The following is a 70,425-nucleotide window of genomic DNA, read 5'->3' on the forward strand; positions in this document are numbered from 1 at the left end:
CTTTTGATTTTCTTTCTCTCTGATGGGAATAATAGACTTCCAGAATGATTATTATCCATAATAGTCAGGATTAACAGTTTGACTATGTTGGATAATGCAAAACATTTATGTGAAAATAGACTGAATGCGGGAAACAAGCAGGTTTGATGTCAGTGTCACAAGTGTTGAGAGAAAGAGAAATGGCGAATGGATGCACTAGATATTTTACCCAGTGTGGTCTCTTTGTTAATCTGTGCATGTAATCTGTTGTCATCTGTCATTGTTCTCTGCTGGAGCCTCATTTAAACTACAGATTTAATCCTTCACTCTGACCTGAGGATGACTAGGAGACGACACTTATCCACCCACACACACACACACACACACACACACACACACACACACACACACACACACACACACACACACACACACACACACACACACACACACACACACACACACACACACAACACACAACACACTCTCTCCCACCAAACCTGCTGTTGCGTTCCCTCTGCTGTGTATTTGTTCTCACAATGAAGAGAGACTAAATTGTCTGCAAAGCGGTAGCCACTATAAGCAATCAAAAAATAATGAACAGAACTGAAACAACCATCCTGAAATGCTGTGAATGCATGTAAACACACACTGGGAGATGGGGAAAGGTTCAGGCGAAAACCCTCCAAGCTTTTTAACTTTCTCTCTCACTGGCGCACTTAGAAAGAGAGTCTCACTTAGTTATTATCAGGCAGGCAAGGCATAAGATTTTAAGCTGTTGTGATTTTAAATCCTCTATGAGTGCAGTATTAAAAAAAAGTCAGCTGGGTCAGAGAGAGAGGGAGAGAAAGAGAGAGGGGAAAATATTAAAGGAAAAAAGAAGGAAATGGCAAAAAGAAAGAAAGACAAAGAAACCAAGTGAAAAGAATGAGTACAGTATATTTAGAGCATGAGCGACAGAAATAACACAAACAGGAAGTCAATAGAATTACGACAGGAAACCACATTGCTGCAAAATTGTGCATTAACAGCACATTCCCTCTTCCAACCTTTACATCACATCCATGTCACCTCAGATGAAGACATTTCTCATCAAAGCTCAAACTAAACCATCCTAGAATGTTTATCGTGTAGTGTTCAACTTGTTTACAGCATATCCAATTTCATTCTGATTCTGCACCCAAGTCAAAAGCCACGAAATATCTAAATTATTTTCTTTTTAGTTTATTTAAAATTATTCATACTCCAACTCAACAACAACAACAAAAAATCAATCACTTGTTTAAAAAAAAAAAAAAAAAGCCAATGTCTTTCAGGACATGAGGGCTATTTAGAAAGCATTATACAGCAAAATCTAGTAATTACAAAAAATAATAATAAAAAGAAGCCTGCTATGCAATACAAAGTAAGCACTTTGCTAGTTACGTTGAGACTAATTTATTTAGTTTTTAAATTCTATCCTAGATGGATTTCTCAGCTGAACTTCTCAAACATATTTACACCTTGCTCGACTAGGACAGCTCAAACCAACCAAATCCCCACAACACAAGACTGCTGATTCTAGATGAGACTGACGAGAGAGGTCTTCTCAGGGTCTTGGGACTTCTGCGAGCACAGGCCTTCAGTTGAAGCCGTACGAGTCATAGTCACTGTTTCGGTTGGACGAGGGCTCTCTGCTCGTGCTTACCGTCAGCCTCTCCAAACCTGACAGCACAGGAAAAAAAAAAAAGAAAAGAAAAATTGTCACCTGTGTGTGCATGGTCTGAAACTTTTAAGAATTTTTTTTTCATAGGATGGTCAGTAATCATCAACCTCAGGAGGTTGAACCACATATTCAACTAAACATTGTATGAGCTGCTCATTTTATATGGTTTCCAATTTTTTTTTGTTACCAAAATTTTGCAACATTAGCAAAAACTTGGTAATTTGGTAACTTTAAAAAAAAAAATTATTATTGAAAATTAAAAATGTAAAAAAATGGGTAATTTATTATAAATTAAGTCATACGGTCATTTGGGACAAAATGTTGTTTTTTACTAATTGATTTTTTTTCCCAAAAAAGATCTATAGATTATGATTTTAATTGTTGTCGAGAAGGTCAAATATGATGATAGACAATGATTTAGATACTTAAAATAAATGTTATGTTATATAATAGTTTAACCTAACATATCCAATCTCACAACCAAAAAAAGCACACACGTGATTTGAATGAAAGCAATCTGAGTGAAAATCCCAATACATCATAATACTCAATTCATCATTATGTAATTAAGTAAATGAACATCAATGCGAGTGAGAGATTAATAGAGTTCAGAATGGTAAAATGGAAGAGAGAGAGAGAGAGAGAGAGGGAGAGAGAGAGAGAGAGAGAGAGAGAGAGAGAGAGAGAGAGACACTCACCAGGAAAGGATTGTCTCTTGAGTGTGTTGTTGTTTGGGGGACCTTGACCTCTGTGATAGGACACTTAAAGAAGAAAGAGAAAATGCTGAATGTTTTCTCACTACCCAGTCATGAATGTGTTAATGTTTGAGATGACTCACCACTCTGACTCTGAGTCGGGCCAACCCAGCGAGTCTCCCGTTTTTGTGAAACTGCATCAAACCAGGTAAAAATAGTCAAATCAGACAAATCACTTTGGATTTTAAAAAGATTCAGTGGCAAAACAAAAGGAAATTGTCAGTCAAACAGTATTTTTTTTAAGTATAGAGCCACATCGATATTAGTCAGTTTTGCATTACATAAAGTGGGATTCAAATGCCTAAAAGCATAATGAAAATGCTATTACAAATTATATTCTAAGCAAATCAATTTGAGTGAAAGACTTCATTCACTCGAGCTGCATAAACTCCAATGCATTAATTCTACAAACAAAAGTTCTTGTGCTTTAATGGAAGAAGAACATCTGACTGTCTGGATAAAGTTCACATGATCAGTCTCTCAAATTTCCTTAGATTTGATTAGCGACCTATAAATACTGCAGAATCTGAAATATTATAATATCACGTTTCCTTGTTTTAAAAAAAAAAATGTGGTTTCTGATTTTTGTAACACTTTGCAAAAAGGTTGCATTAGTTAACATAAGTAAATGCATTAACTATCGAAGAATAGCCCACATTTGTTAAAGTATTTATAAATCTTTGTTAATGTTAGTTAATGTAAGCTAAGGACCATTAAATGATTTTATTTATGTGTTGGTAAATGTTAAAATTAACATTAACTAAGGTAAATAAATGCTTTATTTTCAGTGTTAGTTCATGTTAACTAATGTAGTTAACTAATGTTACCAAATGGAACGTTACTGTAAAGTGTTACCCAGATTTTCAATGAAACCTTAGTTTTTTGGACTGTAAGCAAACACAGAGACATTTTGAATGGTGCTATGCGCCTGCATATATAAACATTTACATTTCTTATAGATAACGTGAGATTAAAGACACGCTCGTTGGCTTCACACTCACATCTTTTGCGGATGGCTTTGTATGTGGGCTGACCGTACTGAAACAGAATGACTCCCAACATCAAGAAAAGTAATATGCCAGTTACTGCTTTATAGGCAGCCAACTCACTTCCTAGAGTATCTGAGAAAATGTGGGAAGAAAACGATGCGTTATTCAAAATGAACAGCATATAGCGTTAACAATTATTTTGTCGATGAAACCTGATAAGAAAAAAAAAACATTCCAACACACAGAGTTACAGAATGTATGAAGCAAAACTCTTCTCTGGAAAAGAAAAAGAACACACACACATACACTGCAAAAAAAAAGTTTCTTGCTTAATTTTTTTTTTTTAAGTACAACCAACTTGGCTGTTTTAGTCATTTCAACTTAAATTACATTAAACTGACTTAAAACATTTTTTTTTTTAAATGTACCTTTTAAAAAAGTTTCAAATGTCTTAACTTATTTTGATAAGTTAAGGCAATGTAAAAACACGTGTTGTCATAACTTATTGATCATATCATTTTTTACAGTGTACCTTCGCAAGTGATTTGCAGGCCTGTGCAGTCTTCATTGATTAACGACATGTTGCTTGTGAGCATACGACCATTAGCCTTCTTTGTGGGCTTAAAGCTCTTGAAGTCTCCACATCTCATGTCCTTACAGAGTTCACTCCACCAGCTGTCTGATATGTGGCTGCTAAAGCACAAAGGGGCTGTACTCTGATTAGGGAAATACAGATACAGCCGACCCTCGCACGGACTCTTCTTCCATGTTACCCTCAGCCGGGCCAGAACATTGTGAGTGATGTGGTTGGGTTTCGGACATGGGGTCGCAGTGGGTATTGTAGTACCGGGGGTTGAGACATTTGGGGTTGAGGAGGTTGTGTTTGGGGTTACAAACTGTGATGTTCCTTCTCCTGTAAAGGGAAAACACACAATTACTTTCATGACAATGTTGGAATATGTTGAAAATGTTGCAATACCAGAATTGTCCTTCTCCACATAAAATGTGTAGTTTGGAAAATAAATAAATTCCAATCATTTTAAACATTTTAAGTGTTAAATGCAAATTAAAGAACGTTAGGTAATTAAAATACTGCTGCAGAGAATTCACATTATATACAGTCAACCCAAAATTTATTCAGACACCTTCAACATTTCTCACATTATCACAGTTTATACATGGTAATAACATATGACAAGAACTCTGAGTTATCAAATCAGTTGATATTTCACTGGTTTTGGCCATCGTTCTGTTAGACTGTCTCAAATGAATTAGGTTGAATAGCTGTCAGCTGTTAAATTTAACTACACAATTAGATAATACCTATTTAGGTCAACCAATTACCAAGCAATGCTTCATTTTGTTCAGCCTGTGGTGTAAAAAGGTCGCATTCGCAATTAAAGCAATTCAGCAAAACATGGTCAGGTCAAAGTGTCTGAATTATTTTTGGTCCCACCTTTTTTTTTTTAAATACATTTTTCTGGTAGTCCACTGTATGAAGATAATTTGGATATAATAGGACACAGTTTACTTTACTTTGCTATCCTCACTTACATAAATGAACTATAGTGTCCTGCACCCGCTGGTAAAAATGATATCTGGTGTCTGAATAATTTTTTGGTTTGACAGTATATGTACATCATTTTGATTGCAGTTGATATGCTGCTCTGTGCTCTTATTTTATCACATTGCAAGACGTCGTTTTAGTTGTGATATTATATTTTTAATACAGTGTGCTACCAATATTCCCCAACTCGCCACTCGGAATATCATCTCACTTGAATTTGAGCTCTAGAACTTTATTTGACATTTTGTATGTAAAAATGTGACATGCTCTGCATTATTCAAGCATAAAAACGGCTTGTTACTGAGGTCAGAGAGCAGATAGCTGGATCATTTGCACTCATTGCGCTTTTGCACTTTTTGCACTGTGCTCGAAGGCATTCACACACTTTGCACATTTGACTGCATGATTGCTTGATCCTTATTGCACTCTGCAAACATAGATGGCTATTCACAATCAGGTGCTTAACGGATCTACAATTTGGATTACCCAAAATCACCAAAATTATATATATATATATATATATATATATATATATATATATATATATATATATATATATTGTTGATTTTTTGTATTTATATTTGTATAAAAACATAAAATGTAACCATAAAATGACTGGTAAAATGTAAAATGAATAAAATATATTACTGATTTTGATTTTAAAATGCATTGACATTAAAACATATGTTTTAACGTCAATACATTTTTAGAATTATATAGGAAATCTAATGTACTCACCCACATTTATGTATTCACAGAAACATATTTTGACTACATACAATTTAAAAAAAGATGATTTTCACTTTTCACTGATTCATAATTTAGTGTCCTTGTTGCTAAAAAAAAGTACATTTATTTTTTATTGAAAACAAAAATATATCAAAAGCTCATTTATTAGTGCTGGCGTTAAATATGATAAATGGTTCACAACATCTTTAAGCACAACATCTGTTCTTTTGAAATGTTTTTCCGACGGTTTTGTTTATGTCTTCTTATGTTCCTAAACTAAATGGTCAACTATTGTGTATTGCACTTTAACAAGATATGATTTATTTAGCATACAATGGGCTGAAAAATGTTATTTAGTGGGATTTACCTCTTTAACAGTAGGCAAAGTAATTGCTCCATATATTTAGGAATTTTGATGGCAAAGCCAATTTTTGTAAAAAAAAAAAAGTGGATAACTTCTAAAAAAGCATTACCACTGGACATGCACATGACAAATAGTAACACGGTCTACTATGCAATAAACAAGAATGAAGTATGCAGTGTCCAGAAAGAAAAAAAAAATCAGGAATAATAAAAAAAACATGTAAGAGTTTTTGCGAGGATGACCCATATACCAGTTACCCTATATTAGATAACTTGCAAAAATGTTAAAATATTCGTGTTGACAGCAATTTCCAGTAAATATGTAATTAAGAGTAAGAATTTGAAAGAATAATAGAAAAAAACACTACAAGAAATTATGTATTTTATCAGGAGGACACCATTGACACTTGCACTAATTTTGTAATGCATTCTTGCAGGCCCTAATGTTAACATACTGTTTTGCATTATAAACGTTTTTCTATATAATGCACAATGTTGTGACCGAAAGCATCTGACTATTCTAGTCATTGCAATACTAAGTGTCCCTTGGTCCGTTTTGTCTTGCTGATATATTAAATCCATATATTCAAATATTAAACAGACGGATAAAACATCAACATCTCCAAATGACTGCACATATTTTCTGCAGAGCAGATCATGTAACATGCATCATTTAAGAGCACAACAATGAAGTATATTTAGGAATAATCAATTTACTTACGAACACCGAGGAGCAGGAGCGCCGCAAGAGTCATCAGCAGAGAGTTTTCCATCTGGCAGAAGGTTGTGTCAAACATTTAGAGCTTAACTTAACTTCATTTGACTAAACAAAGTAAAGTAACTAGACAAAATACACTCATATGCACTCAAACTTATAACAGGCCCAGAGGTCAAATGAATGACCTTTGGTACACAAGAAACCAGTGCTTTTTGTTAGATTGAATTGAGCCTCGGCCCAATTATGTTTAATTTTTCTCATTCTTTTTAGGGGTCCGGTTCAGATAAAGCTAAATAATAAGCAACCATGACTATGTTTAAATGTTTAGCCTGAGTTTTAATCAGTAGCCTACGCAACAAAGATTTCAAATCGTACCGTGACTTCAGCCACAATAAACCTATCATTCACTACAATGACACTGTCATGGCAATTTGTTGACACAAACCGGACTCACTTTTAAATGAGATTGTTTATGATGTTATTTTAGATATGTTACAGTACGGCTATTGTTTTTAATTGACAACTGTCTTCACATCTCTGCTTCAACAGTGTTTTGAAGGTTTTCTTCATCAAAGAGCATCAAACATCTATGAAACACCACGACTTCTAACCAGCTTTTTAACAATATATTATCAGATCTTACCTTGCCTGTGACTGACAAGAACAAATGTGTGCAGCAAGTGACAAGAAATATTAAGTGAAAGGAAATAAGCAGAGGTGTGGAACTACTTCATTCCCCGCCCTCATCCTCTCTCTCTCTCTCTCTCCCTCCATATAGAGCGTGTCTTTTATTCTCAAGTATGTTTGATTGCACAGTGCACTGCTTCCTCACTTCAAAGAGAGCGGCAACCAAAAAAAAAATGAAGAAAAGAATGAAAAAAGGGCAAGTATGGGTAAGTGGGAGGAGAAAATGTAATAAGTAGTGTGATATTGTCTAACTTGATATTAAATGTTAAAAAAGTTAAAATTACAATTTCTAACACATTTTAAAAATACATATTTAACAAAAAACAAAAGTTTTACAAATGTTGAACATTTTTCATCTAAAAATGACATGGTTGGTGGAGTAAACAAAGCAGCCAAAAAAAATCTGCATATTCAAAACTGAAAATCTTTCGTTTTTGCATTCAGTCTCTTGCGGTGTACGGCACACTGAAAACGTTCAAGCCAGTTTCGCACAGATGATTAATCGTGCTTGTAGGAATCAACTGCGAGCGCCGTGGCAAGTCAGTCAGGCTATAAAACCACCGATATCCACATGTATCCTTTCATTTTACTGTTACTCATATCTTCTTTTCATTCACAATCTTTCCCAGACGCCTCTCTCCCTCCCTCAACTCTCTCGATCTTTCTCAGGTGTCGCCGGGGTTGGTTTACCATATCGTACAGTCGGAGAGAGGCCCGTAAAGACTGGTCTTTGTACCTGTGCAAAAAAATTCCCCCAACACCCTCTTGAAACTCTCGTCTTAGATTCAATATGAACGGAATTTAAACAGCCTGCAAAAGTGAGTCAATGAGCTCCCATTTCTCGTCTTTTAAATTTCTGAAAACAATGGCTTTGTGTGATCCTCAAAAGAAAAGAAAAAGTCTGTTCATAAGTTTGGGGTCGGTAAGGTTTAAGGTAGTGTCTTATGTTCATCAAGGCTGCATTTATTTGATCAAAAATACAATCAAAACTGTAATATTCTGACATTTTTCTGTTTTCTAATTTATTTTAAAATGTAGGCCTACTGAATTTTCCTGTCCTCAGTGTCACATGATGCTTCAGAAATCATTCTAATATAATGAATTGGTGCTCAAGAAACATTTCTTGTTATTATCAATGTTGAAAATGGTTGTGCTGCTTAATATTTCTGTAGAAAAAAAATTCAGGATTCTTTGAAGAATAGAAATTTCAAAAATTAGCATTTATCTTTCATATAAATCTTTTGTAACATTATAAATGGCTTTACCTTTTAATAATTTTAATTCATCCTCACTGAATGAAAGCGATCATTTCTTTTCCCCAAACTTTTGTACTTTTATAACTATAATAACAACGAAAAGTCAGAAATTCCAATCAACGCAGAAATCAGATCAACTTCAGAGTTTAATATTCACACCCGAAAAAAGGACAATAAAAATAAAAATACACTTTTAACAGGCTACAGTCATTACAACCAATGCAATAGAATCTCTTTCCTCTGATGCTGCAAATCAATGTGCTAATAAAATTTTCATCCCATTTTTTTCCCCTCTCATCCTCGTGTCGTATCACCCCTCTCCCTCGCTCTAGGTACTGGGGAGGGAACCTAAACGTGGGGGGTTTTGCTACAAACCTGAGTCTTAATTACTGAGTTCATGAATTAGATAAAGCCACCCGAGGCTTGATTGAGGATGCCTCTGGTTTTGAATTGCTTTAAAGTACAAAAATAAAGAGTGACCCCGCACACCTATTCTAAAGTGGACAGTTCGAAGGCCCCGCTCCCAGCATCTGTTGTCAAAGAGTTCGGGGCTGTAAGTGTGGAGTGTTAGTGTTGATTCACACGGTCCTCCAGGTGAGCAACAAGGACCTGTTAGGTGGGGCTTTTACAGAACTAAACAACACCTCATAATGCCGTTTTGTTGGGTAGGCCTACACTTTTGTATTTGGAGGCTAGTGGGGTGTTTATGAGGAAGAATCTGAAGATGGGCTCAAATCAAACCACAAAATTAGAGGAAACGCTCTCGATTCGAATCCAGTCCGAACCACGTTGTGATTCTGATGGCAATATGCCTCTCTGAAACAGACAGGGTGGCTGACTGTGTGTGCAAGGCCATCAAATGCCTCAAATGTGTGTAAATTTAAACTGTAATATATGCAGTCTCGCATCCGTCTGCATAGTTTCACCACAAAAGGTTTTCTTTACCTTAACGGTAGGTGCTGAATGCTATATTTACTAACGTAAGCATGTTATGTAGCGCCTATTTTCTTTGCATATGCTCTGTGCTATGATATGCTTCACCTGCCCCACCAAATCCTGTGCTATAGCAGATAGATATGTCTATATTAATATCACTTGTTCTCCGCTTTCCCTTTAATATTAGTGTAATTTGTTGAGTACACTGTCCTCACTAGAGACGATTCCTTCCGATCAGTGTCGAGCGGTATTTCAAATAAATGGAGTGTAAGGGTGTAAAAGAAAAAAGAGGGAGCAAAAGAGGTATCGAGAGGGTTGGGAGTGATTGATTGCTGCATTAGTACACTAAGCACTCGTAACAGGGCGCATTGCACCCATTGATGTGGATTTCAAACCAGTACACGTGGAAGTTGTCAATTTATTCATGATAAAGAATAAGCTCGGCTTTATTAAGGAGTTTTCACCTGTGATAGAATGTAAAATGGTGCTGTGCTTTCTGGATTGACGCTGTCAACAAGTATTGATATAGACAAGAGAATAAGACTACGGCTAAAGTAACGCTTCCATGTAGTGTGGCGTGTTTTTCTCAGTGGAATGTTGACAAAATGCTTGGAAAGAACAGCCAAATTAGGCTGAGCTGCAACACAATGCCGTCAGAAGACAAAAACAAGCATCTCGTCATTGAACATAATCAATATTTCAGAGATTTTTGCAAACCGATTTGAAAACATGCTTCAAAATGGACAGAAACTGAGCCGTTTAAGAGTCTCTGACTGAAGTTTCTTGGGGGAAACAAGCACACGCTCAATCTCAAGTGTCTTTATAAGCCTCAGACAGGAAGAGGATGTGACATGGGTACTCAAACCACAAATCTGAGGGTAGAGAAAAGGCAGAGCAGGAGGAGAAAGGAGGGAAAGAGACGAGAGGGAGAATGATGAGAAAAAGAGAAAGACAGACACACACAGAGTGGCTCAGGAGTATGGCTGTGGTACCCCAAAACCTGGCCTGTAAAGCGGTCTAGCTGTGGGTGATTGGGTTGATGGCCCAATGGGGCCTGTGGGGTAGCTGTACCCTCCATACGGGTACGGAGTGGGGTAAGCGGCGGGCGTGGGACCAAACTGCCCAAACGGTGGGGCAGGAAATGGGGTTTGGGTGGGGTATGGGCAAGCGGGAGGACCAAATGCAGGCCTGGGAGCAGAGTAGCCTGTCGATGGCGGGAAAGGAGCACCCTGGCTGGGGTAGGGCTGAAACGCTGTGCTAGGGTTAGTGGTGCCCGCTGTGGAGGCTGAGGGGGGAGCAACGGGGTAGGGGGAGTAGGGGAGGGCAGAACTGGAGGCATTGGAGGGTGCATTGATTTTGGAGCTCTGCTGCTGCTGAGGCTGCTGTGGTTGCCACGCCGATGATGATCCAGCATCCTGATTGGCACAGGGTTGTGATGTCATTGTAGCATCTCCTATCCCTTTGCTTTTTTGGCAGAGAATTTCTTGCAGCTTTTCAATGCGCACTCGTCTCGTGTGAGCGAGAGAGCGGAGGGAAAGGAAGCGTTCGAGGAAGGAGTCCAGTGATATCGAACCTTCCAGAAACTCATCTGCTAGAACCTGAAAGAGATTGAGTGATTTTCAAATCCTCAAACCGTGGGGTTGGTAACACAATATCTCAATTTTACGACATTATGTAATGCTCAGGAAGTCGGTAGTTCATACAACTTCAAATACAAATATACATTACATACAAAAGTTTGGAAACACTAAGACTTTATATTTTTGAAAGAAATTGCAACTTTAATTCACCTTAGATGAATTATGAAATGCTATTTACATTAAACATATTAAGGATATAATGTTAAGGATTGCATAAAAAGATTTTCTTAGACTGTAGACTAATGGTCTAATTTGAAACTTAAAAAGTAAGACTGATTGCATCTTGAATAACCACTAGCTGGTCATACTAGTACTTAAGACACAGTCTTAACATATTGGCAATGTTTATGCAACTGGGAGCATGAATGACATGACATTTTATTTAATTTTAAAATATTTTAATATCAACACTTTTTTTGTTATAATATATTATATTCTAATTCATTTTAGTTATAATAATTTACAATATTACTATTTTGGTTATACCTTGATTAAATTAAATGCTACACTGGTAAACAGAAAAAACGAAAGAAAAAAAAACTGGTGTTTCCAAACTTTTGAATGGTTAGTGTATATGAAAGTACACTATATGAGTGCATCAAGGTTTCCAGACTTAATCTATTTAAATATAATTTATCCACAATTTTTTAACCCTGACAGTTTCACCAGCAGTGAAAACGCAAACATCAAAATGACAAAAGAAAATACAAGTTGATAAAAAAAAAAGATGGTGACCAACCTCTGATTCTGCCTCTGTGTTGGCGCCCTCTGTCTGCAGACGAGACAACAGCCCCTCCGGGGACACCTGCCCCATGATACTGTCTGCAAAGTGGGACAGAGAGAGAGAGAAACAGAAGTGAGAGAGAACTGATACATAAATAGGCTGGCTTGTAACAGAGTAAGAAACTGAAAAATGAGAATGCTTATGCAAACAAATCAGTTGGCTAGAAATGTGCAATTTTAAACAAAGGAAAAAGCAGTATTGAATGAACTGAGAGAAAGAAAGAAGAATGAGACTAGAGAGAAGAAACAGGCCAGCCCCACACATAGCAACTGTGTGATGTAATGTCACAGATGCAAAAAAGGGGGAGGAGAATGAGTGCCTGAACAAAACAAGCTCTTAGAACACAGCACTAAATGACAGGCGTATGTATGCACAAGATATACAAGATTTTCTGGCTGAACAAAAGGCTCTTTTTAGAAACGCAGTAAGAATTCCTGTGTCTGTTCAAAAGATCAGGGTTCCAGGGTTCCCAAAACTACAGTGAAAACTGCCAGTGCACTTTAACTAAAGTATGAACAAAAGTCGAAAGAACACTTTAATTTGAATTTCACTTAATCACTGAGCTAATAAGCAGTGCTAATAATGGAATTAATAATGGAATCTTTCAAAAGTTCATTCAGATGAACTCGTCCTATTTTTCACAATGCCTAAGCTTTCCCTTTTAGAATAAGCAAATTAGTTTCCATCAGGGCTTAAAAACTAAAAAAAAAAAATCAATCGGTTCACTCAGAGCAGAATCAGTATTTTAACGTTTCTGTTCAAAAATTCCTTCTGTAACATTACATTTCCGAAAATGGTTTGATTAGGAAAAAATGCAGTTAATAACATCATCTTACTTACTTTATACCAGAACTTGAATAGAGCTTTATACTAAATAGCTTTATACTAAGAGCTTGTGACTAAACCACGCAGCTCCACCCGGCTCATTAGTGAATGAAGTGCTGCACACATTTTGGACCGTCTCTGCTTGTTTGAAGGGCAAGGGTAAATAAAAAACTGGTTCTTTGAATAAATACTGCGTTTTCCATATTCAAAAAACACGATGTTTGTAAAGGCTAATGTTTTATGTATTTTAGGAGCTGATAAGAGTGTCCGTCTGGTGTTTGTCCTCTAATCATAAACAATACAGCCTGTGCATAGCACAACATACTTTCACACACGATTTTGGCCAAATGTATGAAATAAGCGCTCACATTGTTACAACAAACTTTGTAACCTGTAAGTTGGTTAAAACTTACTTTGGAAAACTTACAAAACTTAAGTTGGCTGAACTTACTGCCTCGGATGCGGCCGTTAAAGGTTTAGTTCACCCAAAAATGAAAAATTCTGTCAGTAATTACTCAGTTCCAACCCCGTAAGACTTTCGTTCATCTTCAGAACACACATTAAGATATTTTTGATGAAATCTGAGAGCGGTCTCACTCCTCCATAGGCTTCTATGGGATCGAAACTTGCCGGCCCAGAAAGTGAGTAAAGACAAAGTTTAGCAGCGCTTCTGGGTTGTACCCTTACACGCATCACACACGACCGGCGTCGGCCAATAGTGAGCCTACGTGCTGACGTACAACACAGAAGCGCTGCGCTGTTTCACTACGTGAACTCACCCAAGCCTCTTTCACACAGCGCGATGATTCCGGCAAATTGACGGGAACTTGCCGGAACGCCTTCTGTGTGAACGCAAACATGACCCGGGAATGATGCCGGAATCAATGCCGGGTTGGGGACCTTAACATTGCTGTGTTCAGTCCCAGAACACGCGCTGTGTGAACAAAAGCCGTAATAATGCCGTGTCACTGATGACGCTGAAGCCGGGATCGTTCGCCAGCTGTGAAGCGGTAAATAATGCGCAAGTTTATGATCGAATCAGAGAAAAAAATGCACAAGCGAAGTTTCGCACAAGAGAGAAATCGCAGCTCATAAGCAAACTTAAGACGCTGCTGAGACATTACAAGTCACATCGATGTCACGTGTCTTTACGGGATTTTTACGGTTGTGTGTGAACACACTCTCTGATTCCGGAAAATCACTAGCAGTGTGAATGAACCAAAATCAAACGAACCCGGGTCAAATCCCGGGTCACTTTATCCGTGTATTTTCCGGAATCTCTGTGTGAAAGGGGCTTCAGAGGCACACACAGAAGAAAATAAATAGTTGAATAAAGTTTGTTTTTTACAGACAAAAAGTATTCTCGTCGCTTCATAAACTTATGGTTGAGCCACTGTAGTCACTTGGACTATTTTAAACTTTGTCTTTACTCACTTTCTGGGCTGGCAAGTTTCGATCCCATAGAAGCCTATGGAGCAGTGATCCAGCTCTCAGATTTAATCAAAAATATCTTAATTTGTGTTCCGAAGATGAACGAAAGTCTTAGGGGGTTGGAACAACATGAGGGTGAGTAATTACTGACAGAATTTTCATTTTTGGGTGAACTAACCCTTTAATCACTGACAAAACACATATCTCAGATATTCATTGTTGAAAAACCTCGTAACTCAAATTGAGCTTGATTTGGGGAAAATGTCAATAATATAATGACACACGCAAGTGCCATAATACTAACTTTGACAACATGGTGTTTAATTATTTAAAAAGATACAGGTCTAAATTTTTTTCTGAATAGTAGCAGTTCTACACTAACCTGCAATTTTCGCTGGTTTCAAAAAACACACAACGATATTACCTGCCATTAATTTTCTTAATACTTTAACGTTTGGCGACATATCCTCAGAAAAACTCCTGAGATCCAAAAGCTAATGCTTTCGACTTACCTATGATAACTTAACAGCTGAGCAAGGGCATTTCACTCCCGTTGGACAACAACTCATTCGCATAGGCCGTAGTATTTAAATTCATGATTAGTTGACTGCCAAACTAAAATATTAAATAGAATGATAAAATAACGTTGTTAAGGCCTGTACACACCGGGACGAATTTCGCGCGCGATATTCGCCAACGTTTAACGCCTCGTGACTAAACAAAGGGCGGAAATGTGAGTGTGCACACCTACGCGAAAAACGCCACGCGTAAAAGCGTCATTTTAAAAAAAATGCCTCGGGTTCGTTTTTTTGGTTTGACGCGCCGCGTCAAAAACTATCCGACCAATGAGATTGGCGCTTTTGCTCACGTGTCTGTAGCTTCTGAAGTTACAGTAAAACACAACTTGGGGGCGCTCAAACACAAAACGGTCTTGCCTAGCACACATACGTAACGGCGAAGAAGATATACGCCGAGTAGCGTCTAAACACTGCCGGGAAGAAATAAGACCAGGAAGATGCAAGGCAAGATGAATGTAGAGCTGCTGGTCTCGTTGGTGTCGGAACATAAAGAACTATGACAAACGCGACAGCGACTACAAAAATCTTGATAAAAGAGAACTGTTATGGAGTGGTATTAAGTATACATGTTCACTCGGCTCATCGTCAGCGAAAATCGCTTGGGTGTGAACACAAAAAACGCGTTGAAAAACGCTGGCGAATAACGCACGCCGATATTCGTCCCGGTGTGTACGGCCCTTTACAGGTAAATAGTTATTTCAAATAAGTGTTTTTGTTCAGAACGATTTAACTAAATTTCGTTTGATGTTTTAATTTTAATTTAAAAACTTGCCAATGACAGAACATTAAGACTTTAAGATATACACTTTTTAGTTACAGCTGAACAAAAACTTGTGCAACAAAAACAGAAGGAAAGAAAAACGATTGAAAATTAAGTAATTTATGAAAACATGATAAAAACTCAAGTCTTGCGAATAAAATTAATGTTACTATATAAAAAATAAATCTGAAAATGTTGGTTGATTTGGTAATTGTATCTTTATTTTAAAAAAAGGCTATGCAGTTTATAATATATTCAATTTATTTATTTCCCATGATAATCCCAAATGGTTCCTGTTTTAATTAGGAAAATGCAAATCCACATTACCAACATGAGTAATTTCGGCTCAGTGCAAAACTACTCGCTTCTCCTTCTTGGTTTCAGAAAACCTGCTCTAAAAACATTCAATTTCTCACCCCCTTCATTTTACATCAATTTACCCCGCATTCATTCCTAGTCTCTTTACTTTCGCAACCCAAATCAATCCCTCTTTTCTCTTACCTCTCAGGACACAGTGCTGTTTGTATTTCTCCCTCACTTCCTCCAGTTCAGTGTATTTCTCCACCAGTCGCCCTCTCTCTTTTTCGAGACGGGGCTTCATGTCCAGGTTTTGTTCGGCCAGACTGCGGTTGGCAGCCAGAGCCATTTCCCTCTCCAGCTGAATGTTCTGAATCTGAAAGAGAAGAAAGATAGTGACACATGACAAAAACTACAATGCTGCAGGCATTTTGAAGTCCACAAGGACAATATATCTTCAGCAGGACTGTCAAGACTGGGACGTTTACGAGACAAGTGGTCATTTCTTTATTGAGTAATGATGAGATAACCGAGATGATATGAAAAGTGAAAGAATATAAAAGCGGATATGGAACAATTCAATGTGATTTTTTTACGCTGCCTTCACGTGCTATTTGAAATTTCCTACTTCCCACTTTTGAAGCTGTGATTACAAGCTTGTCGTGTTCAAGTGCTTTGTTGCCGGAAAGAACAGGAATCATGAACAGGACACCAGGTTTATTCTTGCCTATTTATTGGGGAAACCTTATTAAAACCGAAATTATGTTTGGTGTCCCATTCGTTGGCAGCCATATAAACATTTGCCATGCTATCTAGATAGTCAGCTTGCTGACTATTTTAGAATTTCGGTCAAATACAGGCTATTTTTGGTGTGTATAAAACATACAGTATTCTTCAGATGATTATTCATAAATGTAAATATGCACTACTTTAACGACAAGGCGGTGTAGCGGTTAAAACGAATAAAGAATAGCAGTCACAGTAGCAAACGTTCTCCTCTCTGCCATGTTTAAAGATTATGGCATGCCCAACTTGGGTATAAAATTATCTATTTAACAAATGAAATAATATTTTCTTGTAAAAAATACTCCAAAAATCTTTATTTACAACTTTGAAAAATATTATTTTTATGATGTAAGCGCAACGTAGAGACCACTGGCTCCAGTGATTTCTACGATCTACTTAGGCTTTCAATGCTTTTGGGAAATGCAGCACTGATCATTTACTTTAATAGCTTCAAGTTTTATTTGAGACTGTTCAAAGTCTCAGACAGTACTTAATCTTAATTTTTTTTTTATCAAATCATTTTAGAAGGCAAATCGAAAATACTGATGAGAAAAGACAACATTTACCTCACATTCATAATGGAAGTAGAAACCAATCATTCACAAAAAAATATTCTGCTCTGACACATCTTTTATGTTCAAGTATAGTCAAATATTATGCATACTAATGTGTAACAGTAGGTTTGAGGTTAAAGATGCAAGGCCTTTTAATCGATCAACATTAGAAAAACAAACATTAATCTGCAAACTTTAGATTTGAGTGGTATGGCAGACCAGGAAGAATTTTAGTAGATAAGACTTTAGTCTGTTGGACTACTTGTTCCAACAACAAAAAAACTTGAAATATGGTGCACGAGTCTTAAGGACTAGGGCTTTTTTGGAGCATGAACACCCTTACTAACATCTCCTTTTGTGTTCCACAGAGGAAGGAAAATGATATGGGTTTGGAACAACACGAAGGTGAGTAAAAAATGACAGAACTTTCATTTTTGGGTGAACTATTCTTGTAACAAAAATCCATCATCAACTTACCTCATCAGACTCCAGTGCCATAGACTCCACCCGCTCCGAGTTGTCCAGCAAATTCTGCAACTCGGACTGGCTGAGGTCTTGAAGCTTCTCCATCGATTTGCTAGGACAGCTGAAAATCAACAATAAGTTTACTAAGCTGTACTAATAATTCACTTATTACATTCCAGCTCATCATATTCATAATATATGATCATACTATAGCACTGACATCTCATATTGTGTTCCACAGAGGAGTCATACAGGTTTGGAGCAACGAGTAGCATAAATGTTGGCAGAATTTAAATTTTTGGTTAAACGATCCTTTTATGCTGACCTATGCTAGCAGTGAATACTTGGTAAGTGTAACCACGACTGATAGGTAATCTGGAGGACCACCAATGGCAGTCATCTGTCATTCAGACAGTGCATTAACAGTGGACTACTTAAAGTATAGCGAAGAATTATGCTATTGAAACCAAGATTAACTCTAACTGCTTGTTATATCTTAAAGAATATCTCAATACTTACAAAGTACAAGCAAATCAAAGTCCTCTCCGCAGGGTGCTCATGGAAAAACATCAAACTTAATTGGAAGCGAGTGACGTCAAGATGTAGACGGAAGCGTTGAGACTGACAACTACCTCGCGAGCGTCTTCAGCGTTAAAACACGCTATCTGCGAGAAACACGCCCGAGGCAGTATCGGTACAAGGTGTCACGCGTTAATTAGCGCAGCAGAGTAGAATTATGTTCGCAAAATTATTCCAGGAGACTGGAATCTCCCCGCGGTTAGCTGGACGGCTAGCTCACTAAAAAGAGAGCTGTTGTTGGGCAAGGCGGGCTGTTATTGAATACAAAACGGCGTCGGACGAAATAACAACTCAGAAAGACACAAGAATATGTCTCCGGTAAAACAGCATCGATGTCATTTCGAGCAAAACAGTGCAAATAAATGTTAATTCACGGTGTATATTCCTATTCTTAAGGGAAAGTTTCACTTCTCATTGACAGATATCGCGGCCATCTTTGGATGAGACCATTGTCGATTTTGTCTAGGGAAGTGAGATACGTTTAAAATACCTTAAAACACAATTTACCTTTCTTGTCTGGAATATCGCACACAGTTTTAGAGTATGGCTTAAATAACCATATAAAGGTTTTATAATGTATACTACTGAAGGGCATTCGCATGTTCCCGTGAAAATACCATTATGCTCCCCTATCTTTGGCATTACATGGTGTGGTCCTTGCTGACTGAAAGGGAAACCCCGATGTGACGGGAATGTTCCATAATGTGATGTGACATGGCAGTAGGGTTGGTACCACTATTTCAACACACAGACAACTGTTTTTGTAATATATATATATACATAAAAGTTTAATATTGCAGCAAGAAAATAATTATTTTGCATATTTACATATAGAAACAATAAAGAGACACCCATAGTAGAAAATAATTGTATTGCTTGTAATACAGGCAATGTAAAACTGCACTTTTTTTTTCTTTTCTTTATTTTTGCATTTTGGTTACATCCATTGTTAATTTTTTTTTGTGATTTTATGAGTTTTCAGAGTTTCATTAGCAAAAGACCATCATTGCCGTTTGTCACCATCATTACCGATTATTTTTACTTAAAAAGTGTTATAGCCAATCAATTAAAGTTACGTTCTGAGCTGTAGTGGGTTAAATACAGTGTATAGCAAGCTACTGTCGCCAGTTTTAAAAAAAAAAAAAAAAAAAACGTTCAAATCTGTATTTTGTACATGACAATATTGTAAATTCACATTTTTAAGAAAAATGTAAAATGAACAAAGATAAGTATATAGTGTATAACATGATCTCAGTGTTTTTGTAGACCTTTAAATGCAGAAAATGTTAGGAAACAATGAAGAACCAAAGCTGCAATATCATAAAACAACAGCTGCCCAGAGATCGCTTTGTAAAAACTCTGTCAAAACAAAAAGAGAAAATTGTATGAGTTTATGGTAAAAATGAGAAGTTTATATTTAGCAAAAACATAACAGTATTCGACAATGTGTGATTTTTTGCCTAAATACATTCTCCATTAATGCTGAATAAAATAATGTGAGTCACAGCACAGAACATATGTATTATGCTATTTATTTAGGTATAGGAATTTTATTTAACTGACTATAGTACGGTGTACATTTTAGGACATCGTCAGACCTCAGTCATACAATGACAAGGCGTCATGCCTCAGACTGAAAGGCTTCAGTCACAGGACAAAACGGCATTGTGCCTCAGACTGAAAGGCTTCAGGTCTCAAGAAAAACTATGTCAGGTGTCAGGTCTGGTGCAATTAGACATCGGACAAAACGGACTCAGATTAAAAGTTATCAGACAAAAAGGCATCAGCCGAAACGGACTCAGATTAAAAGTTATCAGACAAAAAGGCATCAGCCAAAACGGACTCAGATTAAAAGTTATCAGACAAAAAGGCATCAGCCGAAACGGACTCAGAATAAAAGTTATCAGACAAAAAGGCATCAGCCGAAACGGACTCAGATTAAAAGTTATCAGACAAAAAGACATCAGCCGAAAAGTTATCAGACAAAAAGGCATCAGCCGAAACGGACTCAGAATAAAAGTTATCAGACAAAAAGGCATCAGCCGAAACGGACTCAGATTAAAAGTTATCAGACAAAAAGGCATCAGCCGAAACGGACTCAGAATAAAAGTTATCAGACAAAAAGGCATCAGCCGAAACGGACTCAGATTAAAAGTTATCAGACAAAAAGGCATCAGCCGAAACGGACTCAGAATAAAAGTTATCAGACAAAAAGGCATCAGCCGAAACGGACTCAGAATAAAAGTTATCAGACAAAAAGACATCAGCCGAAAAGTTATCAGACAAAAAGACATCAGACTAAACGGACTCAGGTGGAATGTGACGTGTCGCGCTGCCCCGCCCCATATGACGTCACGCGGTTCATAACAAGCAAACTGGTGTGGAACGGTAGATGATGGCAGATGGAGGTAAGTCGCTCCTGATATATTTAATTTTAACGTTTTTAATTAAATGCTAAACTAATTCAGTTGTACACACAGGAGAACATGCATTTCATGAGTATTGTGTGCACGTTTAAAAGTTTGTAATATTGCAATTAGCTAACGTTAGCTTGTACGTTGGCAAACTGTAGTAACAAGTTAAAGTTATCGTTAAAATTAAATCAGGAGCGACTTACCTCCATCTGCCATCATCTACCATTCCACACCAGTTTGCTTGTTATGAACTGCATGACGTCATATGGGGCGGGGCAGCGCGACACGTCACACTCCACCTGAGTCCGTTTCGTCTGATGTCTTTTTGTCTGATAACTTTTCGGCTGATGTCTTTTTGTCTGATAACTTTTAATCTGAGTCCGTTTCGTCTGATGTCTTTTTGTCTGATAACTTTTCGGCTGATGTCTTTTTGTCTGATAACTTTTATTCTGAGTCCGTTTCGGCTGATGCCTTTTTGTCTGATAACTTTTAATCTGAGTCCGTTTCGTCTGATGTCTTTTTGTCTGATAACTTTTCGGCTGATGTCTTTTTGTCTGATAACTTTTAATCTGAGTCTGTTTCGTCTGATGTCTTTTTGTCTGATAACTTTTCGGCTGATGTCTTTTTGTCTGATAACTTTTAATCTGAGTCCGTTTTGTCCGATGTCTAATTGCACCAGACCTGACACCTGACATAGTTTTTCTTGAGACCTGAAGCCTTTCAGTCTGAGGCACGATGCCGTTTTGTCCTGTGACTGAAGCCTTTTAGTCTGAGGCATGACGCCTTGTCATTGTATGACTGAGGTCTGACGATGTCCTAAAATGTACACCGTACTAATGGCATAATTAATCAATAATTTGAACTTACTTGAAAAACCTCTTCTGGACAACTATAATCATGTGAGCAAGGAGGGAGGACTAGAGAGGTATTTGCAGCATAACTATACAGAACAAGACCAATCAGTGTCCCCACCAGGCCAGCAATACCAGAGATCAGACAGATGTTTAGCTTATAGAGAGAAAACCACATAATTGCTTATTAATGTGTATGTCGGAATAATTCACATCCAAAAAAGCTTTAGTTACTTGAATTTACCAGTGCTTTCCTAGGAGTTCTTTCAGATGCCATTCCAAAGGATCCAGCAATCACAGACTAATTGGAGAAGAACAACAACAACATCAGAATTAAAAGAAAAGGTTGGATTGTCATTGCACATTAAAGCAACTGTCAGAAGAAAAGGGTCACTGGGACTTGATGATATATGTATGTGTGTGTGTGTGTGTGTGTGTGTGTGTGTGTGTGTGTGTGTGTGTGTGTGTGTGTGTGTGTGTGTGTGTGTGTGTGTGTGTGTGCGTGTGCGTGTGTGTGTAAATGTTTATTTTGTGTATGCTCATTTGATATATTTTGTGTTTGTTCGTTTTGGCAAATCATAAGACTATGGCAATCATTCAAAGCATAACTGTATCGTAGTTATAAAATAAACATACCACAAAACCTGTACAGAGGGGGCACACAAACATATATTTCATATCAATGCTGGCGCTGTAAGTCGGCATAGTCAGGAGGAGCTGAAACAAACCTAGTAATATCACCATAACCTAGAGAGGGGAAAACATATGGTGAGAGAAAAAATTCAAACAAATATTCAACAACAAAAACATCTCAAAGAAAACTGTTACGATGACTAAGATCCCAAGCCCGTTATCTGGCTTCCTTAATGACCAAAAATTGGCCCACATCCACTTACTGCCACCACTTCAGGGTCATGAAACTTGAACAGACGGTGAAATTTGGGAGGATCCGAGTCAGCAGACTGCGTTTGAGTGCTTGACATCTTCAACAGTCAGCTAAAAATCAACCGGGGTACTGAAAAATAGGAACATTTCAAACAGTTCAACGATTATAATGGCTCCCTACAGTCTGAAATAATAGTGAGAGAGTCAGTATCAAACATGATCTGATCCCCCTGGATTAAAGGAACGTTTTGCGGGAATACAGATGTTGTAGGAGAAAAACATCTTTGTGAGGAGAGGAAGTGGGCGGATATAATACAGAAAATATGGCTGGAGAGAAGAGCAGCACAGCTTGATGCAATTCTGATTACTCAACAGCACCGCAGAGGACGGTTTAGGGTAAAAAAAAAAAAAAAACTTCACTGCACTATATTCATTTCCTTCAGAGGGCTTAACTGCCCAGATGTCCAAAACAGCTCCTTCCTTTTTATTTATTTATTTATTTATTTGTACAGCATAAAATCACAAATAGGCATGATAACCACTGTAAACCATTGCACACTTCAAGTGCACTTTTTTAGTTTCGGACATCATCATAAAATACACTATATATGTAGCTTTAGTATGCTTGATGTTATTGATAACTGTCTTATCAAATGTAATTTCCATTGAAATAATGTACGACCGACTCACCTCGAATGTAGATTCTGTGAATCCTAGTAAGCTCGTGACGGAGAGGAACAGAGCCGTTTATGAAGTGCTCGAAAACACTTAATAAAAGCTCCTATGGGGAGATGGGGGCTGGACAGACCCCCTTTCGTTGCGATGCTTGCATTTAAAAAAACGCAAGGGAGGGTCGAACTCTTTTTGTATTCTACAAAAAAAAAGAAGAGCAGATCTTTTATAGGGAATTATTGCGCACTTATAGGCGAGATTGCTCAACAGGAGAAGAAAAGGGTCCTGCCAGCACACTACAAACAGCTCAAAGAATCGACTCGAGCTGAATCCTTGCAGACTTTTTAGGTCAGCCTATCTCACTCATTCATGTGGAATTCTGCTGTGCGGGAACACTCGCTCTGAGTTTGTGGCCTTGACATTACTCAACTGTAACTTTAAAGACGTGTCGTATATTTGTTATCCCTTGTTGCAAACTTAACTTACTTGAAAACGAAGGATGACTTTGACTGTGACGACGGACTTGTCAGTGAATACTGGCTTAAATCGGGTAGAGGAAAAGCTGGAAGACAAACAAAAAGCTTTGCGGGACAGCATCGAGAAGGGGGAGCCCAAAATATTTGGGGTGAGTGAACGTCGTGTCATGGCTTCATTAATTTTAAAGGGCTCCGCACAGATTCTCGCAGGACGTGTTCTGGCATAAAAAAAGAAGTCAAATTGTAGTCAATTGTGGGTTTAATTTCTTGAATGAACTTCACAAAGCAAAACACACACACACACACACACACACACACACACACACACACACACACACACACACATATCTATACATAAAACAGGGCACAAGCATAAGACTTTAAAGTAGAATTTTATTGAACTCTGAGTTAATATAAATTCTATATTTCCAGTATGGCTGTCAGGAGTTCTGGCCCTATGTCCATTTTTTACCATTTTAAATCACTAGCCATTTTGGCTACTAGGCCAATAAATAGACCATACAAGTATAATTATGTTAAAGAAAATACAAATTAAAAACTACAAATAGTCCATGTAGCATATTAATTATAAAACAGATAATTCCTTTCTTGACTTCTGATTGGTTAATACACTATTCCAGTTTTAATGAACAAAAACATTTTGTGTCCTTAATATTTTAAGATATATGATGTACATTTTTAAAAGCACTAAGGCACTGGAGACCATTCTGTATTACGAACTAAAAGGATTACATGACTATATTCACAATTTGGCATGACAACTCATAACTGTAACATTGTCAGTCCGATGATGAAGACGAAAGGCAGAGAAGATCAAATATAAGTCCTTTTATTTAAATTCAAAGTAGACTCAGATTATCCAAAGTGTAGAAACAGCAACAAAACAGCGTGTAGCACGCAAGACTAAAAGTTTATGACAACGAAACTAACTAAACATAATTGTGACATAACGCCTCCTCCTGGAAGGTGTGACCTCGCGCCGTAACAGAAGAAATGAGGGAGGGATGGTGAGGGCTTCGGAGGTTGGCGAAGAGAAGGCAAAGGGTTGGTGAAAGGGGCAGACAGACAGACGAAAAAGATCAGGGAGCAGCCATGGTGGAGATGATGGGAGGAACCATGGAGGAGTGGATGGTGGCCTGTATCCAGGGTGTGGTACAGGCAGTCGACGATATTTCAGAGCGACCCAGGAGATGGCCATGATGGAGGTGATCCACTATGGCAGTGATGGAGGGAGGAGCCAAGATGGTAATTTGAGCCCGACCGACAGAGGTGACGGTGAGACCCAGGTGACGCCCGATGGACTGAGAGACCCGGCGACGTTGCTGGACCTGGACACCAAGGCGGAGTCCCGGCAACGAACGGCCGAAGTGGAGCCAGGGGCCGGTGGACCAAGGCAACGCTGGTGTGAGCAAGTACCCCGGTGAAGACTGAGCGTTGGAGGAGTCTGACGGAGCCGTAGGGGTGGAGAGCTGTAGTGCAGAAGACAGCCCGGAAGTCCATGGCAAGGGTGTGGCGACAACTGACCCAGGTGGAGCCGGTGGGACGAGGGAGCCCGGTGGAGCTGAAGGGATGAAGGTCCTGGGCGAAGCTGAGGGGGAAAGGAGCCAGGGTGGAGCCAACTCGTTGATAGACAGGGATGGTGGTGACAACACTGTGCTGGACGGAACTTGGACGGAGCGATGACGAAGACAAATCTTTGCTGGATGGGACCAGTGGTGTTAAAGGGATGTTTGTGCAGGAGGGGACCAGTGACAGAGAAGGGTTGTGGGTGGGCAGGGTTGGAAGCACTATCTCTGTACTAGTCTCTAAGCCATTCTTCCTCTTCCAGCTCCACTAAAATTCCCACAGGCACGGATGTACTGGCTGGCTCACACACCTGGACAGACGGGACCTCGTGCTTCTCTCCCGGGACAGACGAGGCTGCTGGCTCTGGCTCTGTAGCGGGCTTAGGCTCAGGCATGAGGTAGAGGTCATCCTCCACGTCGGCTGGGGGTAGACCTTGCAAAATCCTCCACATACTCCTCCAGGTCTCTTCCCCTGAAACAAAAATCAGGCCCCGTTGGGTTTGTAGGGGCACCCCATTGTGGTGACATTAAAGGAACACTCCACCGTTTTTTCATATTAAACTATGTTTTTCCCTTAACTAAGACGAGTTGATACATACCTCTCTCGTCTCAGTGCGTGCACTCAATCGCTCTGCCGTGCGGCGACACTTTGATAGCACTTAGTTTAGCGTATGGCGGAATAGCACTTGGGAGCACTTTTCCGCCATACATTATAGTTATCCTTTTTACCCGCTTAGAAAAGCGCCACATTTTATTTTGTGTCACCATACTAGGTCGTGTAACTACTCGTGTAACTGTATTTAAATAAGGAAAACGTGGAGGTGTTTGGTTGCTTCTAACTTCATCTCTGTTTGGATTACAATACCAATACCACTAACAATACCAGACCACTGAAGTGAGCACACAGAGGAACTTAAAGGTCCCGTTGCATGCGATTCCATGTTTCAAACTTTAGTTAGTGTGTAATGTTGCTGTTAGAGCATAAATAATATCTGTAAAATTATAAAGCTCAAAGTTCAATGCCAAGCGAGATATTTTATTTAACAGAAGTTGACTACAAAAAACGGCTCGATTGGACTACACCCCTCTACATCCTGCATTAGTGATGTCACCAGAACCGTTTCTTGACTAACCTCGCCCACAGGAATGCTCCCTCAACTCTACTGGCAACTTGCGCACTTCTTATAACTTAGCCTACTGTGTTTACTCAGCTCTTACGGTGATTTTCTGAAGTAAAACTGACGCTTCATCTTTTGTGTGATGTACAATAAACTTTATTAAACTCATCAGTACATGTTTGATCATCATTCAGACAGCAGACTTGTAGGCTATTAATAAATAATGGATACATAGCCTACAAGCAGATGACAAATACGTTATAATAACCGTAATTAAACTACTAAACCATACCTGTTTCATCTCTATACAGCACTCTGACTCTGTAGGCATTATTGTCCGACTCGAAATGAACGCCGTTACTGAGAGTTTCTGATATTATCATCATTCCGTGAGATGAATTTTTCCTGACAGACTGAGCACGAGCTCATGAAGCTCTGCCCCCTGTGTCGTCCAGCAGCACCTCATTTGCATTTAAAGGGGACACACTGAAACGGCTCGTTTTTCTGAGCCCCAAAAAATGTCAATTTAAACATGCTGTAAAAAATTATCTGTTGGGTATTTTGAGCTCAAACTTCACATACACACTCTGGGGACATCAGAGACTTATTTTACATCTTGTGAAAAGGGGCATAGAACGGGACCTTTAAATACACAGTGATAATGAGACAATGACAGCTGTGATGATTAATGAGTGTCCATGGAAACTGATGAGTGGCAGGAAACCGAACAAAGGAAACAGGCAACAGATGAATACAAACTAAAAGTCCATGAAAACAAAACTAACTAAACATAATTGTGACAATACCCTATTGCTTAATCCTCTGGTGCTCTTGTGTGGTGGTCAAAAATTAAAAAAATTTTTTAATTATTATTATTATTATTTCTATGAAATTGTTTACTATATTTTAGTTCAATAATGTTTTTAATATTTTGTATTTTTATGGGATTATATGGTACTGAATTATATTTATGCATTAGTTGTAATCCATTTATGCACAGTTTAACACAAACCAGAATATTTCCAACTTGTCATAATTCTTGAACGCTTTAGAGTACAAGTCCGGTCACTTTTTAAAGAAGACAATTGGCAGATTATTGCTGAATTGAAAAAAGTTAACTTTCGAATTTATAGTTTATTGTGACAAAAAAAGCACAAAATTGTTTTTATGAAATATATCATTATATATAATTATTTTCCAAAACATGTTTTACTCTAAACTCTTAACTGTGAGAAAATCAAAGCCATAAATCTAAACAAGCTGTGTTCCAAACTTTTCCACTAGATACAATTTGTCTCCCATTCATTTCCAATGCACAAGTGTGACTTTTTTTTTTTTTTTTTTTTTTTTGAGGATGATTTAAAGGTAGGTCAGGCTTTTGTTTGATAAACGACATTTGTTATACTGGTTGAAACTCTCTTCACATCCTGATAGCAATCAATAATAGGAGTGATCTGAATATAAAAAATCATATCATATGGAAATCAAAGGACCAAAAATAAGTTCTTCCAATCATTGCATTTGGTCTGAATGACAGGATGTGCTGCTAGTCAACTTATGTATTTCCATGCTATGTGTTCATGTGTTTTGGATGTGACGTGGCTTTGGAGAGGGAGTGTGAAATCTAAAGCTTGGTTTGTACTCGCCACGTCCGCACGAGCGCGAAGGACTGGTGCGCGTCAAAAATTACATCATTGCTGTGTGGGGTCGAGACCCCATTTCGTGTGGCGGTGAGCACGGCATTTTTGTAACTTGTAACTTTGCGTGCGGGTGAAGCAGTCGATTCTGTTCCCTATCGGAATTCCTGTTCCCTTTACAAATCATGCGTAGTTGCCGTGTTACCATGCGTACCATCAGAACTGAATGTGAATACGAGCAGAGCCCGTCTACGGCCTTATTAGACGCTCTCTGATACGAGCAAGAAGCACAACAGGATGTACGGGAAGCCAAAAGGTTAAAAAAGATTGTATTTTTTCCCGAAATTTAAGCGGGTTTTTTATTGTTTTTATTTATTTTTTTATTAGAAGCGAGTTTTCCCCCATCTGTCAATTCAATCCAGATTATGTATTTTCTAATTTAAAACGTTATTACAGATTTCAATGTAATGTTTATTGAGGCTTTGATTTATTAAGGTTAAGGCTTTGACATGCAATGTCAGCAGACACAGGGGGAACAGGAATTCCGGTAGGGAACAGAATTGACTGTTACAGCGGCTCCGCTTCCGAAGATGCATGACTTCGAGCCGTTTCTGGTATTGCTGGTACGTCTGTCTTACAGGCACACAGTTTGCCCTTGTTGAGATTAATTGCTTACATTTACATAATGAGCCTTCAGTAGCAGAAATAAGCATGTTTAATAAAAATATACATGAAATTAAATAATAATGGTTGATGATGGTTAGAAAATATTTAAAAGATTGTTGTTTAATTTAGTTTTTATACATCTGTTCTCATATCCATATATTTAGTTTTAATGTCACATACTAATCTCAGGGTTTACTGGATTTTACATGATTCTTTGGTTCTTTTGTAGCGTGGGTTTGGTGAAGTGTAATAGAAAAAAAACATCCACATGTGTACCTTACTTCTCACTGCTGCTTCCTGGTGGTTTAGACAGAGAACAATTACTTAGAGCGGAAGCTCGTGGTGCGGAGCCAGGCAAAAGTATAAACAAGGCTTAGGCTAATGCTTTCAAAGCTAGCTTGCTGTTGCTAACCTCTCCGAAATTGCGTACCATACCTTTAACCTTTTTTTTCGGATCATGTCTATGATTTTTTTTTTTTTTTTTTTTTGCATATAGCAAGTGCCAAAAACCTTCCCGCGCTGCGTCAAATCCGACCAATGAGATTGGCGCTTTTGCTCACGTGTCTGGAGCTTCTGAAGTTACAGTAAAACACAACTTGGGGGCGCTCAAACACAAAACGGTCTTGTCGAGCACACATACGTAACGGCGAAGAAGATATACGCCGAGTAGCGTCTAAACACTGCTGGGAAGAAATAAATAAGACGAGGAAGATGCAAGGCAAGATGAATGTAGAGCTGCTGGTCTCGTTGGTGTCGGAACATAAAGAACTATATGACAAACGCGACGAAGACTACAAAAATCTTGATAAAAGAGAACTGTTATGGAGTGGTATTAAGCGCCATCTAATGTCAGGGAATGAATTTGCATGTTCACTCGGCTCATCGTCAGCGAAAATCGCTTGGGTGTGAACACAAAAAACGCGTTGAAAAACGCTGACGAATTTCACGCGCGATATTCGCCGACGTTTAACGCTTCGTGACTAAACAAAGGGCGCCAATGTGAGTGTGCACACCGACGTGAAAAACGGCACGCGTAAAAGCGTCATTTTAAAAAAAAACGCCTCGGGTTCGTTTTTTTGGTTTGACACGCCGCGTCAAAAACTATCCGACCAATGAGATTGGCGCTTTTGCTCACGTGTCTGGAGCTTCTGAAGTTACAGTAAAACACAACTTGGGGGCGCTCAAACACAAAACGGTCTTGCCGAGCACACATACGTAAAGGCGAAGAAGATATACAGGGAATGAATTTGCATGTTCACTCGGCTCATCGTCAGGGAAAATCGCTTGGGTGTGAACACAAAAAACGCGTTGAAAAACACTGGCGAATAACGCGCACCAATATTCGTTCCCGTGTGTACGGGCCTTTAGGGTAAACAGAACAGAACCAACATGAAAGTTTGCAAATATATTTAATTCAAGATTTTAAAGTACAACATAATTCGAGAATTTATTCTGATTCAAGGGGAATCAGAAGGCCAAATCCTGACTGAGCGAGAGGTGGAGCTGGGGATGGAGGAGGGTAATTAGCTCCTGAGAAACGCAATAGCTGCTGATAATACTGAAGGAGCTTATATGTGTATACAGTGATAGGCGTCGTATTCCTATAGGTAGATGTGGATCAGCTGATGAGAGCTTGACTAATGTGACCTGCCAGAACTAACGCTACGCTTGATAATTATAGAAGAATGAACATTTTGGTTTAAAATTACAAATTTAAAAACTTAATAGCAGCTCAAACTGATTGAAATTTCATGTCAACTGAATTATAAAGTTATATATTTTACTTTGAGATGCACAAATTTCTTACTGGGCCATTTTTCTTGCTTTTTTTGTGTCTTTCATAGGTCTCTCAGATAGTAATAGGATTGCTGATCATCTCCTATTCTACACCTCTGCTTTCTACAGAGATCACAATGATACTTAACTTTGGTGTGCCATGGTGGAGTGGCCTTATGGTAAATCACACTAATAAGCCTATGATGTAATAAACCTAGGATGTTACATAATGGATTAAGGTGATGACAAAGTATTCAGTGAAATGTACAGTATTCTGCATATCCACCAACCATGGACCTATGACTAAACTTTATTCTTTCCTTTTTTTCAAACAGTTTGTCATTTCAGGCACAGCTGCAATAGCAGTGGATAAAATTGCCACCATGAAGACAGTGAGTTTGAACTTACACCAGGACAGACTAACAAGCCTGTGTTAGGGCATAATCTAGATACAGCATATAGAGTTTGTGTATTCTAATGTAATTCAGTCATGACCAATAATCAAATACAAAGGCTTCACAAAAGCAAGGACATGTGTAAAAGTTTCTGTCTCCAAAGACCAATTCACTTACATGTTTGAAAAAGACAAAAATGATGAAAGTTTCTCTTGTCTTTATAGGTCTCTGTTTGCTTGGCAGTCTCTTTTGTGACCATAATCATCTCAGTTCTTGCACTTATCCTATACTATGTTGACATTGCTTCCAATCCGGCAACCAAATGCCATATAGGACCAGACCAGTTGTGTGACCAACAGTATTATGCCACTGTATGTATCTCATACCCCCTCATATGTGAGAGTTCTATTATATTATATTATGTAAAGAAAATGAAACAGTTGTATATTGTAGTAAGTACTCTTTCTTCAAAACAGAGATTCAGCACAGGAATGAAGATAACCATCTCAGTGGTCAATATTGTCCAGACAGCACTGTCCTCTGCTTTCACAGCTATACTGTATAATCAGAGGAGGAACTTTACAGACTATGCGGTAAGAGGAAAAAAATGGTTTATTATATTTATTTATTTATTTTTAAATATTTTATATTATTGATTTTTGTATTGTCTATAATTCATATGAACTTGTGATTTAATGATGATTTATTCCATAGAAAAACAAAGCTTAGTCTTGATCGGATTTGATGTCAAATGTTTTGTTTTCATAGTGTTTTGGCAAAATGACCATGAAAACGTGTGTTCTTTTCTGCACTTCTATTCAGAATTACATTAGGAAAAAAGTTTAATATGGAAACAATAAACTTTTTACAAACACTATGAAATGTTGTGTTATATTTTAAGAACATTTAGGATCAAATTCAAAGTGTTTTAAAGCTGGTTTGCTAATATGCACCGTATTGATTTTTCTCTTCTCTCTCCCTCTCAGACCCTAGGTGAAAGACATCCTGAGTAGGATGCTGATCATCCCACGAATGACATTTGTACCCCCATGTATGACAGTTGTACCCCTCATGTATCACATTTCTGGATTTTAATCAGAGGTCCTCAAACTAACCTATCCACTTCACATGTGTGGTTTTTCTTAACCAATGTAATGCTGTGCAAGAATGCAATGCACTGAAATGTTGTATTTTAAGTGAAAATTAATTGAAAGTGAATTGTATATTTTTTTTTTATCTAATATCATCAATATAAACGTCTAAATATGTTTTTTTTATTAAAGTTACATTTCAAGTTTAAAGGTAATATTTTGTTGTTTTATTTTATTTACAATAAATTCTGATCATTACATTAACACTAACGATGACCTTTCACTAACCATTGTTCGCCAACACTTGAACTATTAACACATTCTATTCTATTCTATTCTATTCTATTCTATTCTATTCTATTCTATTCTATTTATTTATAAAAATAAATAAATAAAAATAAAAACCTTGCTACGTGTTTAGGCCTAGCCTACTGTGCTAGACTAACTGGGACTTGTCTCAGCACTTTTTGCACTAAAAAGCGTCTGCTAAATGATTAAATGTAAATGTTAGCTAAGGTGCTAAAAAACAAGACCGTTTCTGTTCAGGGCCATTCGTCAGTCACATAACAAGACCATAGAATAATTAGCTTACGATGATAAGGGTTTGCTCGTGAATATTAATAGGCTAATGTGATGTGATAGTTCCGAGTTGTTAGACTGATTTTAAAGCTGTCGAATTGCCAACTTCCAGAAGAAAAGCTTGGCACACGAAATACTAGTCAAAGGGAAAAGTAAATAAATAAATTGATTTATAAAATAAATTATGTTTAGAAGCTACATCGAGCAATAAGACGTGAATCATCAGCTGGAAGACTGGATACATTGTGGGATCCTGACAATCCTAGGCAAAATACACTACGTGTGCATTGCAGTAAACATTTTGTAACTGGTAAGTCAAATATCCAAATATCAGTTTTATATATTATATTTCTGTAAGCTAACTCTCCAGTGGGCGTAGTTCTCAGAATAATATGACACGTTGCGCTCTGTCTCGCCTGGATCCACTTTTGTGTCCTTCTTCATCGCTCGGTTTTGGGGGTCGAGACGAGAGCTTATAAAAACTTATGATATTTCTGTTTTGTTTTAGCTTGTTTGCTGTACACCCTGTCACATAGCAGCTTTTAGACATTTTTTTAAGTAAGAAATGACAAAGAGGCAGCTTCACGTCGTTTTTTTTTTTTTTTTTTGTGAGCGTGGCCTAGATGCGCTCTGTCTATTAAATATTCATGAGCTGTTCCCAAGTAGCAGCCAGAATTCGTTCGTTGCTAACAACAGACGGCGTGACGGACCTCCCTGAAATAAGCTATTTTTTGGCTGAATATATATTACACATCAGTTTCTACTAGATTTAAGGTTTGTTTCGTCACATGGCAAGTGAATTTTTATAAAACGAAGGGCAAGATAAAACATTATGCCTACTCAGTGAAGTGGTCTCAAACTCAGCTCCTGCGGCCACTGTCCTGCAGAGTTCAGCTCCAACCAGCTCATAAGCAGTTTCTAGCAATCCTGGAGAGCTTGTTTAGCTGGGCCAGGAGTGTTTTAGGGTTGCAGATAAACTCTGCGGGGCAGTGGTCCTCCGGGAACTGAATTTGAGACCACTGCCTTAGCATGTTGTTGTGCTGTGTTAGGTGGTAACGTTAAGGCTCTTTTATCGGAACATCAGCTTACAAGTAGCAGCTAACGTTACTGTAACATGATTTGTAACTTAGTCCATCAAATCTAGCCTAATAATGGTGAGTGTAATGATTCGAGTAACGTTAAGTGACGCTAGAATGCTCTTTGGAGCCAATTGACATTTGCTTGTTTTGTCCCGTATATCAAAGACAATTTAGGGATGTGATTAAAAAAAAAATAATTAAATTGTTGATTTTGTTTCTGTGAGCATGACTGTTTCTAGAACTTTTTTTAAGTAACAATTCACCTTCCTTTCCGTCCCTCTCATAGTTTATGTGATGCGGAGAGCTAAGGGAGATGACTATATCTTTAGGCCCATCATCATTGATGGAGTGGTGGTCCGAGACAAAAAGTTCCTGCAAAGACTGGGCAAAGTGCTGAAACTTCATTGGCTACATGGCAAAAGTGAAGAGGCATGAACAGACTCACTTGCATACAGTATCCAATTACTTCATAGTTTGGAAAATTAGCAATGACTATACAGATATGGGGCCGTATTAACAAAGAATTTTATTGTACCATTAAGAGTCCTCCTACGAGTTCCTGGCTAGGAGTTTTAGCTTAAAACCTGTTCACAAAACTCTTAAAAGCCAAGGAACTCCTAATATAAGATTGAGGCGGATTTGACCTCATTGCTATGGATGATGTGATTTTTTTAAATTGCACACATCAGTGTAGCAGACAGACAGCGGGAAGGAGAAATAAAGATAGAAATATATAACTATATCAAATGCAATCACCATTTTATGTATATATATATATATATATATATATATATATATATATATATATATATATATATATATATATACACCCACACACACACATATATGCTTTTTGTACCTGTATACAACATCATCATGATGGAAATACAGAAGCACAAAAGATAAGACAAAGTCAAACTGGACTGACTGTTTAAAACTATGAAAACACCTTTGCGATACATGTGATTCCTTTTTTAAAAGGTCGATGTCAGTGTAATATTCATATATATTTACTCAGCTGCAACGCTCATTGAAAACAGCAGGCATGCTTTGGATCTTTTCTGAGTTTTTCTTCAGGGGGACTTTTAAGCTGTTCTAGGTTAAGGAGCTACTTTTAACGTTAAATAAATTAATTCAATTAAATGAAGTGAATTACTCTTAGATGACAATTTTTTCAGTCCTAAAATTAGGAGCAACACAGCCCTATTTTTAAAGAGTTGCTCCTAAATTTCCTCAGTAGGGGCAAATTTTAGCTTTAAGATTTTTTTTGTTAATACGGCCCCTGTTATTGAAAGGAATATCTGTGCAGACACCTATAATATAACATTATAGCTTTGATTCCAGCCTGACTTGATGTTTAAACAAATTTAGAACAATTTCACCTTTTCAGTAATAGCATGTATAGTTAGGCTTTACTTATCCTATGTTCATAGGCTTGAGTTTATACCTTGCTCTCTCTCAGATAAGGAAATCGTTCGTTGACAGAATCATTCCTTCTTTTGCTTGCCGAGCTGTGGAAAACAACGATTTCATCTCACTAAGTGTCCTCCTAGAGAAGGTTACTAAACTTCACATTTCCTAAACTAAAAATGTGGACAGCAAATATTTTGAATTCCAACCTATTTCATTCCCAGTGTGATTTATTTATTTTTTAAACCTCTTCAGATGGATGCCAGTTGTGAAACCTATGACAAATTCACACCCCTTCATACAGCATGTGAGTTGGGGAATTTAGAGATGATTAATTTCTTGCTGTCAAAGGGGGTGTCTCCTTATCACAAGGACCGCTTTGGAAACTGCCCAATGTACTTGGCCATTAAAAACAGGTACACACAGAGTACACGTGTGATCTGAAATGGGTTGTAGACTCTAGAACTGCAGTGATTAGTTAATTCAGCTGACATTTTTGACTAGTAAAACGTCAACTTTTATTTCATCTATCACCATTTAGAGTTGGCTCTGTCTGGCTTTATAGACTGCTGTAGGGGTGATGTATTTTCGTCTGCCAAAACACATAAATTATTTAGCTATATAATATAATTTTAGGAAAATATTAAATAAAAACTGCTAAAGTTTAGTCAGAAGTTTAATGATGGTGACGTTGAAGTCATGCGTTCGTGTTGTAGTTCGTTTTTGGCCTTTAGCTTTTTACTTTTGGCGATTGTATTTAGACATCAAGTTTCATAAAAATTGCTTTCATGTGTGAAGATTATCATGATGTGCAAAACGTGTAAGAACCTTGACTTTTGTTAGTCTCATAGCTTTTTTCTGCAATACCATAAAAATCCTATTGGGTTTATGTTGAGGGAACTAGGCCTACAAAAACATGTCATCCCTGCAGCACTCCACTGACAGCAGCTCATTTATCCTATACTATCTCACGCTGAATTCTTACTCAATGTAATTCAAACTAACATTGGGGGCATAAATTAATCATCACAGCTGAATCTGTGTTTCTTTTAGGCAGTGTCGTGCTGTTAAACTCCTGAGATTAAAAGGAGTCACTGTTAAACTACAGACTGTGAGAATTGCCATGGAAATGATCCAGTAAGCATTTACCATGGAGTATCTCACATATAAATTTTACAGCACAACGCATGTTTCTTATTAATATAATTTTCCATATCAATAAGCTTCAATAAGCTAAGGTAATAAGAGTCAGTAAGCTTATTTTTGTTTAACCTCTCACTCAACAGAGCGGTACAGAACAGAGATTACCCTCTGCTGCGTGCTTGGTTTCTATCAGGAGTTGACATGGACGCTAAAGACTATAATGAACGCACTGTAATGCATGAGGCGGTTTATCTGGGAGATAAATCTATGATCGGCAGACTACTGGAACATGGAGCCACACCACTGGTATGAACTGCTTTCTTATTGGACAGTTAATGGTAAATGTCTGACACTAGATAAACGTTTGGATTTACTCTTTCTCTCCATTTCTCCAGGAGAGAGATGTGTGGGGTCAGACAGCCATGGATAATGCTCAAAATGACACAACGATCATGGCTCTTTTTGAGCTTTTTTGCACAATGCGTCTATCTGCTGTTTAAGGCAGAACATTCACACAAATATAAAATGTTATGATAATAACAATAATAGAAAAAAAGTATTTTATCAGAAACCTTTTTAATTGATCTTTTTTGTGAATTTGTATTTTTCTCTCAATCTGCTGTATTGTATTTGTAGGAGGAAAAATAAATAGCCTAAACTACTAATAAATAATAATTATAAATAAATCTATGACAGTACCAATGTGTGTCATGATGTTGGCTTATAGTGTGCACACTATTCTTTATGTGTTTCACAATTTTTTTACTGGAAAGAGGTTTTTGGCAAACGGTTCGAAAATGTCATGCATAAGGACAATATGGGTTCAGACCCAATAGATCTACTTCAATGGCCATAATTGATGCCACAGAAGAAATATCGAAGGCTTTAACAAATAAAAAACATGCAATAGGAATTTTTATTGATCTCAAAAAAGCTTTTGATACCATCAACCATCATATACTACTTAAGAAATTAGAACGATATGGAATACGGGGGGTGGCTGGGAAATGGGTGAAAAGTTATTTGAGCGACAGAGTACAGTATGTCCAAATGGGTGAACTCTCTTCTGGATGTCTTGACATTGCTTGTGGTGTCCCCCAGGGGTTAGTATTGGGCCCCAAATTATTTCATTTGTATATTAATGATATTTTTAATGTTTCTCAATTGGTTAAATGTGTATTGTATGCTGATGATACAAACATTTTCTATAGTAATGACAATTTGGAGCGACTTATTAGCATTGTAAACAAAGAACTAAGTAAATTTAAAAAATGGATGGAAAGTAATAAATTATCCTTAAACCTAGAAAAATCTAAAGTGATGTGTTTTAGTATCAAGCTGACTCACAGAAACTGGTTGAGATAGACGGAGTACACATTGAAAATGTTCAGGAAATAACATTTTTAGGTGTAACGATAGACCATAAGTTAAGTTGGAATGCCCACATCAGACATATAACTATTAAAGTCTCCAAAAGCCTTGCTATAATTAGTAGATTTAAACATATCCTTGATTATAATGCACTCCATACCTTGTATTGTTCCTTAATACAGCCATATCTAACCTACTGTGTAGAGGTATGGGGCAATAATTACAAAAATGTAATACAGTCACTTGTTTTGCTACAGAAAAGGGCTGTACGAATTATACACAAGGCCGCCTATTTTGAACACACAAATCCTCTCTTTCTCAAATCAAAGTTATTAAAAATTCAGGATCTTGTAAAATTATATAATGCACAGTTCATGTCCAAAGCGTATGACTATTTATTACCTGTGAACATTCAAAATATGTTTTCTCATAAAGAGCAGTCGTACAGTTTGTGGTCCCAATGGCGGGTTCCACCAGGAGGAGTTTTTCTATGTCTGTCTGTATGTGGGGTTACTTTGTGGAATTGTCTAGGGCTTGAATTAAAGCAATGTCAAGGCATTCACCATTTCAAACGTCTTTACAAAGAAAAGGTCTGGTCCCATTACAATGATAATGAGGTTTGATTGTATTCAATTTGTGTGGAGTGTTGGATTAGTTGTTATGTACCCTTGTGGTATTCCGTCTACCATTGTTTGGTATTTGATAATCATTGTTACCTGAGGTAATATCTGTGTATTATGAAAATGTATACCGGTAGTATGTATGTGTTTTTGCACATGTGCAACTATAATACTGTTTCTTAATGAGGTATTATTATTATTACTAATATTTTTTTTTCTCTTTGAGATAATTGAAGAAGGAAGCAGCTATTTTGTTGTAAAATAAAAATTCTTTGACAGACTGGGGTGGGGTTCAATGAGTTTTACTTCTCCTCACTCCATTTCAAGCATAAGTGTATAAGTTATTATTATTATTATTATTGTGTATCTTTTCTGTTGTCACACTATTTGCTTGAAATAAATAAATAAATTAATTTTAAGGTAGGCTATACGTACACTGCTCAGTTAGTACATTTATATATAATTTTTCTGGCATTTTCAAAATTCCCCCAAAGACAAAACATGGTTGTGAGGGTTATAATCGTAGTTAAGAATAGTCTTTCACAATTCTCATATGGGATCAATTTATGTGTCGTTTTTTTCTGAATGATGTAAACCGTACAGTCTCTTTAGTCATCGGTAGGCGGCAGGGTTGCTCCTCCTTCCAGAAAGGAAAGAGGAAGCAGGCATTTGCTCGAGGAAAATTAACGCCTCATGGATTAGTTTAGTAAACCTCAAGTTTATTATTGTTGGATAGCGCTGGCATCTTTTGTAAGACTAGGTATCTGACTCTAATACGGAAAAAGCCCATCCAAAACTTAATTTACTAATCCCCAAGCGGAGACGCCTGAATTCAGCGTCTTGAGTCTTTCTGTGTAGGACACTGTGTTGCCAGTTCAGTTGTTTACCAGTTGTTTCTTTCACACGTCTTTTGAGAAGAACATTTTCCTCACGCATAATAATTCTGCGCCAGCGTTGTCTAGAGTAAACTAGTTAACGTGACCTTTTTAAAATGGGTCGGTGTTTATATTTTACAACACTTATACTTTCAGTTTCATATCAGTTTATACCATTGTGTGACTCTTTCGAATGGGACAAGCAATCTGGTCCCCTGCAAAATGTGCGGTCCATCATCACAAGTTTGTCGGAGGAAGCACACAGTTGCCTAGTCTCTACAGTCGGCGAAAACAGAGTCAATCTGTGTCTCAAGGTGAGCTGATATGTGGAAAATCCGTCTTTTGTAACAGAATTTTCCATTTTGTAAATGCTTTTTGGTATCTATATCTATCTAGTTCATAAACAGCATGTACAATGAATAATGCTGGCTATATGAGAAACAAAGTAGCCTATGCATTTATTTATTTATTCTTATTTTATTTTGGGGGGGAAGCGGAGGATTTGACAAAAATAGGTGTATTAGTTTTTAAAAGCAAATAAATCAATGTAATATTTGGAAACCTTCTGGTGGTCAAACCAGACCTGATGTTTCATAGGTTAGGTAATGTGAAAACATGGGGTTACTTTGATAAACCAGCTGTATGAACTTGAAGTGATCTCAAATATCAGTGAAATGACACCAGTTCAAAGTGGTTAAGAAAAGTGAGGTTAGTTCTGAGAAAAGCAGAACTTGTGTCATTTGCTTTGCAGATATGGTTTGATAATTTGCTAATGCAGTGAAATTCATAGAGTTCTAAATACTTTTCCAGGGCTACCTGTATATGATATTACTACATAATGATGCTTTTTGGATGACTTTGTGCTGTTCTGTGGAGTTGTTCTTTTTTGGAAAAACATTCACACTATTGTATTTTATTTATGGGTACCAGTTTCTACAAAGCGGTGTGAAGTGGCTATCAGATGCAGTGGCATCAGCTCTTAACACGGTCATCCAGTATGTTACGGAAATCTTGGAATCATCAGGAATTGACGGTCATTTTACAAAAAAAAATCTTTACTTAAAATGTATTTAAATCAAAGCACATACTAACATGTACATTTTTCCATGTGTCTATCTAGCCAAGCTACCTTTCCAAAAAGTTACTCCGGAGGGAGTGATTTTTGTCACTCAGTGGGCTCTTCTGGCTGTTGTGGCCTACATGATAATATCCTTCATCCTGCGCTTGGTTGTGGGTGCTGTGAGGCAGGCTCTGTGGCTGCTGAAGGTCACCTTTGCCATTGGCATGTTTGGATTGATTCTCAGTGATACTGGAGCCTCTGCAGAAACCACAGCGATGAGATTAGCAGGCCTGGCGTGTGTTTGTGTCCTGTTAGGAATAGGTGCAACATCTGCAAAGCCAGATACGCACCTCGAAAACAAAATCAAGATGCTGGAGAGACGACTAAGAGAGATGGAGAAAAGCAAAATGGAGTGATATGGAAACCCTCACCAGACCAGATGTAACTTTAATTTCCATTTCTCTTGTAAATCCAAGGATAGAATTCAGCATGTTATTGTGACTTGATACCCCCTGCAATACAACCACAAGTGCATTTTGTTTGTCTAAAATTGGAGGGTGCATTAATATTTCAAGAGTTAGTTAAAAGATTATTGATTATCAAGTAAACTGGTCCCATAGCACAACTGGATCTGGCATTTAAACGCCAATTAACATCCCACAAACATTGGCCATTGGATTTCGACATGTCAAAACACTGATTGAACATGTGCGGTCGGGTGAAAACAAACCCTGACCTGACGCAGACGTGTTTGTTGGCGTTTATCTGTGTGGCGTGAATTGGCCTTTAGGGGACTAATTGTTCACAAATACTGAATGTTCAAACACAGAGAAAAGTTCATTTTACAGTGTCTGGGGCTTTTAAGATTCAGAGAACTGCAAAATGTCTTCACGCTACATTTAAATAATCTTGTTTTTGTTGCCTTGTAATTTATTCATGTATATGATGAACAGGGCAACATTACAAAATGTATTTAATCAGTTCATTATAATACATTTGTTAACAAAACCTGTCCAATAAATTAATTCTTCATGAGAACAATCCACTACATTTTTCTATGGCTCGTTAGGAGAAGAAAAGGCCTGAAATGAATCCCTAAAGTCAGAAATCACAAACTGAAAAATTGGTCTCTGCATTTAATCTAAACCAGATGCAAATCTTCTGCTCAAATTCCAGAATCTCCATTTTATAAAAGAAAATATTTCTTTTTTGTACCCTATTCTACATACCCCCTTCAACTGCTGAATCCAGAGGAATCTTTCTTGTTATGCTGATTTTACTGAAACCTCAGGAATAAAAAAAGATTCGCAGCTACAATGTCTATTTTGATACAATCCTGGACATGCTCGATTCTAGCTATGTGCTAGAAATTTTGCTTCGCATGAATATTTATTATGATAGTCATGTTTATTGTCATTCTTCTTATTATAGTTTAAAGCGTAACAATAAAATAAAATAAAATTACCGATGATGCAACACATAACAATGAATAAGGCATTGCCAGTTGGCTCTAGATGTCTGAGAAAATAAAACATACAGAGAACATGTAATATGAATAATAAACAGTAAGAAAAACAGTCATGTTGGCAGAAACTGATAACAGTATTTTACTTCAGAACAATGGTAGGCCTTTTTATATGTCTATATCCATTGTGTTATGAAGGCCATTTAAATTGAGCAAGTACAATGTTTACCCTATAATATAAAACTACATCACTATAACATTTTATGCATATATTCAAGACTCAAGTATAAATGTTTTTTGGTTTGAGGCAGTTGTTGTTTAATTCCAGCTAACAGTACTTTGAAAATATCCTAAGCAAATGCAGAAAAGAGGCTATATAAAAATCACTAAAACAGTACATTAATACATTTGAATTCACTAACATGCATATTAAATAGTAATGTGTAGATGTGTTAAATTAATTATGTGTGTGTGTGTGTGTGCGTATATATATTTTTCAAATATATATATATATATATATATACACACACACACACACACACACATACACCTCCTGTAAAGATGTTGCATATGAAGCTAATTCCTGGTGTCTAAGTGCTCTTTAAGCAGGTAAAAATAACATTGTATATCTTAGTTACATAAGACCGTTTTTTAGTTGTAAAACTAGATGCCTCTCAAGAGACGGGGGTAAGCATGTACAAAGCAAAAGATGGAAAAAATAATAAGAATATATATATATATATATATATATATATATATATATATATATATATATATATATATATATATATATATATATATATATATGTTGTAGAGTAGAGGGACACCTGTACAAAAACATACTAAATGAATGGCTTATTCTATATAGTGGCTTTTTTAAGGCTGACTGTTGTTGGATGGATAAAGTGAAAATGTGAGTCACCTTCAAGGGATAGTTTACCCAAAACATGAAAATTCTGTCATCATTTACTCTCCCTCATGTCATTTCAAACCTGTGTAAGAAATTGTAGTCTGCCTCGACCCAGATTCCACTCCAAAATATATTTTAGAATGAGCTCATCCCCAAAGTGGCTTAATTATCATAGAGATAAAAGAAAGTAAAGTTATATTGTTTCTTCACCATTTGGGTTGATCACATCCTGAGTAAATGGTCATTCTCAATTGTAGAATGGGAATGGGTGTAGGAAACAGAGAACCTTCTCAGACAATGGGGTGTCACAACTTCATTAACATACAGATCACAGCTGCAACAAGAGCAACTTCGTTTACATTAAGACTAAAAAACTGGTAAAACTGCATCAGGATAAAAGGTTTGAGATTTGGATGTTCTGGGTTCATTCTGTCGCCAGTGAACCCAAGGTGCTTTGTGTACCTTGCCACTGCTAAGCTGTAATAAATGTAATTTTTGAGATCCTCAACGTCCATGTCATTTTTTTTTACACCTGTATGCAGTTCTTTCTTCTGTGGAACCCCAAGATATTTTGAAGAATGATGGAAACCAAACAGTATTGATGCCCATTAACTTTCATTGTATAGACAAAAAAAAAAAATATCTAAAGATATTCAAAATATCTTCTTTTATTTTCTAGTCATGCAGATTTGGAATGACATGAGGGGTGAGTAGATGATAACAGAATTTAAATTTTTTGGGTAAACCATCCTGTTGAAAGTGAGCTTCAGAAAAGGCCATTACATGCCTGCCAGTTTGTCTGGATATTGCATTGCTGCTTCAATATGCACACCTTTCAGCAATGGGTGTCGTTGGAAGCTCATTTAGAAGGCAAATCCTCATATTTTTGTCCCTGTAGCATGAGTATAATATGTAAACATTTGGCTGACAATCTAGTGGTAGCTTTCTAACTGTAAAATATATATCATTGGTATCATTCAACAGCTTCTTTCCTACTACTAAACACCAAGACAGTGACATTAAGAGGTAGGAAAAAATAGCAGTAGCAGTTTTTAAGTCCTATTAATTCTCCAGGCAGAAATTATTATTATTGTTGTTTACAGTGAGAATGACCATCACTGACTGATCTGTTTGAGGTATTCATCAATATAAAAGTTAAAAGTTCAAATTTAACCACAGTGAGAACAATGTCCTGTCCTTTCAAAATATCCAAGGTTTTTTTTTTTTTTAAAAAAAGGTTTTGTAGGAATCTAATCAACAGCTAAGTGTTTGTTTCTCTTACAGTGATAATTCAGGATGTTGGAGTATCTAAAGGAAGTTGCTGCCAGAAGACTTTCCTTTGTTTATGTCAAACTGGACACTAGATTCACCGGAGTTAAGGATATCCATGGAAACGTTGGTCATAGCAGACTGGTGAGACTAGAAAAAGAGTGGTAAGAGAGTGAGACACAGAGAGTCAGTGGGCTCATTTTAAGCAATTTTGGGCACATTTTCTGCATTTTCAGGGTACCCCCAGGATCCTCCAACTTAAATTCAAGGCTTTTTAAGACCTTTTTAATACCATTTCAAATGAAATTCAATGCCAACTTCGTACCAATTCCGACAGAAGTATGAGGGGAAAATGTCAAATCTGTATACATTTTAAACCCTAAAAAATAATTATGTACAAGTAGACTATTTGAATTAAATAAAACATTTTATTTGAATTATCAGTCATATTTAATACATACGTGGCAGCGTTGTAGCGTGCACGTGTGTAGGCCAATGTTAATTTTGGCAGCCATTTTTGATTTAGTCTTACTCTTCATCTTCAGACGAAAATGCTTATTGGTCAGTCACATTTGAGTCATTCTGCCTTTCATAGTTTTAGTTGACGAAATGTGTTTGCATTTTTTGTCAACTTTTAGTCATTACTTTTAGTCAAACTGCAGTTACTTTAATTTTGGTAACTATTTTATATGTAGTCTTTAGACAGAAAATGTCATAATTATTCTCTCTAGGCCAATTCAATTTAGCTTATGAGAAATTAAAATTAAGCTAACATTGCACTTGTATTAACATTGCACTCTTTAGCAGTAGCACTTGTGCAATTCTACATAGGCCTATCCCTTTTCCTTAGTTCTTCAATTTTTTAGCGTGCTGTACTCTTCCACGACTGCAGTCACATCTTTCCATTAAGGGACAATATTTGCCATATTATTTGCCAATCAAATAATATTTGATTTTTCCATTTCATTTTTCACCTTTATAATACTTTTAAAAATAAATAATGCTTTGAATAAAACAATGTTCAATAAATATTCAATGTTAAAAAACGTTTAATATTAATACAAATATGATATTAAAATCGCCAGTAGGTGGCGGTAACTCATTGTCTTTGTCAAAGCCACAGATTTTGTTGCAAAATAGAGCAATAAGCCTGTTTAAAATTTAGTACATCACTTAATGTTACCCTTTTTTTTTTTTTTTTACTGTTGTATAAAATCAATGTCACATTTGAAATCGTGTGGATAGTTGGGAAACATTGCATTCTTGCTCGCATAATGATCAACATTAAAAACACTGCTGTATATCAGCCTGCATTTTGATCGCAGATTTAGTCGCACAAACAGCACAAGCGGCTCGTGACAGATATTCTCAAATGAAGATCGCTGAACTCCAGCTTGTCTGTGTTTTCAGATCATCCGCGCTTCTTCAACAATGTAGAGAGAGCGCGCGTGGATGGTTGTGGCCAGATACTACTGAAAAGACCGGGTAGAAAACATGCTCTTTTAACAGAAAAGCTCTGATTAGTAACCATCGTAACGGGTGCGCGCGCTTTCGCGCGTTCTTCTATGACGTGAAGCGCGAGGTGCACTCAACGTTACGCGACTAATTTTTAATAAGTCTACATTAGTAACAACAGCTAATTTTGTTACGGTATGAATTTAATCATAGAAAAGGCAAAAAAAAAAATTAAGACCTTTGTAACGAAATTCAAGACTTGTATACCAAATTCAAGGCTTTTAAGGCCTTAATTTGAGATGATCAAATTTAAGACTTTTTCAATGCTTTTAAGACCCCGCGGGTACCCTGATTTTGTTTAAAAATTTCTCACAATGAATGCAGACATTACAAAAAGGCTGTCACTGAAGGAATGGACAGTTTCGGGAACATTTGAGTATTGTACACTTAGAAACAACACTGCAAGATGAACCTTTACCTCAGGTTGAGGTGTGAGCAGTGGTGCGGTGGGAGGCGGTTCATTCATCTTAAACCCTGCGGCTTCAGGCCCAGGAGGAGCGCTGTACATCACTGGCGTATAGTTCTGAGGACACAGAGTGTAAACATGTTCAAAAATATACACAAACAAGCACATGCACACTAAGAGTGACTTAATGTGCATACTTTTTTTTTCAAAGGGACGTTTATAAAAGCTACTTATATGTCCTTATTAAACTATGGCCTAATCCTGGCTTAACTAATTAGTGTTGCTTTTTGTCTTTTACATATTCACTTGCAAACTTTTTAGTAAAAATAAGCAAACAGAAATGTTAACATGCAGGATGAAAAAAATAAAATAAAATTGCAACATATGTTGGATGTACCACAGGTGCAGATGGGTTGTACTGGGTTGGAGGGGCATTCCACTGTGGAGGCTGAGCGGGGGGAACTCCAGGTCCAAAGTCTGGAGGATAGACAGGGTTTTGAGGCACATACGCTGGAGGAAAGCCCTTAAAAAGAGAACATGCACAAAACGTTTTTTTTTTTTTTAGTTTAGAGTGCACATATAACCCTCACTTAAAAATAAATAAATAAATAAATAAATAAATAATATATATATATATATATATATATATATATATATATATATATATATATATATATATATATATATATATATATATATATCTTTTCAGCAAGGAAAAGAAGTACATCAATTTTGGCTTTAAGTTTTGTGTGGTATACTGGTGCCTCATGCAAACTAGCCTAATAAGCATGGAATTCATGTTGGTTTAAGGTGTACCAGCATATCTTGAATTTTGGCATTAAAGGGATAGTTCACCCAAAAATGAAAATTAGCCCATGATTTACTCACCTTCAAGCCATCCTAGGTGTTTATGACATCCTTCTTTTAGACGAATACAATCAGAGTTATATTAAAAAATGTCCTGGCTCTTCCAAGCTTTATAAGGGGAGTCAATGGGTATATTTTCTTGGAAGTCCATCAGAGCGTATCCATCCATGATAAAAGTGCTCGAAACGGCTCTGGGGGATTAATAAAGGCCTTCTGAAGTGAAGCGATGTGATCTTTATCGACTAAAATTACTAGCTTCCGGCAGATGGCCGTACGCAAGTCGACTTACGCCAAGAGAAATCATTGAACTTGAAAGCCAGTTATTTTAGTCTATAAAGTTTTAAATATGGATATTTTTCTTACACGAACGCATCGCTTCACTTCAGAAGGCCTTTATTAACCCCCTCAGGAGCCGTTTCAAGTACTTTTATCATGGATGGATACGCTTTGATGGACTTCCAAGAAAATAAACCCATTGCGCCCATTATAAAGATTGGAAGAGCCGGGGTATTTTTTAATATAACTCTGATTGTATTCGTCTGAAAGAAGGATGTCATATACACCTAGGATGGCTTCAGGGTGAGTAAATCATGGGCTAATTTTCTTTTTTGGGTGAACTAACCCTTTAAGTTTGCATGCCTATTCTGGTCCACCAGCTAAACAAGCCGATAAAGGTCTGTTCACACAGAACACATTTTTCCATTATTTTTTTAGGTAATCAAGCAAATAAAGTTTTGCTATAAAAAAGTTACTGCTTCCTTAGGATGATCTGCTTGTGTTGTAACATTCTTTATTTGTCCCTTTGGATAAAAGGGTCTGTTAAATTAATAAAAGTAAATGTAAATCTCTGTCTACAGTATGTGAACTCACAGGGTTTGGAGAAATAGCAGGTTGTCCATTCCACTCTGTTGGTGGAGGATAATGAATCTGTCCTTGATCTGGATGAGGCGGATAACCAGCGATGTTGCCCTTTGGTCAGAAACCACAAACCAATCATATTCATTACAATGTACAGTAGCTACAGGGACTAAAATCTATAAATGTTGCTTGGCATGATCCTATTAAAAAATAATTTGTTGTTATTTATTATTATTTTTATACATTTTTGTACAGTGGCCGAGACAGCTCAACGCACTGCAACTGAAGAAAGCACATGCAAATAGAAAAAAACACCCACAAATTAAGAAATCATCTTCATCAGTTTCACAACACACGTGTGCTCCAAAAACTCACAGCACAACCAAGTACAGAAACGTGCTGCAAATTACACAGACCACAACGGAAATGTTTCCAGGGGAACTAAATAAGTGACGAACCCGGCTGGGACGTGCTTATTTATATATACAGGAAAGTACAGGGAGAGAGACAGAATCTTCACATTTATGTTACCTGGCTAGGGCCTCCAGGACCTATAGGACCCACAGGATTGATCACTGTGTTGCTGCAAGGTATGGACACTGGTACAGTATTGTTGGACTCCACTGTTTGTGATTTGGTGGTCCGGCAACAATTGCAGATTCTTTTTCGGCAGCAGAAGCAGCAGATTCCAGTAGGAATGCCAAGCAGCAGTAGAGCTAAAAAACCCTCACCAGCGTTACGTTCATGATGATCTACATGAAACATTTGAAGAGATGAGACAAGAAATGTTGCAGCAGAGAATTCTATTCTAATATGTCACATGGTACAATACCTTTACCCAAAAATATCTATAGAGTGTGTTACCATCTTTGGAAAAGGATTTATGGTATATATCTCTGAGCTGAGCAAAAATCTGGAGCTATCTTCTGCAGAAGATGCTCGGCTTCGTCGTAAAATAAAGTCTAATATTTCTGGCATCAAAGATCTCTGAGAAGTGATTTCACAAAAGAGAGAAACCACAACAGTAGTTGTCCAGGAGGTTGTTCTGTGCAAGAAAGGTTGATACTTAGTTGAACACGACTTTTTCAAGTGTTTTAGTAACGAATAGGAGATAACGGTAGTTTTCTAGAAGTGCTAGATCTAGAGTGGGTTTCTTAAGCATATGGGTTATCCGAATCTGCTTAAATGCTGTGGGAAAGGTACCAGTGTGAAGAGAAGTGTTGATGATGTGAGTGAGTGTGGGCACAACTGAAGAAGAAATGGCTCGGAGGAGACGAGTGGGTATAGGTTTAAGCGGACAGGTAGTAGGGTGATTGAAATGGATGAGTTTGGAGACTTCTGCCTCCGAGAGTAGAGAGAAGGAGGGGAGAATGTGTGTGTTAGCTGGTGAGATGTGCCGTGGATGTGCTGGAAAATTGGCCACTGATGGTTGTTATTTTATATATAAAGAATGTGGCAAAGTCATTAGCTGTTAGGGCTGATGAAGGAGGGGGAAGAGGAGGATTATGAAGAGAAGGTTTTTAAAAGTGTACGAGGGTCAAAAGAATTGTTAATTTTGTTGTGGTAGTAAGTCAATTTAGCAGTACAGACATTAGCAAATAAGGAAGAGGATTTTCAAGGTTACAAAGCTCAAAGTCCACTCCAAAGGGAGATATTTTATTTAAACAGGTGGTAAAATGCCCTTTTCACGAGATGTAAAATATATCTCTGATGTCCCCAGAATGTGTGTGTGTGTAAAATTTTAGCACAAAATAACCCACAGATATTTTTATATAGCATGTTAAAGTTGTCACTTTTTGAGGGTTTGCAAAAACGCACCATTTTGTGCCTGGCCCTTTAAATGCAAATGAGCTGCTAAAGAGGGCGGGGTTTCAAGAGCTTGTGTGTGTTAGCAGCAACGATTACCTCATGCAGACACACTGAAACTGTTCTGCCTTTAATGTTAAAACGGAGTCAGACAAAGATGGAGAGACTCAAGAAGTGACAACATGTAGAATGCAACAGACCATCTCTGAATGGTTAGTTGATGAATTTATGTTGCTGATGTGGAGTTAACTATATTCAATTGGCATATTCTGTCATGATAATCTATAAATCGCTCATATAGGAACTGTTGTGAGATGCACACAGAGTGACTTTATATTGCATGTGAAAAGATGGATGCTAAAGTTTGAGCTGACTCACAAATGTACTCTTATACAACAACTTTTCCTCTTATCAACATGGACTGTGTGTTCCCGGTGGCGGGGTTTATGTAAATTTTAGGGTAAGTGATGTCACTAACCCTGGAGGAATGTCGTGTAGTCCCTACCAGCCATTTGTTGTGGTCCTTTTCTTTAAAAGCAAATATCTTCCTTTGATTTGAACTTTGAGCGTTGTAACTTTGCAGATGTTGTTTATGCTCAAACAGCAACATTACACACTAACTAAAGTAAAATCATACTCAACCACCCCTTTAACAGAATCCACTTGAACTACAACGAAAGAATTGTTTGGACTACAACACGTTTTTTACTCATTTAATAATCCCTGCCCACAGAATACGCAAAAAAAGGGGATGAGGCCTGGTTGAGCTGCATTAGAGAAGACTATGTGATCACTATGTCAAAGAGACACTGCTTTTTCTACCCTGTTTCCAAAACTCATTTGTTTGACCTTCCAAAAGCTGAGGAACTTAAGAGTAGTTTAAATTTATTTTAATCACTGTTCCTAAACATTTTAATCCCAACGTTTATCTGTGTGTGGCACATTTTACGGATAACAGCTTCCAGAACCACAATGCAGACAATGCACACAAGCTTCTACTGAAATGGAGCAGTTCCCAATTTGTCTGGACAAATTTGTTGTTTATGGATCACAACTTGTAAGTATGTCTTATTATTTGTAGTTACGTTTACGTTCTAATGATAAATTTGATGTTGTTACTACGCTTGCCTGCTAGCCAACATTAGTGTTGATATAGTGTTTACTGTAGCTTTTGTAAGCTCTCACTTTTGAATTAACCAGCGTTTTGTGATCAATTGCTGTTTGTATTGCCATAGTTTTCAGACAAATATCATGATTAATTGTGTATAACATCGTATCAAAAATGTATATATATATATAAAAAAAACATACAACACTGAAATGTCCTGTGAAATCCCTGCTTGCAAAGAAAATCCATTCTGGATGATCCTCTTGTTTGTTAACATTCTTAAGTCTGAATCAGGCTTGGATTGGTTTGATATTGATTCCATCCTTAATATTTACATCTGAGTAGAGCTTGTGTGACATTTCACAAACACTAGTTAAGGGGTGCCAATCTTTCAGGGATATTTGGTTATAGTTGGTCTTAGTTTCACTTTCACTGACTTTTAGTTAGTATTCATAAGGTCTTTTTCCCGCCACTTGTTTGTCATCTTGGTTACTAATATGAGTTGTCATTCTGTTCAGAGGTGTTCCCTTATTATCATCAGTATATAAGTTCCTGTCTCTTCAGTGTTCTTGGTGCAGTCTCGTTTTTGCCAGTGTTGTGTTTGTTTGCCTGCATGTATCTGAATTTAGTCGTGTGGATTATTAAAGACCTTTCTGAACCTATTCCTCATCATTGTGTGTTCTACAACCGTGCGTGACACAATCACAACACACTGGGCGAGCAAACCAATCACAGCACATTTCGTATTTCGAAAGGAGGGGCTTCATCGAAACCAGAACTAAAAGGCAGACGTTCGGGCCAGACTGGGGAGAGAGGTGCTGTAACAATGTGTGTGTGTGTGTGTGTGTGTGTGTGTGTGTGTGTGTGTGTGTGTGTGTGTGTGTGTGTGTGTGTGTGTGTGTGTGTGTGTGTGTGTGTGTGTGTGTGTGTGTGTGTGTGTGTGTGTGTGTGTGTGTGTGTGTGTACAAATTTAAAATATACTGAAGAAAGTATTTTCTTACCCACTAGTAACATTGTGTTGTTTGAGACAAGTCTGCCTTTATAATCGGTGAGCTCGTATCTGCCCAAATCTGACACATTGACATTGAGAACCTGGATCATTTCGCTGGTCACTTTAAGTCGGTTGATATAGTCTGGATATTTCTTGCCCACTGGAACTCCATTCTCCACCAGGATGACAGATGAATAATTGCTGTAAAACCAAAGCGTGGCATCACTCTGCTTGAGTCCTAGCAGTGGTATAGTCAGTCTTTCACCTGCTATACGGTCAATGATTTCCCTGTTGGCTGAAAAAAAAAACCAGTGAGGATATGTGGACCGTCACAGAGATATTATTCTGAGATAGAGGTTTAAATTACTACTCACTGTTGACCTTCACTGTATAACTGGAGATGGTTGAACCAAAGTGATTGCGCAGGGTGTAGGTTCCCTCGTCATCAAATGTAACTTGTCTGATTATGAAAGACCAGCCATGACTAGCGCTGTTCACTTGGCCTTTACTGGGTTTATTGGGCCAGAGGCTTCTGTGTTCCCAGATAGTAAATTGATCTCTCTCATCAGCAGAGGTAAAATCCAACTTCGCTGTCCTTTCAGGAAGATCCAGAAACAACTGACGTCCATGGATTAGATCCTTTCGAGATATTGCTGAGACTGACACTGAGGGAGACAATTTTTGTTTTGTTGTTTCATATTCTAGAGATGTTGTTTAGAATTACAAGATGAGTAGGAGTTCTTTAGAACTGCTGGGCAATTAGAATCATGTATATACTGCTTTTTTGTCTAATACTGTATGTCAACGCATGACATGATTCAACTGTGATTCTAAAGAACTAAATTTACATGTCCTTGTAGAATCATCTTCAGAAAGATTATTTTAGTGTGTAAGAAGCAAATGTTGTCATACCTGCACAAATAGCAGCTGCTAGGAAGGTCCAAACACCCAGCATCTGTTTGAGAAATAATCTATTAATATAGCAGATAGATTCTGAACACATATTACATTAAAACAATAACCTTATTGTTTTAACCAGAGTTCTAGAAACAAGCATATTGTCCTAAACTGGTTAAAACAGCTTTTGGGCCTATGGTATCATATTTGATGCAGGCCTCTAAATTATCAACATGATCGAAACTTTGCTGAAGAACCTGTTGTATACAATCTTCTGCATGCCTTCTGCCCTCTGATTGATGGTTCATAAACATTCTTCAAAATATCTTCTTTAGTGTTCAGCAGAAGAAAGAAATTCATACAGGTTTGGAACAACTTGGGGGTGATTCAATTATGACAGAATTCTCATTTTTGGGTGAAATATCCCTTTAAGTATGGTACAATACGGTGTATATATTAATTAATTAAATAGCCTGGACAGAGTACAAAAGGTTTTAGTGCACTGTTCAGCGATTGGGACACGCCCTTATAAATGGCAGCTAACTATGTATGATCTGCATCTCTGAAGCACGGTAGATTAATTGGTCCAGACCATAGGGCCAGACCCTCAATTTCATCTTTACGCTACAAGCGAATGCACGTAATTAAAACTAATTAGATTTAGTTATGTCGAGTAATCCAATGAATTAAACATTCAGGTGACGACGTATGTCACTTCATACGAAAGTAAGAGACGCAAATGTGTCTGTCTGTAATTGTACGATTTTGGTTTAATCGGAAACCATGCATGCTTCGAATCAAACATCCACCAAAAGCAGCGGGGAATGCATAAACTGCTAATCTGCAAGACAATGTTTGTCAAACTATCCTCATTTTAGGCGCCTGGTTTAAATAAAAAAATAAAATAAAAAACACAACAACAATAACGACTTTGTATAAGAGAAGCATTCGCGTTTCCTGCGTTAGATTATTTCCGGAATTTTAACAACGATGAGCGATATAGAGAAAGATCAAAGTGTACTTACAATGTTATCAATGATGGACGTTTCCGTTGTAAATGTAGGATTTTACCGTGTGCCAGGACTGTAAATTATCTTGTCGGTAATAGGTGTGTCCTGTGGAAATGGAGTTTAACTCAGCCCCTCTGTGGTCGTGCATACAAACCGCTCCGGGCACATTCCTGTTCTTTTGTCAAGATGCAATGGGTGATGCTTTTGTGAGGATTGATGTGTGCGTGCAAGTTTTTAATAAGTAGCCTATCTGAAAAAAAGGAATATTATGGCAAGTGTAGCATGCTCATGCCTGCCCTTGAGAAATATAATCCCTAGATTTAACGTAGGAGTACCGAACCTAACCTTTTCTTTCCCTAATGTGTGGAATGTGATCTTTAATAACTGACCTTTCCCTTTCCTTTATTGTGTTTAGATGGTTAAACTATTCGTTTTCTTATCGAAACTGAGCTTTTGATTTTTTTTTTTTTTTACTTGATCACATATGCCTAAATAATGTACCCTAATACATTGATTTAACAATTTTGATTAGTCATTTTTAAATAAATCCAAGGGCACGTACCAATTTATTAATTTGATTCTTCAAACCAAATATATGCAACTAAATATGGAGAGGAAATGCGGACCATCTATATTTGTGCTCCAGCCTTCAGCTGTTCCTTCTATATTTTCCTCAAGCTATATTTTCGTCAACAGACGACGAACCTAATTCAGGCTGGCAAGCCTATATAAACAAACGCAACAGGATTTACGTCAGAGGCTAGAGGACCCCTCCCATCCCAGCATGCATCAGTCTTAGCTCAGTGCAATGCTCATGCTTATGAATGCTTTGTAGAAGGGATAGCCTATAGCCTACACACTGGCCTTGTTGGAATACAAATTATATTTTATATTTTGATGGTCAAGAAAGCAGGTTTCATTTAAAAATGTAAACTGCTTCTGTGATTTCACTGAATATTGAAACTTTGAATTTTGCACTCTGAAAGGATTATTATATTATTATAATATAAATCATTGCCGAATTATAAAGTCTCGTCTATGTGGATTTCTCAACAACCCTTTTTATTTTACATAACTTTATACAGATAAAAGCAAGAAAATAACAAAAAAAAAAAAACAGAAGGGATTTCACATAAATTTGTTGAATCTCAAAACTTACCAGAATGCTTTTTTTGTGGACTTGCTGTATACTGATCCCACACACCAGCTGTTCTTATTAATATTTGTACATTGTTTATCACGTTTAGTGCCGGTATCCCTGGTATTCTCCTCCATGCAGGTCAAAATTGATGTTAGGCTACATAAGTGCTAATGACTTTAATGTGTATAGCTAAGGAGGTACAGATAAGAATGATGTTGTTTTTGAGCAGATTGTGGCAAGTCTTTAAGGAAACACAAAAATCCAACTGTTGCTCTGCACAAATATGAATGTTACAGATGTGTAAACCCATAACTTGACAGCATAATGAAACATCCTAATAAAACTTGTGTTTAGAAAGAGTCCTAAAATTTCATTGCAATTCCCCAACAGCCCTGAGGTTAAAGGTGTTTCCCCAATGAATGGAACTGGGTTGCTAAATTGTATTTCTGACATCACACATCCGTTAAATTCTGCATATTTTCTAAAACCTCTTACCCATATTAAAACATGAACACATTTACGAAACACCAAATCAGAATTTGAGATCTCTGCACCATCTGAAATTAGTTCAGATGTAATCAACGAGAATTGATAGTTTTCCCTAATGATATTTCAGCACTGTGATTTTAAATGCAGCAACTATTACTGCTTTGCTTATTGATTTAAAAAAAAAACCCATATTATGCTATTTTAAAGGTTCCTAATTAGGTTTAAATGCATCCAAGATCAAAAAACACCTTAATTTTCTCATATATGCACATCACCTAATTTCTCAAAGAGTCTGAAAACGGTTTGTTCAAAGATTCTCGAAACCCCACCTTACCGCCAGCCTACTCTGCTCTGATTGGTCAGACGGCCCAGTCTGTTGTGATTGGTCTACCGCTTACAGCACACTTTATTTTACAGTGTCATTAACTCTTAAGACGGAATGTGTATAAAAATTACACAAAATATGTGTAACACTCTAATTATGACCGCCGCTAGTGTAGCTAGCGAAAGCGGTCATATAGGGATTGTCAAAGTTTTTTTTTTTTTTTTTTTCGTCACCTTACTGAATTTTTCGTCAACGATACCAGGGACACCGAAGCACCGGGGAACATGAAATTTGGTGGGCATGTAGCCCCACTAGACTTCTAAGGAAAATTTTCGTTTGGTCCCCGGGGGCCACTCCCCCCCCGCGCTGGGCCCCCCCAAACCCAAAAAAATGCAGTTTTTCCTAAATAACTACCTGAACCGTGGCACCGAGGATGTAGAAATTTTTATGGTATGTTGGTCTACTAGACTTTTACGGAAAAATTTAGTTTGGTCCCCGGGGGCCACTTCCCCCCCCCGCGCTGGGGCCCCCGTAAATTTTTCGTCAACGATACCAGGGACACCGAAGCACCGGGGAACATGAAATTTGGTGGGCATGTAGCCCCACTAGACTTCTAAGGAAAAATTTCGTTTGGTCCCCGGGGGCCACTCCCCCCCCACGCTGGGCCCCCCCAAACCCCAAAAAATGCAGTTTTTCCTAAATAACTAACTGAACCGTGGCACCGAGGATGAAGAAATTTTTATGGTATGTTGGTCTACTAGACTTTTACGGAAAAATTTTGTTTGGTCCCCGGGGGCCACTCCCCCCCCCGCGCTGGGGCCCCCGTAAATTTTTCGTCAACGATACCAGGGACACCGAAAGCACCGGGGAACATGAAATTTGGTGGGCATGTAGCCCCACTAGACTTCTAAGGAAAATTTTCGTTTGGTCCCCGGGGGCCACTCCCCCCCCCCCGCGCTGGGCCCCCCCAAACCCAAAAAAATGCAGTTTTTCCTAAATAACTACCTGAACCGTGGCACCGAGGATGTAGAAATTTTTATGGTATGTTGGTCTATTAGACTTTTACGGAAAAATTTTGTTTGGTCCCCGAGGGCCACTTTCCCCCCCGCGCTGGGGCCCCCGTAAATTTTTCGTCAACGATACCAGGGACACCGAAAGCACCGGGGAACATGAAATTTGGTGGGCATGTAGCCCCACTACACTTCTACGGAAAAATTTCGTTTGGTCCCCGGGGGCCACTCCCCCCCCCGCGCTGGGCCCCCCCAAACCCAAAAAAATGCAGTTTTTCCTAAATAACTACCTGAACCGTGGCACCGAGGATGTAGAAATTTTTATGGTATGTTGGTCTATTAGACTTTTACGGAAAAATTTTGTTTGGTCCCCGAGGGCCACTTTCCCCCCCGCGCTGGGGCCCCCGTAAATTTTTCGTCAACGATACCAGGGACACCGAAACACCGGGGAACATGAAATTTGGTGGGCATGTAGCCCCACTACACTTCTACGGAAAAATTTCGTTTGGTCCCCGGGGGCCACTCCCCCCCCGCGCTGGGCCCCCCCAAACCCAAAAATGCAGTTTTTCCTAAATAACTACCTGAACCGTGGCACTGAGGATGAAGAAATTTTTATGGTATGTTGGTCTACTAGACTTTTACGGAAAAATTTCGTTTGGTCCCCGGGGGCCACTTCCCCCCCCCGCGCTGGGGCCCCCGTAAATTTTTCGTCAACGATACCAGGGACACCGAAGCACCGGGGAACATGAAATTTGGTGGGCATGTAGCCCCACTAGACTTCTAAGGAAAAATTTCATTTGGTCCCCGGGGGCCACTCCCCCCCCACGCTGGGCCCCCCCAAACCCCAAAAAATGCAGTTTTTCCTAAATAACTAACTGAACCGTGGCACCGAGGATGAAGAAATTTTTATGGTATGTTGGTCTACTAGACTTTTACGGAAAAATTTTGTTTGGTCCCCGGGGGCCACTCCCCCCCCCGCGCTGGGGCCCCCGTAAATTTTTCGTCAACGATACCAGGGACACCGAAAGCACCGGGGAACATGAAATTTGGTGGGCATGTAGCCCCACTAGACTTCTAAGGAAAATTTTCGTTTGGTCCCCGGGGGCCACTCCCCCCCCCCGCGCTGGGCCCCCCCAAACCCAAAAAAATGCAGTTTTTCCTAAATAACTACCTGAACCGTGGCACCGAGGATGTAGAAATTTTTATGCTATGTTGGTCTATTAGACTTTTACGGAAAAATTTTGTTTGGTCCCCGAGGGCCACTTTCCCCCCCGCGCTGGGGCCCCCGTAAATTTTTCGTCAACGATACCAGGGACACCGAAAGCACCGGGGAACATGAAATTTGGTGGGCATGTAGCCCCACTACACTTCTACGGAAAAATTTCGTTTGGTCCCCGGGGCCACTCCCCCCCCCGCGCTGGGCCCCCCCAAACCCAAAAAAATGCAGTTTTTCCTAAATAACTACCTGAACCGTGGCACCGAGGATGTAGAAATTTTTATGGTATGTTGGTCTATTAGACTTTTACGGAAAAATTTTGTTTGGTCCCCGAGGGCCACTTTCCCCCCCGCGCTGGGGCCCCCGTAAATTTTTCGTCAACGATACCAGGGACACCGAAACACCGGGGAACATGAAATTTGGTGGGCATGTAGCCCCACTACACTTCTACGGAAAAATTTCGTTTGGTCCCCGGGGGCCACTCCCCCCCCGCGCTGGGCCCCCCCAAACCCAAAAATGCAGTTTTTCCTAAATAACTACCTGAACCGTGGCACTGAGGATGAAGAAATTTTTATGGTATGTTGGTCTACTAGACTTTTACGGAAAAATTTCGTTTGGTCCCCGGGGGCCACTTCCCCCCCTGCGCTGGGGCCCCCGTAAATTTTTCGTCAACGATACCAGGGACACCGAAACACCGGGGAACATGAAATTTGGTGGGCATGTAGCCCCACTAGACTTCTAAGGAAAAATTTCATTTGGTCCCCGGGGGCCACTATCCCCCCCCCCCCCCAAACCCAAAAAATGCAGTTTTTCCTAAATAACTACCTGAACCGTGGCACTGAGGATGAAGAAATTTTTATGGTATGTTGCTCTTAAGGGCCCACATCAACCTAGCCCATAATCACTCATTTGTGATTTGCGCCCCTCCCATAAAAAATGAAAATGCAATATTATTCTGCTTTAATCGCCCCTATCTTCAGTGGAGATGTTCAGAACTGCACCATATTTCATGTGTATGATTAACTTGACATCCTCTGGGGGTATCCTCTGCTAAGTTTCGTAGAATTTCATCCATGGGGGGGTATAAAATAAATTCATTTATGTGCACATTTAGTGACTGTACACTCATCGGCCTGTAGATGGTGCTGTTGAGCGAAGGGTTGCTGGTTTAGGATGATACTGTCACACACACACATGCAGGAATACAAACAAACACAAGTATGCACACACACTGACATCCACACGCACAGACACACACCCATACACACACATACAAATCCACATGCACAGACACACACACACAAACACACACGCGCACACATGTACGCACACATACATACACGCACAGACACACACATACAAAGGCACACACATACACAAACACACACACATGCGATGCGGTACATCTAGTTTATATACATTTTGTGTCAATATTAACTAAAAATGTGTTGAAAAAAATAACATATTTTATGTGTAGTTTAAAATTAACACAACTTTGGAATTTACTCAAAGCATTTAACACAATATGAGTAGACTGATGTGCTGCTAACATACTTCATGTGTTATTTTTATAACACGACCATTATTTAAATTACCAAAGGTCTAACATCAGAGTGAACAGAATCCAGATCCAGTCAGTTTAGTAGATATAGTCTGTTAATGACAGCAACTATTTTGTTTTTACTTCTATATTGTTGAAAATAAAACATTTATAACATATATCGACTACCCCTCGCGTCAAAACTGTTCGTGAAAACACTTTTTACCAGGGAGGAGATGATTCGCGCCGAATCACGCCGGTGATGCTAGCAACTAAGATTCTTGAGGTAAGCTGTAGCCTACTTGAATTAATATATCTACTAATGTTTATTTATAAAAAACAATATTTTTTACTACTGATATTTTAATACTGGTTTAAAAGCTATAGGTTACGACGAGATTTTGCGGACAAAAAAACGTACATAGTCAATAAATGTAACGTTAAGTTAGCTGAAGCCCGGCTAAACCATAGACAGTAAAATAAAGCGCCAAACCGTAATCGATTGTTGAGTTCACACGCATAGGTTTAGTTACCTATGATCATGCGCGTGATCTCGACAAACGATTACTATGGACTTCGACCGAAAACAGGATGTAAATACAGGTATGTGCGCTGGCTGAATTAACATCATTTTTATTCATATCTTTCACATCTACTGCAGTCAGATTCACCCCTGATCACTCTGAAGGAATCACTCACATTAGCTGTGCACTTGTAATGACACATCAAGGATGTTAAGAGGCTAAAAGCAGGTTTAAAACTTGCCCCATTGAAGTCAACAGGGTGCAAATTTTAAAAAGAGGATAACATGGTGTAGGCAACACCGATTTTTGTCGTTGTTCTCTGTATTGACAGCACTCCAAATTTACAAAAAAATGAGCTCAATGTTAAAATTGACCGGAGTTCTCCTTTAACATAATGACGACAGAGTTGCGACGGTTACCTGCCACTTGAAAACAAAGAAGAGCTGCTGCTGCTGGCGAACATCTTTCGAATCGGCTTTGTCCGCGACTCTGGAGGACTTGGAGTTAAGTTTTTCTTTGAGAAAAGAGCATAGAACAGCACTTCAGTCATTCTTATGTAACAACTACGAGAATGAACCAAACACAAACTAATCTTCTTCCAGAAAATAAATTCTAACTTTCCACTTCCTGCCGAACAAAGGGGAAGATTTGGTCAGGACTTCGTATCCTCATCAATCTTGTCATGGGGTCCAGGCATCACCGGTCTGACTAATTAAAAGAGCCCCCAGCACTAACGAAATAACTGGTCAATGCTAGCTTTGTTGCCAAAACACTGACTGGTTAAGAGAAAGACAGAGACCAAGGTCCACCACAGAGTTCTCACATTCCAGGCTCAAATCACCCAGGCTCCAGAGAGTCTGCAACCAAAGACTTTTATTGGTTAACTTTAAGGAAGAACGTTGTCAACGTTTGATGGTTTTTAAAAGAATGATCGGTTCAAAGAATGGTACTGCTCAGGGCCCTAACAAGAGGTCACACGACCCCTGTGACTAACAGACCCCATCTTTCTTAAGGACCAAGGAGATGAACAAAACAGACGTCAGCAGGAACTATACATGACCTCAGATTGGAATTTCTTATTAAACCCCATAAACTTTACACACCAACACACTTTACATATCAAAATAAATAAAATCATCTCAGAACAAGTTTCGATGAACATCATGCAACTACATAATCCTGTGTTGTTTTCTACCACATATGTGCATTTTTAATAAGTTTAAATCCCATGTAAGTCATTTAATGGTTATAACTGTTAGATGTTTGAATGAAAGTGTGTTGTGTTTCATATCAGTATGATCGTATGCTCGTGATTCAAAAGATGGCTTGATTGAAATCTGTGTAAAATGTTTCGTATTCTTATAACAGTAATGATGTCTAAACTGTGGCCTCTGTACTCTCTGCTAGAGCTTGGAAAGTAAGGAGATCCCAGATAACGCATGATTTACGATGAGACAAATAAAGCCAGTGTCTAATTGGTCCGATCTCTTCAGGAGGTGGGACAAACTTTTGAGTTTAAAATCTTAGACCCGAAACAAAGCTCTCTCTCTATCTCTGTGCTCTCTATCTCTGTGTTCTCGCTCAAGAAACTCTCTGCTATCACTGTCAAGAGAGATGGGCAGAAAAAGATGAAGATCTAAACCAGACTAGCAACCATGTAGACCGCAGAGACAAAGAACCCAAATTAAGATCAGAAGAATGGGTTCAACAGCTTTATTCAAGCCATCTTACTACTCTCGTCTAAATTTTCTTTTCTTTTCTAAGTTTTCCTTTATTTTCCGTTGTGAGTCTCAGTTCTAAGTTAAGTTTTGCGACAAGATTTCGAGCCACGTTTCTTCTGCAAAGCCAGCTTCAAACAAAGACTTTCATTCCGCCAGCACACCACGTGACTGGCCGCCCCAGACTTCAGGCACGAGGAGACCAGCCAACGAACCGACTGGGAAAACCCCTTTCACGCAACAAAAGGGAATCCCCAAAAGCAAAGACAAGCAAGTACCTCCAGACTAAAAGCTGAACTGGTGTATTGATATAAATTTAATAACCTGTCTAAGAAACAATAGAAGGGTTAAATTAATGATTGATGGTTCGTTCCAGGTCATGTCTTATAAGTGCATATAGAAACTTGGGATTTCATCATCTCACTCTTAAACTCACTCTTAAAACTTAATCTTTCCTTGCTCTTTTTCCTTCTGCAACACGTATGAATGTGTGTGCGTGTGCTTGTGTTAGATATTAGTTTTATGTGTTAGAATAATCAATAAAGTCATGTTTGTATTTTAAAGCGAAGTATTACTTGTTATGTGCTTACGAATTTATTGTCTTGAACTTCGATCTAAGTTACCTTGCTAACTATAGTGTTTCACTATAGTTCGGATATTTATATCCGTTGCAGAGTTGATAGTTACAGCCAGTTCAAATGAACCGCGAACGAGTCATTTGCTCGGTTGTAATAAGTGACTCTTTCGAATTCCCTATAAATTAATTCATAATTCCTTTGAGCTAAATTGACGAATCACTACAAATACAAATATCTTACACTTAAAAAAAGGAAGATGTGTTCGTAGTTTTGCCGGCCAGATATGGCAAAAGTTGAATCTATCAACTAGCTCCGCTGTTGGGAAAACGCTCTGGTTGGTTGAAGCGCTGTCCTATTGCGTGCAGAGGGAATTTGAAAGACAGCCGTTTATCCCGCCCCTCGGATTGAGCCGTGTCTATGGTGAGTTGCCAGACCCAACATCTTGATGTAGGTCTGGCTTGCCAGGCTATATTGTACTCGCTTTACAATACAAAAAAGTTACCTGTAAGGGTGTATTAAAAATTATCTAACGTTACTCTATTGATTTGATTATGTCTAAATTGTAGTCGTAGTGGATTTGAAAATGTGCTGAAATGATTAGCAATATGGGATAAGTGCTCTTGAGCCACTGGTGCTGTTATGAATTGGAAGACTCAGAGGGATCCATTTGCAGCTTGATTTATTAATAAGAGTGGTCAAATAGGCAATGGTCAGAACCAGCAGATACAGCAGTGAAGACAGGACTAAATCGTAGTATAATACCAGGCAGAAGATCAGGGCAGGCAGCAAACAATCAGAGTCAGAGATCAAAGCAGAGGTAACGTAGGCAGGCAGCAGACAGGGAGAAATCCAGAAACGGGCAAGGTCAAAAATACAAACAGGCAGTCACAGGAATAAACGCTCAGAAAAGTTCACAACAGTAAAACAAGACTTCGCACTGGGGGTGAGAATGTGTGTGACATAAATAGTCCATAGAATGAGGATCAGGTGTGACTGTAATCAGAAACAGTGCAGGTGTATAATGCAGTGCAGGTGTATGAAGTAATCAGTCCAGGTAGATGCAGGATGGGAAATGTAGTCTGTGAGTGAATATAATAAGTCCGGTGTGGAGTGCCCTCTTGTGGCTCTCAAGGGCACTCCAGCTGGTGACCGTTACATAGCCCCTCCCCAAAGAGCGGCTTCCAGACGCTCAAACTGTCCAGGTGGGAGGTGGCCCGGAGGCGGATCCGGGGGCGGGATGGAGGGCCAGGTCCGTGGAGCGGAAGAGGACCTTGAGACTGCGGTAATAGAGAAGGCCAGGGTTGAGCAGGCTGTGCAGGCGGCCAAGGCGGAGCAGGCTGTGCAGGCGGCCAGGGCGGAGCAGGCGGCCAGGGCGGAGCAGGCTGTGCAGGCGGCCAGGGCGGAGCAGGCTGTGCAGGCGGCCAAGGCGGAGCAGGCTGTGCAGGCGGCCAGGGCGGAGCAGGCTGTGCAGGCGGCCAAGGCGGAGCAGGCGGCCAGGGCGGAGCAGGCTGTGCAGGCGGCCAGGGCGGAGCAGGCGGCCAGGGCAGAGCAGGCTGTGCAGGCGGCCAGGGCGGAGCAGGCTGTGCAGGCGGCCAGGGCGGAGCAGGCGGCCAGGGCGGAGCAGGCTGTGCAGGCGGCCAGGGCGGAGCAGGCTGTGCAGCCGGCCAGAGCGGAGACGACCCTTCAGGCGGAGACGACCCTTCAGGCGGAGACGACCCTTCAGGCGGAGACGACCCTTCAGGCGGAGACGACCCTTCAGGCGGAGATGACGGTTCAGGAATATGAACGGGCTCAAGAACAGGAACGGGCTCAGGGGATGCAGTGGCCATCTTGTCCGAAGACACAGGCGTGGAGTCGGCCATCTTGTCCAAAGACACAGGCGTGGAGTCGGCCATCTTGTCCGAAGACACAGGCGTGAAGTCGGCCATCTTGTCCGAAGACACAGGCGTGGAGTCAGCCATCTTGTCCGAAGACACAGGCGTGGAGTCGGCCATCTTGTCCGAAGACACAGGCGTGGAGTCGGCCATCTTGTCCGAAGACACAGGCGTGGAGTCGGCCATCTTGTCCGAAGACACAGGCATGGAGTCGGCCATCTTGTCCGAGGACACAGGCGTGGAGTCGGCCATCTTGTCCGAGGACACAGGCGCAGGAAGAGGAACAGATTCAGGCTCAGGATCAGTATCAGGATCAGATTCAGGCTCAGGAACAATTTCAGTCTTGGCGGGACGAGACTCTGGACGGGCAGACGTGACCTGAAGCTCTGGCTCGGCAGGACTGACGTGAAGCTCTGGATCTGGCTCGGCAGGACTGACGTGAAGCTCTGGCTCGGCAGGACTGACGTGAAGCCCTGGCTCTGGCTCGGCAGGACTGACGTGAAGCCCTGGCTCTGGATCAGTGCGCTCTGAGCTTGACGGGACCAGCGGCAGCGAGGGCTTTGAACTGGCAGGACCAGCTGTGAAGAGGGCTTTGAGCTGGACAGGACCAGCGGCGAAGAGGACTCTGAGCTGGGCAGGACCAGCGGCGAAAAGGACTCTGAACTGGGCAGGACCAGCGGCGAAGAGGGCTCTGAGCTGGACGGGACCAGCGATGAAGAGGGCTCTGTGCTGGACGGGACCAGCGGTGAAGAGGGCTCTGTGCTGGACGGGACCAGCGGTGAAGAGGACTCTGAGCTGGACGGGACCAGCGATGAAGAGGGCTCTGTGCTGGACGGGACCAGCGGTGAAGAGGGCTCTGTGCTGGACGGGACCAGCGGTGAAGAGGGCTCTGTGCTGGACGGGACCAGCGGTGAAGAGGGCTCTGTGCTGGACGGGACCAGCGGTGAAGAGGGCTCTGTGCTGGACGGGACCAGCGGTGAAGAGGGCTCTGTGCTGGACGGGACCAGCGGTGAAGAGGGCTCTGTGCTGGTCGGGACCAGCGGTGAAGGTTCTAGCTTGGCTGGCATGTCGCTTGCTGTCTCAGGCGTGGTGGGCATGACGCATACTGCCTTGGCTTCGGCAGATCTGGCGTGAAGTGCGGGCTCGGCTGGACTGGCGTGAAGTGCGGGCTCGGCTGGACTGGCGTGAAGTGCAGGCTCGGCTGGACTGGCGTGAAGTGCAGGCTCGGCTGGACTGGCGTGAAGTGCAGGCTCGGCTGGACTGGCGTGAAGTGCAGGTGGTGACATGGCGTGCCACGGAAGGAAGCTCTCCAGACATCTGGAGAGTGCCTCTCTCCAATCCAGACCAGAAAGATCGGGGAGCTCCCTCGGGTCGACCTCCTTAGCCCCCAGCCGGTAACACAACTTAATTGCCTCGTCACTCAGAGAGCAAGAAGCAGCGAGAGGAACAAACCCTCAGGTGTACTGGAACAGATCGAGGCTATCCAGGGCCAAGGCTGCGATCTGTCCAGCGAACTCCCGGCTCATGCTGGGAAGATCAGGCGAGATCTGTACTGCTGGATTCCAGGAGGTCATAGCTGCGGGATCTGGGTGTGGCGAAGTCTTCTGTTATGAATTGGAAGACTCAGAGGGATCCATTTGCAGCTTGATTTATTAATAAGAGTGGTCAAACAGGCAATGGTCAGAACCAACAGATACAGCAGTGAAGACAGGACTAAATCGTAGTATAATACCAGGCAGAAGAATGTGTGTGACATAAATAGTCCATAGAATGAGGATCAGGTGTGACTGTAATCAGAAACAGTGCAGGTGTATAATGCAGTGCAGGTGTATGAAGTAATCAGTCCAGGTAGATGCAGGATGGGAAATGTAGTCTGTGAGTGAATATAATAAGTCCGGTGTGGAGTGCCCTCTTGTGGCTCTCAAGGGCACTCCAGCTGGTGACTGTTACAGGTGCTGTGCAGGCTAGGTAGCATACAATATATAAGTTACATTTGAATTTTGCATTATGTCTTATATTTATTACACAGCAAATGAACCAATCAGAGGATGGACCATTTTCTTTGTTCGGTATCACCAGATTGAATTTATTCAGGTAAACTCACTAAATCATTAATTAATATCAAATCAAGCATTCTGTTGGAAACTTCCTTCATTGAAGCAAGACCAGGAGATGTTGGGATATCGTTCAAGCAGAAGTTATTCTTTATTGAGGACTTCGCTGAGCTAACTTATTTAATTAATTCAATAGTTTTTTATACATTTACAAGGAGGAGGGACTGAAAAAGGTGGAGACAAATCCAAACAAAGCATGCAAATGTAGGTATGATTTGATTCTATCAAGTGAAAACTGGTTAGGTTATCTGGCTTGCTCAAGAGAAACAGACCCAATCAGCCTAACTATTCAAACGCATATATGCTAATCCAATCAGCCTAACTATTCAACATCTGGAGCTGGTGCTCCAAGAGCCATTAAAGACAAAAGGTGAAAAACAGGAATTGCAACTTTGCTTAGCAGAATCATTTGTGTTATGTATGGAAGCATATTTGAAATAGATTCTTAAAATTTGTTATTCTTCAATTCTAAACAACTTTAGTTTTTATTTTTGAATTATTTTGATCTATTATTTGGCCGAAGAGTCCGATCTGACCTGAAAGGTGCCTAATTTGATTTCAGCATATCACCGCACAGTTGGGTTAACTATTGAAGGCTAGCATGCATATCATCACATGGGGATTTCTTGCATATATCTGACTGTGTATTTGTCTAAAACAGCTATCCCTTCACTGCAAACAAGCTGAAATTGGCTAAATCCTTGATTGCAGTATTTACGTCTATGAATCTCAGCATTTTTGGAGAGAATTAAGGAAATGTAAGTATTAAAATTTAATCTGGCATAATTCTGTTTACAGTTCAGCTGAAATGTTTGATTATGCTGACAAAAGGGTGTTACTTACAAATATATATTTTGAATTATAGTATGATGGAGATTAAAAACAATGTGATGCTTGTGTAACTTTCTCCTCTCTCTCTTTCCCTCTTATATTTTTATATAGTGTTGGAACTGCGATCTCTGAAGAAGAACTGATCACATTTGTGTTTGTGGAAATGCATGCATCCAGGGAACAGGGGACTGATTTATATGGCATACTTTTCTGGAAACACTTCAGGAGTTTCAAAGTCGCAATCTGATTGGTTGAATTCTACAGGATGTTTGGGAGACGTGCGTGTCGTGTTCTTCATCAACACATTGGTCCGCCTGGAAACAAATGCCGTGACACCAAAACCCCTCGTGGAAGAAGAACGCCGTTGTGCTTACAACTGTAACAACGAGTGCTTACCAGGATCAACTAAACGCTGGATTTTCAAAAGTATGTGAAGTTCACAATCCGTTGTTGCAGTTAACTTGTACAACATTCTTGAATGAATAATTTATTAGATGCATGCTAGTCTGTTGTTGTAGGGACATTATATTGTCACGCCCCTAAACACAAACTGTGATTTGTTGCGTTACATGTCAGTGAAATGTCCTCTTGGGCAGTCCTTGGTCAAGAAAAGCTGCAACAGAGTCTAGGGATAGGTCTGGCTACACAAGACTAAGTTCTGAACAAGTTCATTTTGGTTTAGGTTCATTTACTTTTGCCCAAAGCTGGACAAAATATGCTTATTCCCAAAGGTTGGCTTTTTAAAGACTGGACTGTTTTTATGATCTCATTTACTCCTATGCTGTGGAAAAGATGGAGGAGTACAGACATTGATAATAATCAGAAATGTTTCTTCAGCATCAAATCATCATATAAGAATGGTTTCTGAAGGATCATGTGACACTGAAGACTTGAAGTATGATGCTGAAAATTCAGATTTGTCATCAAAGGAATAAATTACATTTTAAAATGTATTCAAATAGAAAACAGCTGTTTTACAGTGTAATAATATTTCACAATATTACTGTTTTTACTGTATTTTTATATCAAATTAAATATTTGGTGAGCATAAGATACTTCTTTGAAAAACATTAAAATGCTTAATATTTTCTAAACTTTTGGCCACCTATTATGGAAGTAAAATAATGTCAAATGTTTTTGAAACAAAAAGCCTGTTGAATTGCACTACTTGAAAAAAAATAGGCATTGCATTAACCATGCTTGCATTTTAATGCATTGTATTTTTAGGGCTTGCATTTTTATGGGCTGAAATTCAACATGGTTGAATATTTAAGCTGTGAATATTTAAATTAAAAACATTTCAAACACATTTTCATTATTAAAAATTCAATAATCCATATTCACCTTTCATATTTCACTTCCAAAATATTCAAACTGTTTAAAAATACAACCTATAATATTCAACAGGCAATTTTCGGTCCATTTTATTTCGCTTTGCAAATTCGCTTCCACAAATTCAGTGGTTCAAATTCGACAGTAAATTCAACGGAACTGCAGGAAAAGCAGTAGATTACCGAGATACTCTCCATCTGCTGTTAGTCAACCTCACCAGCAGGAGGTGCAAAAGCGCTTGTTGTTGACGAAGACCAGCAACAGTTAGAGCAAATTTTACATTTTACAAATCCAGACCAAACGATGTTCTACGGCCATGTCTGGAATAAAGAGTAGCCTATCCATGTCACACAGTAAGATTTAGGATTTTGACCATATACCTCGCAGTCACAGACCGTATCAACGTCAGTGAGCTATACTTATTGTATTTCGCCACAGGGTGTCACCGTGACCTCAACCCTTCGCCTTCGCTTACTCTGAGCCCGATTGCTATGTCTGAGGTAAACCACGCCCTCCTCATTACCCTACGCAGGAAGAAATGTAGGAAGAAATAAATGAAGAAATAAATAAATGTAGAAATACATAAATGTATAAATAAATAAATGTATAAATGTAGAAATGAAAAAAATTATAAATAAATAAAAGAATAAATAAATAAATAAATATGGAAAAAATAAATATATACATAAATAAGGAAATAAATGTATAAATAATTATTTATTTTCGTTTTTTTGCTTTTCTATGTATATTTATTTATATATTTATTTATTTATTTGTTCTTTTTTACATTTATTTGTATATTTATGTATGTATTTATTTATTTTTAATATTGGCAGCTTTGGAATTCCATATTTTTGGGGGTCGAGAGCTTATAAAAACTAATTTCTGTTTTGTTTTAGCTTGTTTGCTGTACACCCTGTCACATAGCAGCTTTTAGACATTGTTTTTTTTTTTTTTTTTTAAGTCAGAAATGACAAAACGAGGCAGCTTCACAAAGTCATCGAAGACGGTTGGATTGTTTTTTTTTCGTCCCGGTGTGGGCGTGGCCTAGAGGCGCTCTGTCTATTAAATATTCATTCATTCATTCATTCATTCATTCATTCATTCATTCATTCATTTCTCTTTTATTCCTTTCATGAAAATGCATTATTTGTCCAAGGAACACACAATTCATATGAATTTTTCCTTTACATTTCCATGATCAGAAAGGAGCAGATGGAAGAATAATATTCTTATATTTATCTGCCCCCTTTATAAACATAAATAGATGGCATTAGCATTGTTCCCTCCACCACCACCCAAAATTTATTAACATAAATAATAGATGACATTAGCATCACCCAAAATGTATTAACATAAATAGTAGATAACATTAGCATTATTCCCTCCACCATCACCCACACTCCAACATATTTGATATTTATTTAAACGTTTTACAATGATCACATACAAACAAAATCAAAATTCAGTTTGATATAATTCAAGTTGTTTCTTTTTATAACTCCTTTTAAATTCCAAAATATTTTTGCAGCTTTTTAAATCTTTCCTTAAAGAATTCCATGCTTTTACTCCAGCAACAGACAAACACATTTGTTTCAAATTTGTTCTTGCTATTTGATGTTTAAAGTCATACGGCCGTCTGTGATTTTCATCTTCAGAAGTAAAAACAAATAACTTTTGTAAGTCATTTGGAAGAGCTTTGCTTCTAGCTTTAAACATCACTAATAGAGTTTGTAATTCTATAATGTCTTTAATTTTTAATAATCCTGACCTAATAAAGAATTGATTTGTATGGTCTCTATATCCTGCTTTAAAAATAATGCGAATGGCTCTTTTCTGTAAAATAAATAAAGGCATAATGTTGCTATGATATGTATTTCCCCATATTTCTACACAATAGTTTAAATAAGGCAAAATCATTGAACAATATAACATTTTCATTGTATTATATGGTAAACTGTATTTAACCTTATTCAAGATAAATAAGCTTTTTCCCCATTTTATTTTTTATATGCAATATATGACTTTTCCACGTCAATTTCTCATCTAAGGTGACTCCTAGAAATCTGATTTCAGACACCTTCTCAATGTTTACATTGTTTATAGATAAGCTGACTTCCTCCTTTCTTTTATTGCTGAATATCATAAACTTTGTCTTATTCAAATTTAAAGATAATTTATTTACATCAAACCACAATTTTAGTTTAATCATTTCATCTTCAATATTATTAGCTAAGGTTTTCAAGTCATTTCCTGAACTGTATAAATTTGTATCGTCTGCAAATAATACATAGTGTAACATGTTTGAAACCTCACAAATCTCATTTATATATAAAATAAAAAGTTTGGGTCCTAAAATTGAGCCTTGTGGTAGTCCACATTCTATATTCATACATTCTGACCTATAACCGTCAAACTCAACATATTGTTGTCGTTGTTGTAAATAGCTGGTTAACCAGTCCAGTGCAACTCCTCTAATTCCATAAGTATATAATTTAGAAATGAGAATTTGATGATCTATAGTGTCAAATGCCTTCTTTAAAT

The 70,425-nt window shown here is 38.6% G+C and overlaps 7 protein-coding genes across 9 annotated transcripts; 3 read left to right on the top strand and 4 right to left on the bottom strand.

Annotated features, from left to right (window-relative positions):
* Positions 1-899: 899 nt before the first annotated feature.
* Positions 900-7,566, bottom strand: cd5 (CD5 molecule). Its single transcript, XM_081360211.1, has 7 exons — positions 7,449-7,566; positions 6,809-6,860; positions 3,961-4,341; positions 3,441-3,560; positions 2,523-2,573; positions 2,383-2,445; positions 900-1,683 (listed from the first exon to the last, which is right to left on the bottom strand). Exons 2-7 carry the CDS (start codon positions 6,858-6,860, stop codon positions 1,601-1,603), a joined length of 750 nt encoding a protein of 249 aa, XP_081216337.1. The 5' UTR covers positions 7,449-7,566; the 3' UTR covers positions 900-1,600.
* Positions 7,567-8,876: 1,310 nt separating this feature from the next.
* Positions 8,877-18,831, bottom strand: vps37c (VPS37C subunit of ESCRT-I). Its single transcript, XM_081360210.1, has 5 exons — positions 18,324-18,831; positions 17,817-17,925; positions 16,204-16,375; positions 12,064-12,146; positions 8,877-11,282 (listed from the first exon to the last, which is right to left on the bottom strand). Exons 2-5 carry the CDS (start codon positions 17,907-17,909, stop codon positions 10,656-10,658), a joined length of 975 nt encoding a protein of 324 aa, XP_081216336.1. The 5' UTR covers positions 17,910-17,925; positions 18,324-18,831; the 3' UTR covers positions 8,877-10,655.
* A 310-nt stretch (positions 18,832-19,141) lies between these two features.
* Positions 19,142-23,366, bottom strand: LOC308687586 (uncharacterized protein). The gene is made up of 6 exons (XM_081360216.1): positions 23,224-23,366; positions 22,545-22,663; positions 22,285-22,395; positions 21,893-21,949; positions 21,665-21,805; positions 19,142-19,742 (listed from the first exon to the last, which is right to left on the bottom strand). Exons 2-6 carry the CDS (start codon positions 22,629-22,631, stop codon positions 19,635-19,637), a joined length of 504 nt encoding a protein of 167 aa, XP_081216342.1. The 5' UTR covers positions 22,632-22,663; positions 23,224-23,366; the 3' UTR covers positions 19,142-19,634.
* Positions 23,367-23,697: 331 nt separating this feature from the next.
* Positions 23,698-32,218, top strand: tmem176 (transmembrane protein 176). The gene is made up of 6 exons (XM_081360215.1): positions 23,698-23,830; positions 30,533-30,643; positions 30,800-30,856; positions 31,084-31,230; positions 31,336-31,452; positions 31,846-32,218. The coding sequence occupies exons 1-6, from the start codon at positions 23,705-23,707 to the stop codon at positions 31,870-31,872; spliced, it is 585 nt and encodes a 194-aa protein (XP_081216341.1). The 5' UTR covers positions 23,698-23,704; the 3' UTR covers positions 31,873-32,218.
* A 967-nt stretch (positions 32,219-33,185) lies between these two features.
* Positions 33,186-36,858, top strand: LOC308687583 (L-asparaginase-like). Its single transcript, XM_081360212.1, has 7 exons — positions 33,186-33,303; positions 33,895-34,037; positions 35,071-35,166; positions 35,274-35,434; positions 36,072-36,155; positions 36,305-36,467; positions 36,557-36,858. Exons 2-7 carry the CDS (start codon positions 33,903-33,905, stop codon positions 36,659-36,661), a joined length of 744 nt encoding a protein of 247 aa, XP_081216338.1. The 5' UTR covers positions 33,186-33,303; positions 33,895-33,902; the 3' UTR covers positions 36,662-36,858.
* A 1,934-nt stretch (positions 36,859-38,792) lies between these two features.
* LOC308687584 (voltage-gated monoatomic cation channel TMEM109-like) lies at positions 38,793-43,881 on the top strand. 2 transcript variants are annotated; one of them, XM_081360214.1, is made up of 4 exons: positions 38,793-39,341; positions 39,958-40,060; positions 40,148-40,528; positions 43,747-43,881. In XM_081360214.1, the coding sequence occupies exons 1-3, from the start codon at positions 39,144-39,146 to the stop codon at positions 40,501-40,503; spliced, it is 657 nt and encodes a 218-aa protein (XP_081216340.1). In that variant the 5' UTR covers positions 38,793-39,143; the 3' UTR covers positions 40,504-40,528; positions 43,747-43,881. The 2 variants fall into 2 exon arrangements, with proteins under 2 accessions (XP_081216340.1, XP_081216339.1); XM_081360213.1 differs by lacking the exon at positions 43,747-43,881 and having other exon boundaries at positions 40,148-41,400.
* On the bottom strand, positions 43,117-53,906 carry LOC308687579 (uncharacterized protein). Of its 2 annotated transcripts, XM_081360208.1 has the most exons (9): positions 53,205-53,906; positions 52,195-52,237; positions 51,657-51,947; positions 51,293-51,577; positions 47,909-48,129; positions 47,390-47,488; positions 46,050-46,175; positions 45,665-45,769; positions 43,117-43,881 (listed from the first exon to the last, which is right to left on the bottom strand). In XM_081360208.1, exons 2-9 carry the CDS (start codon positions 52,235-52,237, stop codon positions 43,771-43,773), a joined length of 1,281 nt encoding a protein of 426 aa, XP_081216334.1. In that variant the 5' UTR covers positions 53,205-53,906; the 3' UTR covers positions 43,117-43,770. The 2 variants fall into 2 exon arrangements, with proteins under 2 accessions (XP_081216334.1, XP_081216333.1); XM_081360207.1 differs by lacking the exon at positions 43,117-43,881 and having other exon boundaries at positions 45,469-45,769; positions 53,205-53,892.
* Between the last annotated feature and the right edge of the window lie 16,519 nt (positions 53,907-70,425).

This window comes from Scardinius erythrophthalmus (assembly GCF_964197995.2).
Source record: "Scardinius erythrophthalmus genome assembly, chromosome: 3".
Lineage (NCBI taxonomy): Eukaryota > Metazoa > Chordata > Actinopteri > Cypriniformes > Leuciscidae > Scardinius > Scardinius erythrophthalmus.

Coding starts and splice junctions, on each gene's coding strand:
- cd5 (XM_081360211.1), bottom strand. CDS start 6,860: ATGGAAAACTCTCTGCTGATGACTCTTGCGGCGCTCCTGCTCCTCGGT. Junction 2,574..3,440: donor CAAAGCCATCCGCAAAAGAT/GTGAGTGTGAAG, acceptor GGTTTGATGCAG/TTTCACAAAAACGGGAGACT. Junction 2,446..2,522: donor CCCGACTCAGAGTCAGAGTG/GTGAGTCATCTC, acceptor TTCTTCTTTAAG/TGTCCTATCACAGAGGTCAA.
- vps37c (XM_081360210.1), bottom strand. CDS start 17,909: ATGGAGAAGCTTCAAGACCTCAGCCAGTCCGAGTTGCAGAATTTGCTG. Junction 12,147..16,203: donor ACAGCACTGTGTCCTGAGAG/GTAAGAGAAAAG, acceptor CCCACTTTGCAG/ACAGTATCATGGGGCAGGTG. Junction 11,283..12,063: donor ACACAGAGGCAGAATCAGAG/GTTGGTCACCAT, acceptor AATCTCTTTCAG/GTTCTAGCAGATGAGTTTCT.
- LOC308687586 (XM_081360216.1), bottom strand. CDS start 22,631: ATGTCAAGCACTCAAACGCAGTCTGCTGACTCGGATCCTCCCAAATTT. Junction 22,396..22,544: donor ATGACCCTGAAGTGGTGGCA/GTAAGTGGATGT, acceptor TCCCCTCTCTAG/GTTATGGTGATATTACTAGG. Junction 21,806..21,892: donor GAACTCCTAGGAAAGCACTG/GTAAATTCAAGT, acceptor TCTCTCTATAAG/CTAAACATCTGTCTGATCTC.
- tmem176 (XM_081360215.1), top strand. CDS start 23,705: ATGACTTTGACTGTGACGACGGACTTGTCAGTGAATACTGGCTTAAAT. Junction 23,831..30,532: donor GGGAGCCCAAAATATTTGGG/GTGAGTGAACGT, acceptor TGTCTTTCATAG/GTCTCTCAGATAGTAATAGG. Junction 31,453..31,845: donor GGAACTTTACAGACTATGCG/GTAAGAGGAAAA, acceptor TCTCCCTCTCAG/ACCCTAGGTGAAAGACATCC.
- LOC308687583 (XM_081360212.1), top strand. CDS start 33,903: ATGCGGAGAGCTAAGGGAGATGACTATATCTTTAGGCCCATCATCATT. Junction 34,038..35,070: donor TACATGGCAAAAGTGAAGAG/GCATGAACAGAC, acceptor GCTCTCTCTCAG/ATAAGGAAATCGTTCGTTGA. Junction 36,468..36,556: donor AACATGGAGCCACACCACTG/GTATGAACTGCT, acceptor CCATTTCTCCAG/GAGAGAGATGTGTGGGGTCA.
- LOC308687584 (XM_081360214.1), top strand. CDS start 39,144: ATGGGTCGGTGTTTATATTTTACAACACTTATACTTTCAGTTTCATAT. Junction 39,342..39,957: donor GAGTCAATCTGTGTCTCAAG/GTGAGCTGATAT, acceptor TATGGGTACCAG/TTTCTACAAAGCGGTGTGAA. Junction 40,061..40,147: donor GGAATCATCAGGAATTGACG/GTCATTTTACAA, acceptor GTGTCTATCTAG/CCAAGCTACCTTTCCAAAAA.
- LOC308687579 (XM_081360207.1), bottom strand. CDS start 52,237: ATGCTGGGTGTTTGGACCTTCCTAGCAGCTGCTATTTGTGCAG. Junction 48,130..51,292: donor CAACACAATGTTACTAGTGG/GTAAGAAAATAC, acceptor TGTTTCATGTAG/ATCATCATGAACGTAACGCT. Junction 45,770..46,049: donor ACAACCCATCTGCACCTGTG/GTACATCCAACA, acceptor CTGTGTCCTCAG/AACTATACGCCAGTGATGTA.